This window comes from Gorilla gorilla, chromosome 14 (assembly GCF_029281585.2).
Source record: "Gorilla gorilla gorilla isolate KB3781 chromosome 14, NHGRI_mGorGor1-v2.1_pri, whole genome shotgun sequence".
NCBI classification, from domain to species: domain Eukaryota; kingdom Metazoa; phylum Chordata; class Mammalia; order Primates; family Hominidae; genus Gorilla; species Gorilla gorilla.
Genome location: NC_073238.2, coordinates 128,996,638 through 129,066,289, shown reverse-complemented (window position 1 = coordinate 129,066,289; position 69,652 = coordinate 128,996,638). Strand labels below are relative to the sequence as shown.

Genomic DNA, 69,652 nt, shown 5'->3' with positions numbered 1-69,652 from the left:
TTCTCAAGTTTGGAATTAACATCTATCCAAACATCAAATCTCAACCCATCTTGCGTTTCTCCACACCCTGTGGCTGCAAATCTGCTCCAGCGCTGCCTTGGAGACCTGTCCAGGTGCACCTGGATGCCACAGACGGGGCCATCAGCGTCGCCTGCAGAGTTGGGCAGAGGAAGCTCAGAGCTTCCCCGCCAGGACATGGGCACCACAATAACACTCTTAAAAAGGAAAACCTTCTGGGTTAGTACCTTTCCTTTGAATTAACCTCCCTCCAGGCAAAAAATGATTGATAATTAATGTTTGTTAATGAAAATTGAGGCTTTCTGTTGGCTTATAAATGTTAAGCTTCGTGGCACTTACTGATGTGGAAAGTAAGACCCAGCAAGGCTAACTTACCTAAGCAAGTTCCCAAAGCCGCACCTAAAACCAAGTCCCTGAGCTGACAATGGCCTCTTGGGTGTTGTACCCATTCGTGAGTATACCTGGGGTTTTACGGCAAAAGCAGGCTGTGGGGACACCGAGAACATCAGCCTGGGGTTTGCAGCTTCCCCACTCTCCATGACTCTTCAGAGACAATGCCCTCTGGGTGGCAGTGATCGAGTTCTGCCAGTGCGGGGAAGCTCTGCGGGGTGAAGGGAAGCCTGGAGAGGAATCTGCCAGGCCTGGCGTCCCAAGCATCACCTCCTGAAACTTCAGTAAAAGGACTGGGAGGCTATGGGAAGCAAGCTGAGCCTCCTGGACAGAGCATCCTGAGGTGCCAGACGCCTTTTCTTCTTAACATCCTGTCCCACCACCCCCAGGACACCCGGCTAGTTTTTGTATGTTTTGTAGAGGTGGGGTCTCACTGTGTTGCTCGGGCTGGTCTTGAATTTCCAGACTCAAGCAATTCGCCCCGCCCCCCGCCGTATCAGCCTCCTGAGGTGCTGGCAGGTGTGAGCCACCGCCGGCCAGCGGCATCTACTTCACAGGACGTCCATTCTGGAGATCGCCACTAGTGGGCACCATTTCTCCACGCATCCATGGGCTTTTCTCCAAGGTCCTTGTTAGCAGATGGCTGCTGGCCTGGGGCATTTCAGTTTTTGAAAGTCTCTGACCAGACATGCACTTATGCAGCGAGGGACTCTGAAGGTCGTCTCGAGGCCCAGATCACAGAATCTGAGAGGCAATGGGGCTTTACAGATGGATTCCCCAAGGGTTCCGTTTAAGGAGTTCTTTCCATTTCAGCCACTGTTTTGAGGATCAGTACAATTTGTGGTTCCCCTTCCCCAACCTGTAGGTTACATGAAAACTAAATCTGGTCTTTAAAGAACTATTTATTGTCTACGGAGTTTTAGGACATTATAGTTACTGTTGAGGAGAGAAGACAAACAAATACCCATACAAGAAAAGTCCTAGTTGGTAAATACTGAGAACTTTGCAGCTGTGTGAGCGGAATGACATTTCACGAGTGGCTCCAGCCCAATGTGGCACGGCTTTGGCACATCTCCGGACCTGAAAACAAGCTCAGTGTAACATGGGACAGACGTCACAGTCTGCCGCCTGTGTCAGTCTTGCTGGTTTTAATAACGTTTCAATGTGTGTTTCCCTACCAGACCCATGTGCTGAACCCAGCTGTAGCTCACCAGAGTTTGCCTTCTTTGCTAAGCAAGTCTGCCCTCCGGGCTTGGCACCCATTTCTGAAACAGAGACGTTTCACAGCGTTAGCACCCGAGGGCCTGGACTCCATCAGCTGCCCAGGTTGCATTTCCAGAACATTCCCTCACATCTGGAACTCTATCCACATCGCAACCAGAGGGGCCTACACGCCCCCTAAGGCCAAAGACATCACCCTTTTATAGTGGCCTCGTTTTTCTCTGAGACAGATGAGGTCTGGGAGTCCTGAGAGTGGCCTTGTGTGACCCTTCTGGTGGCAGCAGGGAAGAGTGTGGCGATCAAACTCGGCAGAGCCACGGCCAAAGGGCTGAGATGTCCAGCAGCCCCATGTCCCACTGACCTGGAGAAAACACACAGCAGCCACTGCTTTACCGACTTTGGCTTCACCACTGCAGGGTGGGGACCGGAGTGAGGCAGAGGAGGCGCTCAGGGCTCAGAATGAAGGAGGCTCCTCCGGCGAGCCCTGCATACCCTAGGGCAACAGCCTCCTGTTCTACAGGGGGCACTCCCTTCCCCCACCCCAGTACCAGCCTGGGCCACGCCTGCAATTCTTATTCCTCCTTCTTTCTCCTTTTCCATCCTCCCCAGTCCCCTCCCACTCCCCTTTTTTCCTCCCTCCTTCCCTTCTCCCTCCCCTCCCCTTCCACTCCCCCGGCTTCGCTTCTCCTCCCCTCCCCCTTTCCCTCCCCCTCCCTCCCCTTCCCCTTTCCCTCCCCCCTCCCTCCCCTCCCCCTTTCCCTCCCCCCTCCCCTCCCCCTTTCCCTCCCCCCTCCCCCTTTCCCTCCCCCCTCTCCCCTCCCCTTCCTCCCCTCCCTTTCCCCCTCCCCCTCACTTCTCCTCCCCTCCCTAGCCCTTCCCCCTCCCCCTCCCTCCTCTGTCCTCTTCTTCCTCCTTCTGTCTCTTCCCCTCCTCTTCCACTATAGGACTACTTTTCTTCCTTCTTTTCCCTTCTCCCTTCTTCTCTCCCTCCTTTATTTTCTTCCTTTCTATATTTAACACATATTTCCTGTGTGCCCACCTCACACAGGATAGACAGGCTTCTGTCCTCACTGCTCATCCATTATATTTATGATGGTTTTAAAGCATTTCAAAGTTCTATAGGTTTCAGTTAATTTGATACCCAGGGTAACATGGGACAGACACATCTCTGGATCTGAAAATGCACCTGGTACTTGACTTTTCAGGTCATCAGAGCTTGTGGGTGGCTGGTTTTTACGCTAAGGCTGCTGGCAGGATGCTCATTTGTCCACTGACTCTCTGAGCAAAGTCCAGAAGGGAAAAGAGCTGACATTATGGCTCTTCTGTGTAATGGCAAGATTTTGTCTACTTCTTGACTATGTGTAGCAATTTGTCAGTCGTTATAAACTGTTTGCTCTCTGGAAAGAGAGATTGAAAAGAGAACAACGTTCTCAGGACCAGACAGCAGCCTTTCTAGTTTTGTGATAGATCCTTTGAAGTTCATTGCATTAGGGCCCATCAGGGAGGGCTGGCAGAGGCCAGGACTCCTACAGCACAACCCTTGTGGGGTGGAACAAGGTGGGGACACACAGGCAGGCACATTCAGAAAACGCTGCCAGAGTCAACCCTAAACTGCCACCTCGAAAAGGAGGTGCAAATTCGAGGCTTGCAAACCAAGGACACAAATCGCCATGGAGAGGCCATTTTTTCCATCAAGTTTAGCACAGACGTGGACTGCTAATGGAGGTCCTGTGCCCAGTTGCCCTTCACGACAGAGGGGGGCGGGGCCACCTGGAGAGGTCATGGCTGCAGTGGGCAGAGGCCCAGCCCCTCCCGGCCTGATGCCGGCATTTCAGGCTCCAGCACCACCGACCACCTGCTGCACAGGAGAGGCTTCAGGAGGTCCACTCGGGGGATCAGCAGGAGACCCAGAATCCACATCCAGGCCTGTCTGACCCCACAGTCTGTGATTTTAAACACTGTCAATGGAAGGTCCACCCTGAGGAGCGGTGAGGAACCTGGGATTGCCGAATTCTGTATGGAGGAGCCGGAGGCAAGCTCTGCTATTCATGTCAAGTGTATTTTAAAGGGGCTTGTGCATAAAGGAATGAAATAAGGAATGAAATTAGCTGCTGCTGCTTTTTTTTTTTTTTTTTTTTTTGGTAGAGACGGGGTCTCATCATGTGGCCCAGGCTGGTCTTGAATTCCTGGGCTCATGCGACCCTCCCACCTTGGCCTCCCAAACTGCTGGGAATGTAGGTGTGCAATACCATGCCCAGCCTGAAATTATCTTCTTATTTTCATTCAAACAAAACAAAACACAAATTTAAATCTATAATATAGGTTAAAAATAGCAAAGAGTACTTTGGGAGGCCAAGGCAGGCAGATCACCTGAGGTCAGGCATTCAAGACCAGCCTGGTCAACATGGTGAAACCCCGTCTCTACTAAAAATACAAAAATTAGCTGGGAGTGGTGGTGCATGTGCCTGTAATCCCATCCATCTAAAAAAATAATAAATAAAATAAAAATAATACATAAATAAATAGCAAAGAGTAGTTAGGGACCGTGACATTTCTGAGGGGTCAGCTATCAGCTCCATGAGGCTGAGACTGCATATGCAGAGTTCTGTTGAATGAATGAAGGTGTGTGTGAGTCTTTTAACTCATTTTTAAAAGGCATCGCCCATGGGCTGATGTTCATTGTTGTGGAACAGCTTAGACAGGATCTTACCTGGGGCTGATAGAGAACTAAGCAGATCCCAAGGGCTCTCAGACATACCCTTGATGTCTCCAACTGAGACTCTCTGGGTCCTTTTTTCTTTTCTTTTCTTTTCTTTTCTTTTTTTTTTTTTTTTTTTGAGATGGAGTCTTGCTCTGTCACCCCGGTTGGAGTGCAGTGGCACGTTCTCGGCTCACTGCAACCTCCACCTCCCAGGTTCAAGCGATTCTCCTGCCTCAGCCTTCTGAGTAGCTGGGATTACAGGTGCCCGCCACCACGCCTGGCTAACTTTTTTGTATTTTTAGTAGAGATGGAGTTTCACCATGTTGGTCAGGCTGGTCTCGAACTCCTGACCTTGTGATCCGCCCACCTCGGCCCCTCAAAGTGCTGGGATTACAGGCGTGAGCCATTGTGCCTGGCCCTCTGGGTCTTTTTTATATCTTAGGTTATGTATTCTGGAGTCAAGCTGTAGTTTCATCATGTTCAAAAATTTTAATCTGATTTATTTAGATATTTGTTAAAGGAACAATCACAGAGCTTTTAAGGGAAGTTAAAAATCCACCTAGGAATTATAGACAAATCCATCACAGCTCAAAATACGGTAACAGAATAAGTCTTCATAGCTAGAGAAAAGAATCTAGTTCAAGCCTTTACCTCCTAACATTACTCTGCGTAATTTGTTTCCAGTTATCAGAGTCCAAGAAGCACAGAAAATAGTTTTGCTGCGTCATGTCATCTGCTCAGGCACATTGTTGAAACACCGTTTGAGGAGCTGCCTCCTGGGCACTTCACAGCTGCTCCGGCTGTGATAACAGTGGAGAGAGGAAGAGAGCGGGGCTGCCCCGGCCCCGGCCCTGGGCAAGGCTGATTCCCCACACTGCCCTGAGACCGCTGGCTGTGTTAGCCTGGGGGAGCTCATGGCTGGCCTTGTGGGTCTTCCTTGTGACTCCCTCATCACACTTGTCTTCTTTCTGGATTTGTGTTCTGAATCCTTACCCTTCCTCACTTCTCTTTTAGGGTCCAGGCTTGGCTGTGCGCTTGCTAAATTCCAGTTTCAGTTCCTGCTGGATTTAAAATACATATTTGAAACTAACACTTTCTTAGGCAAGAACAAGAAACTATCAACTTACTTGGGAAATGGAATATTTCAACTCATTGACAAGTCTTTACTTAGAATTAAACATACAATTTTTAAAATAACAGCTTTATTTAGATACAATTCTATACCCCTTTATAGTGTATATTTTAGTGTGTTTTGGTATATTCAGAGTTGTGCAACTATTGTCACAATATAATTTCAGAACATCTTCATCACCTCCCCCTCCAAAAATCAACCTCTCTTGGGATCACTCCCCAATTTCCCTTCCCCCAGCCCCTGACAACCACTGATTACTTTTTGTCTCTTTGAATGTGCCTATTCTGGACATTTCATATAAAAGGGATCAGACAACATGCGGCATTTAGTATCCACCTTTTTCACGGAACATAATAATGTCTTTAAGGTTTATCCATTCTGTAACTAGTATCATTCCTTTTTATGGTAGAATAATATTCCATTCTATGGCTATACCATGTTTTATCTGTTCATCAGTTGATAGACATTTGGGTTATTCACACCTCTTGGTCATTGTGAACTGTGCTGCTATGAACATCAGTGTATGGGTTTTTGCATGAATGTATGTTTCCAAGTCTCTCGAATATAGACCTAGGAGTGGAGTTGCTGGGTGATTTGGTAACTGTTTAACTTTTTGATGAACTACCAAACTGTTTTCCAAAGTGGCTGCACCACTCTTTTTTTTTTCTTTTCATTTTAAGTTTGTATACCTTTTATTTCATTTCCTTTTTTTTTAATTACACTTTAAGTTCTAGGGTACATGTGCACAATGTGCAGGTTTGTTACATATGTATACATACCACTGTTTACCCCTACCAGCAGCCTATGAGGGTTCCAGTTTCTCCACATCCTTATTATAATCTACCTTTTGATTGCAGACAAGTCAGTGGCTGCAAGTGACATCTCACTGTGGTCTTCATTTGCATTTACTAATAACATTGAACATCTTCTCATGCGCTTATTGGCCATTTGTATATCCTGTTGGGAGAAATCTCATTCAAATAATCAGATAACCTTTTGTCAATTTTGTTGTTAAACATCTTTCTGAAATGCAGCAAAGTACTTTTCCCGGAATCAGTAAACTGAGCCATGTTGGCTTGTTGCTGGATGGTAAACGGCCTTCCGGAGGAAAAAGGAAAGAAACTCAAATTTATCTTTTGCCAAGTAAGTGTGAGTCACTTTTTTTGTTTTTTGTTTTTTTGTTTTTTTTGAGACGTAGTCTCGCTCTGTCGCCTAAGCTGGAGTGCGGTGGCGCGATCTCGACTCACTGCAACCTCTGCCTCCCTGGTTCAAGCGATCCTCCTGCCTCAGCCTCCTGAGTAGCTGGGACTACAGGTGCACGCCACTACACCCAGCTAATTTTTGTATTTTTAGTAGAGACGGGGTTTCACCATGTTGGCCAGGATGGTCTCGATCTCCTGAAATCGTGATCCGCCTGTCTCGGCCTCCTGAAGTGCTGGGATTACAGGCATGAGCCACCATGCCCAGCCAAGTGTGAGTCACTTTCACAGTCATTTTTGCAAATGTTATTCACTTAACCCTGACGTGAGGTCCAGGAGGTGGTTCCTGTCCCATCTTTAGAAGCGAGAATGGGGCTCCCCGAGGCTGAGCTTTTGTCCGAGATGATGGTTGGAGGCCAAGGAGCTCAAAGCCAACTCACATCCATTGTGTGTCCTGTGTCAACCTGCACTGAGTCAGCCGATTATTTAAACAGCTAATTTTGCTCCTGGAGATCATTTGTGTTTGTTTAATTTTTGCTTCTTTCTCATGTGCAGGAGTTATTGGGGTTGGGGCACTAAATTAGAGCAATGCATACTTCCAGTTAGCTGGGGGCTCCAGGAAGTGCCAGGATGGCCAGTGGGTTTTGTTGGATAATCTTATAGAAATCCTTCAGTAGAAACAGGTACAAAATTGGTATCTTCTCATTTTGGAGTTAGGGATAATGAGGGATGACTTGAAGGGGTAAGGAGGATGGAAAATTGAAATCCTTCCTTTAAAATGTTTGAGAAATTTTGCGAGTTAATATTTAAACCAGATTGAGATATCCAGGAGACTGGCAGTACAGCCTCTGTCAGGTGAAGCTTTGGGGCGGAGGAGAGGGGCCTGGGCTCTGGAGAGCAGGGAAGGGCTTCTCTGCCAGTGTCATGAATTTCTGGGACTATAAAGGTAAAGTGGTGTGTCCCGTCCATGCGAGGCCAGCGAAGATCCCAGAGCAAAGATCCCGGATCCCAAAGGTCTGGCAGCTGGCCGAACCATAGGGAGGTGGTCCAACAGCAGGTCAAGGTGGCCACTGGGCCCAGGAGGGTCTTCTGAAGGCTGTGTTTCAGGTTTCTGGTCTCATAACACTTAGCATTTTTCTTTCCTAAACCTACGGTTTTCAAATAAATTAACTTTGTTTTTCTTTCTAAAATGAGAAGACGTGTGTGCCGTGCTCCCTCGTTGCCAGCTTGGTACGTGGCTGGTCTGTTTCCAAGGTGGAGAAGCACCACTGAGAGACGCATTCACGTTCCAGTAGTTCAAAACTGCAGACCCCATGGCAGAGAAGGGGACTGAAGACTGAGGTACCCTATGGCCCTGGGCCCATCGCCTCCTTCCTCCCTCACACACAGGAGCCAAAGGCCCTAGGAGCTTAAAGATGCTGCGGAGAAAGCCATCTTCTTGGGACACACAGACCGTAATTCCAGCTTGAGGTTCAGAGACAATGAGTCGTTTCCCATGTTTCCCGTTTTTGTCCAGGTACAGGGCAGTGGGGGAGGCACGCCTCAGAGCCAGTGTCCTGCAAGAGCCTGCCCCTCCCCAGCTCTGTCTTGGAGCCTACACTTGAACCATATTGCCAAAGCTGGGGACTTCAAATAAAGTGCAGTGACTGGTCTGTGGCTGCAGGAAACTCTTTCTAGTGCTTCTGTTTTCCCTTTTTTTGTTTGACTTTATCTTAACATTGCTTTTGTGGTGGGCTTTATCTGTTTCCTGTTACATAAAGCAGGAAGAATAAGAGAGCCAAAGAAAGTGAATGAAGTATAAATTTGAAACATTGGTTGCAAGCACTGTCTTGACATTTGCTGAGGAATAACTCAATAGTATTAATATAAGAGGAGGAAAAGTAAGGAAATGAAAATAAAAGAGCCAGAAATGAGAACAAATACAATATACTTATGTCAATACATATAAATGGATAAAACTGAGCGGGGAAAGCCTCTGGGACTAGGTTAAAATGCAAAATTATGCTATTCTGTTTATGAGACAATATAAAATAAAATGACCCAAAGATATTAAAAATAAAATGATGTAAATTTGTTTGAGTTCTTTGTAGATTCTGGATACTAGCCCTTTGTCAGATGAGTAGATTGCAAACATTTTCTCCCATTCCGTAGGTTGCCTGTTCACTCTGATGATAGTTTCTTTTGCTGTGCAGAAGTTCTTTAGTTTAATTAGATCCCATTTGTCAATTTTGGCTTTTGTTGCCATTGCTTTTGGTGTTTTAGTCATGAAGTCCTTGCCCATGCCTATGTCCTGAATGGTATTGCCTAGGTTTTCTTCTAGGGTTTTTATGGTTTTAGGTCTTACATTTAAGTCTTCAATCCATCTTGAATTAATTTTTGTATAAGGTGTAAGGAAGGGATCCAGTTTCAGCTTTCTACATGTGGCTAGCCAGTTTTCCCAGCACCATTTATTAAATAGGGAATCCTTTCCCCATTTCTTGTTTTTGTCAGGTTTGTCAAAGATCAAATGGTTGTAGATGTGTATTATTGTTTCTGAGGGCTCTGTTCTGTTCCATTGGTCTATATCTCTGTTTTGGTACCAGTATCATGCTGTTTTGGTACCAGTGTCATGCTGTTTTGGTTACTGTAGCCTTGTAGTATAGTTTGAAGTCAGGTAGCATGATGCCTCCAGCTTTGTTCTTTTGGCTTAGGATTGTCTTTGCAATGTGGGCTCTTTTTTGGTTCCATATGAACTTTAAAGTAGTTTTTTCCAATTCTGTGAGGAAAGTCATTGGTAGCTTGATGGGGATGGCATTGAATCTATAAATTACCTTGGGCAGTATGGCCATTTTCATGATATTGATTCTTCCTACCCATGAGCATGGAATGTTCTTCCATTTGTTTGTATCCTCTTTTATTTCATTGAGCAGTGGTTTGTAGTTCTCCTTGAAGAGGTCCTTCACATCCCTTGTAAGTTGGATTCCTAGGTATTTTATTCTCTTCGAAGCAATTGTGAATGGGAGTTCACTCATGATTTGGCTCTCTGTTTGTCTGTTATTAGTGTATAGGAATGCTTGTGATTTTTGCACATTGATTTTGTATTCTGAGACTTTGCTGAAGTTGCTTATCAGCTTAAGGAGATTTTGGGCTGAGACGATGGGGTTTTCTAGATATGCAATCACATCATCTGCAAACAGGGACAATTTGACTTCCTCTTTTCCTAATTGAATACCCTTTATTTCTTTCTCCTGCCTGATTGCCCTGGCCAGAACTTCCATCACTATGTTGAATAGGAGTGGTGAGGGAGGGCATCCCTGTCTTGTGCCAGTTTTCAAGGGGAATACTTCTAGTTTTTGCCCATTCAGTGTGATATTGGCTGTGAGTTTGTCATAAATAGCTCTTATTATTTTGAGATACGTCCCATCAATACCGAATTTATTGAGAGTTTTTAGCATGAAGGGCTGTTGAATTTTGTCAAAGGCCTTTTCTATATCTATTGAGATAATCATGTGGTTTTTGTCGTTGGTTCTGTTTATATGCTGGATTACGTTTATTGATTTGCATATGTTGAACCACCCCTTGCATCCCAGGGATGAAGCCTACTTGATCATGGTGGATAAGCTTTTTGATGTGCTGCTGGATTCGGTTTGCCAGGATTTTATTGAGGATTTTTGCATTGATGTTCACCAGGGATATTGGTCTAAAATTCTCTTTCTTTGTTGTGTCTCTGCCAGGCTTTGGTATCAGGATGATGCTGGCCTCATAAAATGAGTTAGGGAGGATTCCCTCTTTTTTCTATTGATTGGAATAGTTTCAGAAAGAATGGTATCAGCTCCTCCTTGCACCTCTGGTAGAATTCGGCTGTGAATCCATCTGGTCCTGGACTTTTTTTGGATGGTAGGCTATTATTGCCTCAATTTCAGAACCTGTTATTGGTGTATTCAGGGATTCAACTTCTTCCTGGTTTAGTCTTGGGAGGGTGTACGTGTCCAGGAATTTATCCATTTCTTCTAGATTTTCTAGTTTATTTGCGTAGAGGTGTTTATAGTATTCTCTGATGGTAGTTTGTATTTCTGTGGGATCTGTGGTGATATCCCCTTTATCATTTTTTATTGCATCTATTTGATTCTTCTCTCTTTTATTCTTTATTCAACCCCATCAAAAAGTGGGCAAAGGATATGAACAGACACTTCTCAAAAGAAGACATTTATGCAGCCAACAGACACATGAAAAAATGCTCATCATCACTGGCCATCAGAGAAATGCAAATCAAAACCACAATGAGATACCATCTCACACCAGTTAGAATGGCGATCATTAAAAAGTCAGGAAACAACAGGTGCTGGAGAGGATGTGGAGAAATAGGAATACTTTTACACTGTTGGTGGGACTGTAAACTAGTTCAACCATTGTGGAAGACAGTGTGGCAATTCCTCAAGGATCTAGAACTAGAAATACCATTTGACTCCGTCATCCCATTACCGGGTATATACCCAAAGGATTATAAATCATGCTGCTATAAAGACACATGCACATGTATGTTTATTGTAGCACTATTCCCAATAGCAAAGACTTGGAACCAACCCAAATGTCCATCAGTGAAAGACTGGATTAGGAAAATGTGGCACATATACACCATGGAATATTGTGCAGCCATAAAAGAGGATGAGTTCATGTCCTTTGTAGGGACATGGATGAAGCTGGAAACCATCATTCTCAGCAAACTATCCCAAGGACAAAAAACCAAACACCACGTGTTCTCACTCATAGGTGGGAATTGAACAATGAGAACACATGGACACAGGAAGGTGAGCGTCACACACCGGGGCCTGTCGTGGGGTGCAGGGAGTGGGGAGGGATAGCATTAGGAGATATACCTAATGTAAATGACAAGTTAATGGGTGCAGCACACCAACATGGCACATATATAGATATGTAGCAAACCTGCACGTTGTACACATGTACCCTAGAACTTAAAGTATAACAGAAAATAAATAAGTAAAAAATAAAATAATGTCTGAAAACAAGCCAGGAGGAGGGCAGTGGAGGTGACAATGTGGATAAAAGCACTGAGATCCCTGGAGAAGGAGTGTCGCAGACACAGACAGGCTGGGAGAAGCACACCTGTGGGGCCGTGATTTCACAAGGGCAAAGCCAGCAGAAGAGGTGGGAGGCTCTGGGAGGCTCTCATGCATGAATTCAGTCCACTAGTGAGATTTTGACTTGTGTACTTAGACCCAACATATAGGAGGTGCTGACTCTCATACCTAGAAACAAGACATGTGCGGGATTGTTAAATCTCATCCCCAAAACTTCCTGCAGGTTTGACTTTGACATAAGCCTCTGCCAAGCACCTGAGCAATTTGACTCTCCTACCTGAGCCCAGCTCACAGATGGAATTGTGACATATCACCACAGTAATCTGTCATTGTGAGAGAGAACAGTGAGGGAGAAAGCGTCTCACCTGTAGTCAAAGAGGGGCAGCATCAAAGCAGACACTGCTTTTGGCAGTGAAATGAGCAAAGAGTGCCCCCACGGGTAACCCTTCATGTTGGTGAGGACATGGGAAAGCACTGCTACAAATCTCTGGAGGACAATTTCTATGAAGTGTGAAGAATAGAGTTTTTGACATTGTAAACTGATTTTTAATAACTTGTAATAAACTGAAAAAATAAACATTGATCTCTAACTTGCACAATACACAAAAATTCCATAGTTATTAAGTTCCATATTTACTAAAAACTGAAAGGTAATCAAGAAAACTTATAGTATTAGAAGAGAATACAGGAGAATACTTGCATAATCTTAACTTGAGAGAGCCCTTTCTGTGTATGGCACACAGACCAGATGCCATAAGGGAAATTATTGATGGATTTGACTACCTTAAAATAAACTTAGGTGAATTGATAAGTAATAATGTGGAAGAGATACTTATGACATTGATAATAGAAAAAAGGTAAATATTGATAATATATACTTACTATAGATTAATAACGAAAAGTAACATACGATAAGAATTTGGTCAAAGGCTATGAACAGACAATTCATACAAGAAGAAATCAGATGGTCCAAAGTTTAAAAATATATTTACTACCCAGGGTTGGCAAAATTATGAGGAGACAGACACTTTGGGACCACTTTAAGCAGAGGTGAAAATTGCTAGACTGTTTGTGGGGGGCAATTAGGTGGTATCCATTGAAAATCTAAATGTGCTTACCTTTGATTTAACAATTTTCCTTCTAGGAATATAAGTTACAGCATAATTTTGTGTAAAGATACATATGGGTTAAGATGATCATCATAGTTTCACTTGGAATATCGAAAAACTGAAAACAACCTAAATTTCAATAATTAGGGGACTGATTAAATAAATTAAGGCAAATCTGTATAAAATATTTTGTAATTGCTAAAAAAGGAATGAAGAAGCCTTTCATGTATGGAATGAAACTATTTGTATGATACATTATTGAGTGAAATGAGCAATTTGCAGAAAACTACATAGAGTAGGACTCCATTTTTGTTTAAACAAACAAATATGGCCGGGTGCAGTGGCTCATGCCTATAACCCCAGCTACTGAGGAGGCTGAGGCAGGAGAATCACTTGAACTTGGGTGGCAGAAGTTGCAGTGAGCCAAGATCGCGCCACTGCACTCCAGCCTGGGTGACAGAGCGAGACTCCATCTCAACAAACAAACAAACAAACAAACAAACAAAACCTCAAATATATGTACTTGACAAATAAAAATCAAAGTTCACATGCAAGTTGCTAACAGTGATTACTTCCAGGGGCTGCCATCCAAGAGAAGACTCCCATGTTCCTTACACCCTCTATACTGTTTGACGTTTTATGGTTTACAAAAAGCAAATATTAGCTTTGTAGTTAAAAGATTTAAGAAAATTGATTGGACTTGAAATGTTTAAAATTTCAACGTAAATTGCAAAGCAAGCTAGATTTTCTGAGTGCCTTCAGAGTTAGTAGCTGCTTAACAGTCGTTAACAGTCGTGTGTCTTTGCACAGGTACTTGTTCTCTTCACTCTTCGGGATTCTATGAGATGTCCAGCAAGCAGCAGAGCTGGGCTTACGATGTTGTACCAAGCATGGAAGGAAGCACTGCAAAGCTGACATCAGCACAAATACCTGTGGAAACTGCAGGGGGCAAGGCAATGAGGTGCTACTTCAAGTAGGTGCCCAGGGGTAGAGCCTGTGATCCTAGAACTTGTCCAGGGGGTGGGGTCTGTGGTTCTGAAGCTTGTTCAGGGTTAGGGTTAGGGTTAGGAGCTTGTACAGGGGTGGGGTCTGTGGTCCTGGAGCTTCCATAGGGGTGGGGGTCTGTGGTCCTGGAGCTTCCACAGGGATGGGGTCTGTGGTCCTGGAGCTTCCATAGGGGTGGGGGTCTGTGGTCCTGGAGCTTGTCCAGGGGTGGGGTTTGTGGTCCTGGAGCTTCCATAGGGGTGGAGTTTGTGGTCCTGGAGCTTGTCCAGGGGTGGGGTTCGTGGTCCTGGAGCTTCCACAGGGATGGGGTCTGTGGTCCTGGAGCTTCCATAGGGGTAGGGTTCATGGTCCTGGAGCTTGTGCAGGGGTGGGGTTCATGGTCCTGGAGCTTCCACAGGGGTGGGGTCTGTGGTCCTAGAGCTTGTCCAGGGGTAGGATCCGTGGTCCTGGAGCTTCCAGAGGGATGGGTTCTGTGGTCCTGGAGTTTCCATAGGGGTGGGGTTCATGGTGCTGGAGCTTCCACAGGGGTGGGGTTCATGGGCCTGGAGCTTGTCCAGGGGTGGGGTCTGTGGTCCTGGAGCTTCCACAGGGATGGGTTCTGTGGTCCTGGAGTTTCCATAGGGGTGGGGTTCGTGGTCCTAGAGCTTGTGCAGGGGTGGGGTTCATGGTCCTGGAGCTTCCACAGGGGTGGGGTCTGTGGTCCTTGAGCTTGTCCAGGGGTGGGGTCTGTGGTCCTGGAGTTGGTGCAGGGATGGAGTCTGTGGTCTTGGAGCTTGTGCAGGGGTGGGGTGGGTCCATGGTCCTGGAGCATTTATTTAATCTTTGGTGTCTACATATTTTTCCTTATGATGGGCTGGATTTTAAGGAAAGCAATCTTCCACATTATAATGGTCCACAATATAATGGTTATATATACAGGTAAAGCGAGTGATGGAAGATCTTTAAAACTCTTTAATTAATTTGATTTATTGGGGATATTTATAAGCAGTATAATTAATGACAAAATTTACATCTCATGGTTCTTCCTTTACAATTACAATTTTGTCAATTTGAATAAAATGAAGAGAGTTTAGAGTTTAAATTGTGGGACAAACTCAGATTTTTAACTCTTTCCATTCTGGATTCTGTGGGACAGCTAATTCAGGATCATCACATGATTTCTTTTTTTCTTTTTTCCTTTTCTTTTTAATTTTTATTTTATTTATTTATTTTGAGACGGAGTCTCGATCTGTTGCCCAGGCTGGAGTGCAGTGGCAAGATCTCGGCTCACTGCAACCTCCGTCTCCTGGGTTCAAGTGATTCTCCTGCCTCAGCCTCCCGAGTAGCTGGGATTGCAATTTTGTGCCACCATACTTGGCTAATTTTTTGTATTTTTTTAGTAGAGACAGGGTTTCACTGTGTTAGCCAGGGTGGTCTCCATCTCCTGACATCGTTATCCACCCGCCTTGGCCTCCCAAAGTGCTGGGATTATAGGCATGAGCCACCATGCCCTGCCTCTTTTTCTTTTTTTAATAGAGACAGTGGCTCACTATGTTTCCCAGGCTGGTCTCGAACTCCTCAGCTCAAGCGATCCTCCTACCTCAGCCTCCCAAAGTGCTGGGGGTTATAGACGTGAGCCACTGCGCCTGGCCAACCTGATGTTAATGATGTTGTATGCATACTACCTGGCTAAGTTATTTTCACCAAATCTTTCTCTCACAGTCTGCAATCAATCAGCTGAGCTTATTTTAATTTCCTCAACTTTGTGAACAAATGCGTGGTGGGTGAGGTCATCAGCTGGGTGACTGTTTTGCATCTCCTGTTACAGGATGTGACCATTTGACATATCCTTGCTGGCAATTGAACAAAATGCTCAAATACGGCAAAGAATGAGTGAATACATAATTCTGATGAATCTGATGAAGTAAAACGGGAAATTTCAAATAGCTATGGATTTTAGATGAAAAAGAAGGTGCAGGTACCTTTTTGCTTGGCGTATCTGCTGTCTCCAGGGAGATTCCGCACCAGCGGCCGGGACTTCTCAGCCCTGCCCCAGTCTTCACACCACCTTTGAGCTCCATAACATGGTTCTGAGTGTGTGATTCCTTCCAGAATGGCTGTGTTTTCTTCCACACTCTGCGAAGTTCCTGTTCTCTCTTCACCCTGTGCAGACTCCATGAAAGAGCACACACGTTTTGAAATTTGGATTTTATTAAGGCTGCCATTCCCTCCACAGGGCCAACAGGCTCCAGAGCAGGAAGGGGTCCCGGGGTGGAGGGTTGCTCCTGCTTCCCACTGAACCAACGTTTAAGAAACCGGTTCTCCAGGTGCTGGAGTGGGAGCTGCTGGCTCAGAGAGGAGCGAAGGGCACACTCAGCCCCGGCGCGCTCGCTTTGCACTGCGGGAGGGGCGTTTTCAGGGTGAGCACAATGGGGCACAGCGGGGAAGTCTCCCGGTGCTTCCTGAGCGTGGTCGGCAGAGCAGATGCTGGACAAGATGAGTGGGAGAGAGTGGGGTCCCCAGGCAGGGAGGGCGAGCACCCAGGCACCCGTGGCGGAGAGCAGGGTCCCAGGTGGGGAGGGCAAGCACCCAGGCGCCCATGGGAGAGAGGTGAGGAAGGTTGGCAGGGGTTGGATTTTGGAGGGTCTAGCAGTGCACAGAGTCTGGCACACGTGGAAGACAGTGTGGAGCCACTGAATGGCTTCAAACCAGACTCCACAGGCACTTGAGAAAGACCCCTGTGGACAGGCTGGGGCTGGACTGGGGAGCATGAAGTGGGAGGGAGGGGCATCAATGCCAGCCCACTGCAGTGGTGAGATGGGACCGGTGAAGACCTGTTCAGGAGGCTGCATTGGATGGAGAGGGAGCCATGGGGGGCTGCGGAAGCGCCTAGAGTAGGGGTTTGACCCTGGCTGTGGAGCACAGAGGAGCACGAAGTAAAGAACCCACCAGGGTTAGGGCTGAGAGTTTGGTGAACTAGGGAGATTTGTGGAAGCAGGGAATAATGGTGGATGGTTGGTGGCCTCCTCCTGGAAGGAAGTTCACCATCACCCTCTGGAGACTTGTTGGGCACTTCCTCTGTGCCAGGCACTGTCCTGTGCGTATTTCGTTTCATTGGTGACAGATTGCATCTGTTGTTTTGGAAAACCATAGCACACCATGTGCTGCAAGATGCATCTCCATCTCAGAGCCATTAAAGTGTGTGTGTGTGTGTGTGTGTGTGTGTGTGTGTATCAATGAAATGTGCTTCTCTCATTTAACCCTGGGAGTGACCTGAGAGGGAGGCACTGTTGGCAGCCTGGTGGAGGCTGAAGCCATCCAAGGTGGGGCTGGAGCCGGGCTTGAGCTGGGGTGGAACATTTGGGTGGAACCATCTGGGAGGCTGGTGCTCAGGAGTGACAACAGGGCTGAAGACCTGGATCTGCAATCAAATCTGCAGCATCGAAGTGGTGCTGGGCAACATTGCCCAGGGAGGACAGACAGGCAGGGAGGCAGCCAAAGGCTGAGCCACGGGAGCAGAAGAAAATAGGGCAGAAGGAAACAGTGAGGGAGGTAGGAAGTGCAGAAAGTCAGGAGTGAATTACAACCAGGAGGGGCAAGGATGCTTATGTTAAAAGCTGCAGAAAGGCCAAGGGTTAGATCGGATCAAACTAAACTGACATTTTATGAGGGTTGTCAAATACAGTGGGTCAAAATCAGTGAAGTCACTCAACATAAAAAGAGTAGGACGGAAGAGTCCACATGAAATTAATGCATAAAAGTGTCCCTTTCAGCATCACTGATAATAGTGAAAATTCTGAATTAATTTTTAATAATATGGAACTGATTAAGAAAGTGATGAACCCATTGAAGTGGTGTTCAAAAGTTTCAATGAGATGTAAAAAGTCTTAAGCCAGGATATAAGATCACATATAAGGTACAATTTTAATTATACTTAATACATATATGTGCACAAAAATATAACTTTATTATATATTTGGAAATGCAGAAAATATACAAAAATATACAAAATGCAGAAAATATACAAAAAGTATTCTCTCTGGGTGATGAAATGATAGTTAAATTTCTTCTTAGTATCCATAAATATGTATTATGTTATAATCAGGAACAATAAAAACATTATTTTTTAAACTTTAAAAGGAAACAATTCAATAAATTGAGCAACTGGGAAGTCACTGGTGACCTCATTTGATTGTTCAGTCATTCAACAAATATTTACTGAGTACGTACTATGTGCCGAGCATTGGCCTGGGCATTGAGTCTACAATGATAAACAAAAGAGACAAAGTCCCTGGAATCATAAGGCTTGAGATTCAGTGGGAAGACAGACAGTAAACAGGTCAACACACAAGTAAGTGACTGTGCTTTCTTTTACTGTGCTTAAATGGTGACTTTGGCTACTTGAATGACAACTGTGGTGCCCGTGGTAAAGGAAGACACAACGGTGGAACCAGAATGAGCACAGAATGAGCGCCACACAGGTGGGCATCAGGACCTTCCTCTACATGTGACATTTAGGTGAAGGCTGAAAGCTGAATAAGAGCTAGGCCTACACGAACATTCTAGATTTCTTTTCACATACCAGGAAGGGCCCCTGAGACATGGAGGAGAAAGGTGTTGTACTTGAGACATCGTTTTAACTGACACCTTTGTTATTATTCCAGGCAGACCTGTTCACTTTATTATCTGGTCTTCTATGAGACCACCTACTCGTGTTATTGTGCAAATTGATGTCATCCAATTAAGTCTTCTCTTTCTTTTACTGTGCTTAAATGATGACTTTGGCTACTTGAAGTTTCACTGGAGCAAATTAGCTGTGTTGGATGCGGACAGAGGGATGGTGCCCAGATGGCAGTGGCAAGCGAGCTCCTGTTTCACTGTGGTCCTCACGGCAGCAGAAAGTGAATGTTTCTCTATTATCCATTATTTGTGGATTATCCTTGCTTGCTTTCTTCTCTTTTGTTTTCATGAGTAATTGGTAGCTGGCTTCATTTGTCTTCCTTCCTCCCTAAATTTTCATTTAGCCAAATTCTCCTCCAGGCTTTAAAAATCACCTTCTATATCCAAAAACCAAAGGGGTCCTATTTAATTCTCTGAGGGATGAGGCTGTCTTTGGTTGTGGACCTGCTTATTCATATTGGAGGCGGCAGGGAGAACTCGCATCTTGTGGTTTCTGGCAGCCCAAAGGAAGGGGTTCTTGTCCAGGCTTCTGTATAGAAAACTGGACACATAGCAAGGCTCCCAAAGTCATCCCAGCCAGAGCCAAATCCTAGAGACATGGGCTGGGAGATTCGGCACATAGTCCAGAAAACCATGGATAGAATTCAGGCATCCATGAACCTGGATAGGAAAGCAATTGTGTTATATTTTCACCAGTTTTTAGCTGTAATTCAGCATTTTCTTCCATTATAATTGGAGGCAACAAACACGGTAACCTATGACTTTATCACCAAGAGAAACTTCAGATATTACAGTTGGTGCTTATTTTTGGAACATTATTCATACTTATCACTTAGGTGAATTTTGGTGGCTATAGGGCCTGCTGCAGGGTTCTGTTATTTAATATGGTAATAAATAAGCACATGAATTATTTTGTCATGGTTAAAAAATTATTTTGATAATGTGCTTCAATATAATTGGCTGCCTGTCAAATTGTGTGGATTTTATTCTATTCATTTAAGCACACTACTTTCAGGAGTCTATGACTTCACCATTCTTCCAAAGCAGGTCGTGGCACGAAAAAGTTAAAGAAATCCATATTTGAAATATGAAGAAGCTAATAGCAACAACGATATTGGCTGACTTTTATTGAGTGCTGAGCACTAAGCATTTGCATGTATTAACTCATTTCATTCTCATGACAAGCCTACAAGAAAGGCACAGGAGTTCCTATTTTATACATGGGGAAACCAAGGAACAGAGAACCTGACAATTTGTCCAAGGTCACACAGCTAGAAGTCGTGAAGCCCAGGTCTAAAGCTGGGAGAGACGGCAGAGTGAGCTGAGGTCCCACCAAGAGCCTGGCTCACAGATCTTACCAGCTCCATGGAATGTTGAAACTGCCGAGTGACCCAAGGAGATGCATTGATTACAGATATTTTACTTTCTGGATACAGCTTCTCCTTGCTTTCTGGCCAATGTTTTCTCTTAGAGGAAGAGCATGGGACATATTTTGGACCTGAGTTGTAGAGCCAAAATGGGATTAAAAGCCACCACATAGCCTCTCTAGGGAAAAAAATGGTGGTGGTGACAAAGTCTAGTTGGCTACATGAGAACATTTACAAGCAAAGAACAATGATCTAATCAGTTTTCCCTATAAGGCAGAGGTCCCCAACCCCCGGGCCATGGACCCATACCAGTCTGTGGCCTGTTAGGAACCAGGCCAAACAGCAGGAGGTGAGCAGCAGGCTAGGGAGCGAAGCTTCATCTGTATTCACAGCCACTCCCCATTGCCGGCATTACTGCCTGAGCTCCACCTCCTGTCAGATCAGCAGCGCCATTAGATTGTCATAGGAGTGTGAACCCTATTGTGAACTGCACATTCGAGAGATCTAAGCTGCGTGTTCCTTATGAAAATCTAATGCCTGATGATCTGTCACTGTCTCCACATGATCCCTAGATGGGACCATCTAGTTGCAGGAAAACAAACTTAGGGCTCCCACTGATTCTACATGATGTTGAGTTGTATAATTACTTCATTCTATATTACAATGTAATATCAAGCTTCACAAGAACGGGACCCCTCCCCTCGCTGTCCATGCCATATCCCAGTAGCGTCCTCAATGGTGGCAAATAAACCCCTAGATTGTTTGAGACCTGTCTAGATACTTTCTGGTTTGCGAGCCCCGAGGACTTTCTGTGTGCCCTGCACGGTGCTGCCCTTGCAGCGGCAGGGGAGCAGATGGGGCTCAGGCTGAGCTTGTGCCTTGCCCACACCAGGTGGACGCGGGGACACTGCTGCCATGCGGTGGTGATGCTTGGCAGCCTGTGCCAGGGCCACAGCTTCTTTCTTTTATCCCCTCAGGGATTGCACTGGGTCTGGGAGGGGTCCCTTTTTGTTGGCATTTCAATGCCTGTCCCTTTAAGGCAAGAACTCCTCCCTGATCCCATACAGGAGCATCCATACACAACCAGCTGACCAGAGAAGGCCAGAATCCAGTGACCCTGGTCCCTTGCCATTTGCAGTAGGTTTGGTGAATGGGCTGTGGGTCTTAGAAGCCCCCAAAAGCAGTGAGATTCTTCCTTGAGATACAGTTCACATACCATACGAGTCACTCATTTATCGTGTGCAGTTCAATGGGGAGACGCCCACAGTCCTCAACAGTCAGTTGAGAAGATTTTCATCACTTCCTTAGGGAGCCCTGGACCCTTTATCATCTTGCTACCCCTCCATACCCTTGCCTTAAGCAACCACTGATCTACTTTCTGTTTCTATGGATTTGTTTCATATACGTGGAATCGTCTAATATGTGGTCTTTTGTGACTGCCTTCTTTCACTTAGCATGTTTTCAAAGTTCATCCATGTTGTAGCCCGTGTCAATACTTTATTCCATTTCATAGCTGGGCAATATTCCATTATATGGTTAGGGTTAGGGTTCAAAGTCTCTGCTGTATGGTCCTAAGAAGAAACATTTATTTAAAAAAAGCTACTGGCCAGGAGCGGTGGCTCACGCCTGTAATCCCAACACTTTGGGAGGCTGAGGTGGGTAGATCATCTGAGGTCAGGAGTTAAAGACCAGCCTGGCCAACATGGCGAAACCCTGTCTCTACTAAAAATACAAAAATTAGCCAGGTGTGGCGGCAGGTGCCTGTAATCCCAGCTACTCGGGAGGCTGAGGCAGGAGAATCACTTGAACTGGGAGGGTGGTGGTTGCAGTGAGCCGAGATTGTGCCACTGCACTCCAGCCTGGGCAACAAAGTGAGACTTTGTCTCAGAAAAAAAAAAAAAAGGAAAAGAAAAATAAACTACTGTAATTTGGCAAATGTCTCTGGCATTTGAGCTGAAACCTGCTCTTTCCCTGCTGTTCCCAGCTCGGCAATGCAGACTGCACTCCAGAGGCTGCAGCCAGGCACACAGGCTCTACTCCCCATAGCTTCTAGTCGAAGGGCCTTCTTCCTGGAAGAGGCAGGGCCTCAGCTTTTCTCCTCTTGTCCTCAACTGCCTGTTGCTGAGACTAAGTCCCAGGTGAGTGTGGCCTTGTTCTGCCCAGCCCCTGTTTATGGAATGGAGGATCAGCCTAGAGCCTTGGAAATTGTGCTCCTAAGAATACAGGAGCCCAGATCCCCTTGGGCTGGTTCACAGGTATTGGTTCCAAGATGGGAGAGGCAAGCCGAGAAGACCTGTGTGTCCCCATAACATACACACAATGAAGCAAAGAGCCTGGGGTGTCACTCAGAGAGAAGATTGCCATTGTCTCCACTACCAGCTCTTCCCAAAGGGACGAGCTGTTCTAAATTCTGTTTCACTTGCAGCAGAATTTAGAGAAGTTCAACCCTCACTGAACATGAAAATAAAAGACATCCAAATTGGGAAAGAAGAAGCAAACTATTTCTATTCACAGATGATATGATCTTGCATATAGAAAATCTTAAGGAATGCACTAAAAAGCTGTAGAACTAATCCACAAGTTCAACAAGGTTGCAGAATATAAGATCAATACACAAAATCAATTGTATATGTTTTCGTGTAGACATGTTTTCATTTCTCTTGGTTATATACTTGGGAGTGAAATTGGTTATATGGTAAATATATTTAATCCCCATATATTTATTAAAATATGTTTAATCACTTGAGGAACTGCTGGACTGTTTTCCCAAGTGGCTGCACCATTCCTCCCAGCCCTGGAGGGTTCCAATTTCCCCACATTGTCACCAACACTCCTTCTTATCTGTCATTTTGATTCCAGTCAATCTGGTAGGCGTGAAGTGCTATCACGTTGTGGTTTCGATTTGCATTTCCTTGATGATCAATGATGCTAAGTATCTTTTCATGTGCTTATTAATCATCTGTATGTCTTCCTTGGAGAAACGTCTATTCAGATCTTTTGCCCATCTTTTAATGGGGTCATTGTCTTTATCATTGAACTGTGAGAGGTCTTCATGTATTCTAGATGCAAGTCCCTAATCGTATCTGATTTGCAAATATTTTCCCCCATTCTGTGGGGTTTTTTTTACTTTCTTGATAGTGTCCTTTGATGCACAAAAGTTGTTAATTTTCATTAAGTCCAGTTTATGTATCTTCTTGTTTGTCATTCCTGCTTTTGGTGCCATTTCTTAGACTCCATTGCCAAATCTGAAGTCACGATGATTTCCCACTGTTTTCTTCTAAGAGTTTTATGGTTTTAGTTCTTACATTTAGGCCTTTGATCCATTTTTGATTAATTCTTCTATATGGTGTGAGGTGAGAGTCCAACTTCATTCTTTTGCATGTGGCGATAGAGTTGTCTCAGCATTTGTGGAAAGACTATTCTTTCCTCACTGAATGGTCTTGGCCCCTTTGTTGAAAATAAATTGATTATAGACACATGGACTCCCATTGATTTATATGTCTATCTTTATGCCAGTGTAATACTATCTTGATTACTATAGCTTTCTTAGTAAGTTTGAAATAGGTGTGGAGTCCTAATTAGGAAAGAGGAGTCAAGCTGGTGGGACCGAGGGAAAGCAAAGAGATAAAGCAGGTAAGCGACAAGTCTGCCTTTCTTCATGGTCCAGAACACGCAGCCCTCCTGCACAAACAGCTCACAATTTTCCTGTGCCGAGCTATTACTAGACACCTGCAAGTTAGCTCACTGTAGCTTTGGTGTTATTGGTACTGCACAAAGCCCTCTTCAGCATAAATGCCACCCTATAAAATCCCCAGCAAGCCTTGGTCTCCTCATAGTCAGCCTCTCTCCTGTGGGCTGCCCGCTGCCTCCTCGAAATGTATTTTCCTACTTTCTCTCATAAATCTGCCTTTCTTTACCTACAACTGTCTTGGTAAATTCATTACCCCCATGCCACTGGCTGAGATAGCCATTGCTCCCCAGCAACAATAAGGACACATGAGTCCTACTACTTTGATCTTCTTTTTCAGGATTGTTTTGACTAAAACAATCCATCAAATTTTAGAACCAGTGGGTCAATTTCTACAGCGAAGTTGGCTGGAGTTCTAATTGGGATTGTATTGAATTTGTAGGTTGGGTTTGAGACAGCCAAATGCCCAGAATCTCTGCCCCATCTGACAAGTGTTTACACCAGATGCTTTTGTGCAGATGAGGGAACCTGCCCAGGGCCTTGTCTGCACATGCCCACATGCGCACTGGGGAAACGGGTGAAGCCACGGGCAGGGGAGGAGCCTGGCCTCTTCAGTTCCTGTGTGGTGGCCTGGGATTCCATTTGTGAGGTGGGAGCCTGTTAGCAGGACTCCATCTCACTTTGCTGAGTTCTTTTTTTATTTTCTTTTTTTCCCTTGTCACCCAAGAAAATCCTGCTCTACTCACCCTTCAATGTGTTCGTGTGCCTAGATTTTCCTGGTCATGTGACAAGAACCCAGTTTCAGCTGAACTAAGGAGCAAAATTCTGCAATAGTTTGTATATTGCCATCTTAACATAGCAAGACTTCTGAATCCATAAAGGTGGGATATTCTTCCATTTATTTAGATCTTCAATTTTTGTGGATGACGGTTTGTGGTTTTTGGAGTATAAATTTTGTACTTCCTTTGTTTATTCCTAAGTACCTATTCTTTTGATACTTTTGAGTATGGAATTGTTTTCTTAGTTTCCTCTTCAGATTGCTCATTGCAAGTATATAAAAACACAATTGATTTTTGTGTATTGATCTTGTATTCTGCAACCTTGTTGAACTTGTGGATTAGTTCTACAGCTTTTTAGTGCATTCCTTAAGATTTTCTACATGCAAGATCATATCATCTGTGAATAGAAATAGTTTGCTTCTTCCTTCCCAATTTGGATGTCTTTTATTTTCATGTCCAGTGAGGCTTGCACTTTTCTAAATTCTGTTGCAAATTAAACCATCCCTTTGGGAAGAGAATGGGAGCTGTTACGAGGGTCTGCTTCTTCCTCTGGGCAAAATCTCAGAGCCCTGGAGCTCGGAGTGGGAACAATGGCAATCTTCTCTCTGAGTGACACCCCAGGCTCTGTGCTCCACTGTGTGTGTGTGTTGGAGGGACATACAGGTCTTCTTGGCTTGACTCTCCCAGCGTGGAACCAATGCCTATGAACCAGACCAAGGGGATCTTGGCTCCTGTAGTCTTAGGAGCACCATTCCCAAGGCTGCAGGCTGAGCATCCATTCTACAAACAGGAACTGGGCAGAACAAGAGCAGCTCCAGCGCAGGGCCACACTCACCTGGGATTTAGTCTCAGCAACAGGCAACTGCAGACAAGATGAGTAAAGTAAGGCCCTGCCCCTTCCAGGAAGAAGGCCCTTCGACTAGGAGCTGTGGGGAGCAGAGCCCATGCGCTTGGCTGCAGCTTCTGGTGTGCATCTGCATTGCTGAGCTGGAAGCAGTGGGGAGACAGCAGGTTTTAGCTCAAATACCAGGGACATTTGCTGTTCTTGTCAAATTACAGTAGCTTTTCTTGAATATATGTTTCTTCTTAGGACCATACAGCAGAGACTCTAAATGACTGTGTTTTAACCATTTTCAAAAGTTTTGCTGGGGAGTGGGTTGAGGGAGCTCCTCATGCGGTCATTCTGGGGGTCTCTCATGTGGATCCCACTTGAAATCCATTTGTCATTGAGTTTTCAGTCTTGGGCAGAGGTTTTCATCTCTGATTTTCTTTTTACATAAACTCTGATTGCAGCCTTATTTGTAATAGCCCGAAACTGGAAACCACCCAAATGCTCATCAACAGGTGAATGGATAAACACATTGTGATAGATCCATACGATGGAGCACTACTCAACGTTATGCTAACTGAAAGGCAGACAAAATGCAGATACTTGATAAACCTATACACATAAAATCCAGAAAGTGCAAAGGCACCCATAGGGAACCTTTGATGGGCAGAGGGTGGTGGGTAGGGGGACCGAAAGGCTCAGGGAAACCTGGGGAGTGATGAATATGTTTACTGTCTTGACTGGGGTGCTGGTGTCATGGGTGTATCATATGACAAACCTATCACATACACTTTGAATATGTGTTTACTGTATGCCAATCACATCTGAATAAAGACATGAAAAATGAAATCAGGAGTGAAAGTCCAATTGTTGGCTCTATAGTTTCTCTCATGTTGATTTGTGCTACTGGCTGACCAGCTAGCTAGATATGTTTATTCCATCAACCAACTGGTCTGCAGTGCTCCAGAAGCAGCTGAGACTCCCCTGAAAATGAACTGTTTCTCTCCAGCATTGTGCATTAACTTGGCAAGTGTCCTTTGTTAAAGAATGGAGTCAACTGAGACATGAAATAGCCAGTTATCAAGCCCCAAACTGATGCATTCTTGAGAGAAATGGTTGACTTTCCCATGGCTTCCATTGAAGACCTGGAAGCCCACAGTAAATCATCTCTGAGGCAGGTTTGCTCCAGTTGGGCGTTTGAACAAAGCCAGCACACAGGACCATGCAGGGCCCGCCTGAGCTTGGAGCAGCACCTTCCCAGTGGTGCACCCTGCTGGGCCTGCAATCTTCCTGTATCACACACCTTGAGGTACCTGAGGATCAATTATATTTTAATTTATTATGAAATCTGAAACTACTATAAGCTTCTTGGGGATAGGTACAGGCCAAAAGTCTTAAAAGGTTCAAGCACTTCTGGAACAAAAACCCCTTCATTAGAATTAACTATCACAATCACCATCAAAATCTTGCACTTACAGGGAAAGGGCCATGGTGTAACTATGAGGTTACTCTAGGATGTGTAGGATGCAGGGGGCAGAGGTTATTGACCTTAGACAAGAGAGGCTTTTAGGATTCACAGTCAAGCATTTACAAGGTGATTTTAAGGAGTATGAAAGCCTGCTGATGTTCATTTTCACGGAGGGCAGAACTCCACTTCTGGGTGAAAAGTGAGGTTATGAAAGAGCAGTACCAGCATCCCAGGCTGGGACCCACACAGGATGCAGGGGTACATGATTTTCGGTGTTTTTTCCAGAAAGATGCTGGACCTAGTGGTCTGCTGACAGAGAAACAAAACCTTTTGCTGCTTTTGGAAACTGACACCTTTGAGAACTGCATGAGCAGGGCTGGGGTACAGCCTGTGTTCCTCCGCCGCCGAACTGCAACCTTGGCCAAGTTCTGCCACCTCCCAGTGCCTCCGTTTCCTACTGTCCTGTGAGGTGCACAAGAGCCCGAACCACACGGGGTCCCGCGAGGGTTCTGAGTCAAGCGCTTTAGCAGGTTCAGAGGAGTGTCTGGCACACGGCCAGCTCACGGCCGCTGACTGTGATTTAGTTGTGGGTTGCGGAAACAGCCTAGGAGTCTCAAGTAAAACTTGGAATCACAATCCGCCAAGGAAAAGGGCGCTCCTCAGAGCTGTGGCTGTTTTCGGGAGAGGACAGAAACGCCTCGACTCCGACCCACGGGCAGCTCTTCTGCTCATCCCCAACCCCTTCCCAGCACTCGGGTTTGGTGCTGAGCCCGGTGGGATGGCGGGAGCCCCTCCCTTACCTCCTGTGCTTGGAGTTGTTTTTGCTGTCAGTCTGTCCCCTGGTCCTCATGACAGAGGCCACCTTCTCCAGGAGCAGGCGGTTGTCCCTCTGGATGACGGAGAGCCGTTCCTCCTCCAGCTGGGGACAGAGAAGGAGGCTGGAGGAGCGCCGGCGGATTGCGAGGCTCTTCCTCACGCCACGTTTCTGTGACTTGAGCGCCCTGGGAGTTTTACGCTGCCTCGGCTCATATCGGCGAGTGCGCCATCACGCCTCAGCGGGGACCGTACCCACGGGGACACGCCATCACGCCTCAGCGGGGACCGTACCCACGGAGACCCACTGTCACACCTGAATGGGGACCATACACGCGGGGACGTGCCATCACGCCTCAGCGGGGACCGTACCCACGGGGACCCACTGTCACACCTGAATGGGGACCGTACACACGGGGACGCGCCATCACGCCTCAGCGGGGACCGTACCCACGGGGACCCACTGTCACGCCTCAGCAGGGACCGTACTCACGGGGACGCGCCATCACGCCTCAGCGGGGACCGTACCCACGGAGACCCACTGTCACGCCTCAGCGGGGACCGTACGCGAGGGGACACCCTGTTACGCCTCAGCGGGGACCGTACCCACGGGGACGCGCCGTCACCCCTCAGCGGGGACCACCAGCTGCTTTGCCCATGGATTGGAACGCATTGGGTGGAGTAAGTGACAGAGTGACACTGAGGCGAGGCACTATCTTGTAAAATTAGGTGACCCTCCAAAAGTAACATGGGGCGGTGGTGCTAATGAGGAAATCTTTTTTATATTTTAAGAAAGATAGAGATATTTTATTCAATTATAAGAAGAGAATATTTGAGCCCAGAGGAAAAGAATCTGCCTCTTGTTTTAGGCTTCCAAGCGGTCGGTCTGCAGATATGCTGAAGGCTGGTTACTCGGCTTCAGTTCAGCCCATTTTAACACCACTGCTTAACAGGCACATATGAAGCCCACAGCGTTTTGTCCTGGAGGCATTACTTCGAGATAACCATGCAATTCTCACTCACCAAATGAGGTAAACTTCACGAGGTCAGGAGATCAGAACATCCTGGCCAACATGGTGAAACCCTGTCTCTACTAAAATACAAAAAATTAGCCGGGCTTGGTGGTGCGGGCCTGTAGTCCCAGGTACTGGAGAGGCTGAGGCAGGGGAATCGCTTGAACCCGGGAGGCGGAGGTTGCAGTGAGCCGGGATCGTGCCACTGCACACCAGCCAGGCAACAGAGCGAGACTCCGTCTAAAAAACAAAATAAAAAAAGAAAAGAAAAAAGAAATAAACAACGCCTGTAATCCCAGCATTTCAGGAGGCCGAGGCGGGCAGATCACCTGAAGTCAGGAGTTTGAGACCAGCCTGGCCAACACGGTGAAACCCCATCACTACTAAAAACACAAAAATTAGCCGGGCTTGATGGTGGGTGCGCCTGTAATCCCAGCTACTTGGCAGGCTGAGGCAGGAGAATCACTTGAACCTGGGAGGCAGAGGCTGCAGTGAGCTGAAGTTGTATCACTGGACTCCAGCCTGGGCGACACAGTGAGACTCTATCTCAAAAACAAACAAACCAAAAACCCAACATTCTGAGGTGGTTAAGAAATGGTTTACTGTAAGGGAATGATGCTAGTTATTCTGGAACTGCACTGAATAAATTGTCACTGTGAATCCACTTCCCTTCCCCCCAAGACATGATGGGTCATGTAAACCACAAATAAAATTCTAAGTCCCCTCCACAACTCCCAGCCAACTGAACAGACCCCTCCTCTTGGCCAAGGGCATTCCTAAGTTAACCTGACAAACTAGTTCAGGCCATGATGGGAAGTGGGGTTGGACATGCCTCATTATGCCCTGCTCCCAATGGAATTTAGGCACAACTGACCAGCATTAAGGTTAAAACAGAGACCTTAAAACTGACAAAAAGACTCTTTGTAGCAATAAGATACCAACATGATAGACAGCAGGTGTTAAAAAAATATATAACTATTTTACCCCAAAATATATTTATTTGACATATTTCAAAATGGCCCTGCAAAGCTGTCTCTTGTGGGGAAAATCTACATTCTGTAGAGAATCTCCTTCCCTTTCCAGGTCTTCTTCCTGATCCAGGAGAGAATTTACTAAGAGTCTGGCACCTTTTTAACTCTGATAAGCAATATTTACAGTCTATTTCCCCTGAAGCCTGCTACCTGGAGGCTTCATCTGCATGATAAGAATTTCGGTCTCCACAACCCCTTGTCTTAACCTAGACACTCCCTTCTATTGATTCCAGGTCTTTAGATAAATTCTTTCAACCAATTGGCAGTCAGGAAATCTTTGAATCCACCTGTGACCTGGAAGTACCCCTGCTCCCACTCCAAGTTGTCCTGCCTTTCTGGACGAAACCAATGTACACCTTACACGTATTGATTGACGTCTCAAGTCTCCCTAAAATGTATAAAACCAAGCTGTATCTTGACCACCTTGGGAAGATGTTCTCAAGGACTTCCCGGGGCTGTGTCACGGGCAGATCCTTAAACTTGGCAAAATAAACTTCTAAATTGATTGAGACCTGTCTCAGATAATTTTTGGTTTATAGTCAGCACAACGACTGGGGGAAGATTTCTGCTCCAATTATCAACCAGCTCCCTCACGGACAGACGGGGCTAATTAATCACCTAGACTGCATTTTGTCTTCGGTGAGTTTATTCCTCACTAACCCTGCCTTTTCTATTTTCCTGGGCTTTTAAGCTGGCATTTTCTAGTTAGCTATTACATGAAGTAAGGTAGAAATGAAAGTGTACCTTCAGCCTCTTGAGTTTCAGGTGGAGATGGCGGAACGTCAGCGGGGCGCGGGTGTCTACCAGCGGCTGGGCGCTCTGGACCTGTGGCATGAGGAGGCAGCGTTACCTGGGCGCAGTATTGGAAACAGTGAGCTCAGATTGTGCTGCTCTGGGGTCTTTCGTGGCACCAGGGATTCCATGTCAGCACACGGCCTGAAGTTCTGAAAGAGGCTCGTGCTTAGATTTGGAATCCGAGTATCCCCTGGAGGAAGCCAGGCACCCTCAGAAATGAGCCTCTATTGCCCTTTTGAAAGACAGAATTAAGTGGGTGCAGGGTGAGAATTTGTTAAATGCCAACACCTGATGACATTTCTAGTCTGCACTCTATTGCCAAGGGGCTTTTTTTTTTTTTTTTTTTTTCGAGTCTCGCTCTGTTGCCCAGGCTGGAGCATAGTGGCGCGATCTTGGCTCACTGCAAGCTCCGTCTGCCGGGTTCATGCCATTCTCCTGCCTCAGCCTCCCGAGTAGCTGGGACTACAGGCGCCCGCCACCATGCCCGGCTAGTTTTTTTTTTTTGTAATTTTTAGTAGAGACAGGGTTTCAATGCGTTAGCCAGGATGGTCTCGATCTTCTGACCTTGTGATCCATCTGCCTCGGCCTCCCAAAGTGCTGGGATTACAGGTGTGAGCCACTGCACCCAGCTGCCAGGAGGCCTTTTATACAGTGAGTTATGTGCCTGCATCCACCTCACTTTAATTTCCAAGCTCTCCACCAGTATTTCAGGATGAGCACCTTAGGCATTAGCTGTACAACAATCTCTAAAGTTTCCAATTAGAAAAGGTACAAATAAGGGAAACATTTATATTTAAAATGTGACAGGTTAAATGCATGAGACCTGTATGTATCACTGCTTGCAGGAAAAAGGAATCCCAGCATATTCTAGACATTCCTTTATAGATTGTTAACTACGGGACCTGCTCACGGATAACCTGAAGGCGACAGCATTGGGAAACTCCCCAGTGGAGGAAGAAACCCCCAGCACACGGAGAAGGATAGCCAGGCTGGGGACTGAACCCACGTGCAATGTGGTGACAGCACAGAGGGTGGAGAAGATGCAGCGAGATGTCAGGAGGTGGAGAAAGGGGCAGATGGAGAGGTGTTCACAGAGCACACTTAGGAGCTGCAACTTGGTCCCCAAAGGAAAGGGAACCATTGAAAATAGAGGCAGAGGAGTGACGTGGCCACATGGTCACTTTTTACAGGCTCCTCTGTCACTACGTGTGAACAAAGAGAAGCCTGAAGGAAGGCAGGGAGGCCAATGCCAAGGCTCCTGTGGTCATCCAGGGAGGAGACCTGGGCCTGCAGCATGCCCAGGGCTGTGGGGCCACTGGGCAGGGAGGTGGCAGGAGCCAGGCCCAGGTGCGGTGTACATGTGTGGGGCGGTGGTGAAGGGAAAGGAAGGCATGAAGAATGCCCTCTGCTTCCAGTTTTCATACCAGGTGACACTAAGACAGAGAAGGTGGTGAGTGGGTTTGGGGCATGGACAGGAAATTCTGAGTTAAATATGTTTAATCTGAGATGCCTACACAGAGCTTTCTAGAAGCAAGTTTCTTCAAGCTCCAGATAAAGATTTGAGAACATAACTTATTAAAAATGTCACACTAGCTTGCCTGGTGGCAGAACTTGTTGACCAAGGCCTTTTGAACCCCTTAATGTGTTATCTGATGTTGCTTCTTGTTTAATTTAAACATTAGGTACAGCGGGGAAGGGAGTGTTTCCTTACAGCAAAATGCCAGTTGGTAAACGTAGAAGCAGTGGTGTGGTCGAAAAATCACCATTTTGTAACCATCATTGTAAAGACTGGTTTTGGAAAAATCATCAAAGAATGCTCTTGGGGGGAAATGAGTGCCCCCAACAGAGTGCTTATTAGTATAAAAAATGGAGACCTGATCTCCTTTCCACCCTCCTCCCTTCCATGTTTGACTCAGGACTCACGTAAAAAGGCCTATATTGCCACTGGTCGGTGCATCTTTTACGTCTAATGTACAATTTCCCTGTTTTTCTCCCTGCAATTTGCTATGAGAAATCCAGAGAATTTGTCCTGTAGAGTTTCTGAGTCTGGATTTTGCTGATCACATGCCTGACATTTTCTGTATATTGGCAGTTAGAAATTCAGGTTCATTTTTCTTTTTCCTTGATAAACCACAGGTGGTATCTTGACATTTTATTGGAAGGTACAAATTTTTGCTTGTCTCTACCTTGTGATGTTAGCAGCAGTGAATGATCCTAGATCCATTACTTAATTATGGTTTGAAAAGTGGAGATATTCTAATTTCATCATTCAATCTGTATTTGTTTGCTGGAATACTTCTGTAAAGAAAAGCTTTGCATTGGCAAGAAAGTTACTAGGTTTTCTCTATTTGCCAATTTCAAAATAGTAAGTTGGTTCTTAGTACCTTCCAAAGGTGACTAGTGAGGTGTTTTGTTGTTGTTTTTTTTAAAGACATTAGGAAGTAAAATGTTAAAACATATTTGACATGCTTCAGTCTATTGTATTAACTTTGGCAAGGTGCAGTGGTTCACACCTGTAATCCCAGCACTTTGGGAGGCCGAGGCAGATGGATCATCTGAGGTCAGGAGTTCAAGAGCAGCCTGGCCAACATGGTGAAACTTTGTCTCTACAAACACATTTGCCAACTCCTTGACCTTGGACTTCCCAGCCTCCAGCACTGTGAGAAATAAGTTTTTATTGTTTGTACATCACCAGCTTATAGTGTTTTGTTATAGTAGCCCAAACAGTCTAAGATACTGCTATATATAAATATATTCTCCAAAATTTATGTGTTGGAAACTTAATATCCACTGCAACAGTGTTAGAAGGTGAGGCCTGCCTTCCTAAATGGATTAATGTCACTATAAAAAGGGCTTTTGGGAGTGGCGTCTCTCATGCTCTTCTGCTACATGGGGACACAGAGTCCATCACTTTTTGCCCTTCCACCGTCTGCCATATGAGGACACAGCAAGAAGATCCTCACCAGACACCAGCTGCCAGTGCCTTGATTTTGGACTTCCCAGTCTCTGGAACTCTGAGAAATAAAATTCTGTTCTTTATAAATTACCCAGTCTGGGCATTCTGTTATAGCATCACAAATGGACTAATACAGACACTGCTTTTATTGTTTTCTAAATTTTCATATGCAATTAAATCTATCTGAATATTCTATTCTGCCCTAATTATCTTTACTAATTTATTTTTTGTTTTTAGTAGTTTTTCCATTGATTGTTTTGTTTTTTTCCAGATACTTAGGAATTTCATTTACAAATAAAATATCTATTGTAAAATATTTTTATGCCTCTAATGGATTTATCTTGTCTAATTGCATTGACTAACACCTCCAATACAATTTAGAAATTGTAAGAGATAGTAGGCATCCTTGTTTTATCTATTACCATAGAAGGAACACTTTTAGTGTTTTCCCATTAATTAAGATACTGGCTTTGAGGTGAGATATTAATTAGTATTTTATCATGTTAGGGACATATCATTGTAATTTCTATTTTATTGCTTGTTTTTTGGCATCAATGGGTGTTGAATTGTGTCAAAATATTTTCTGCCTCTATGGAACCAATTGTATAATTTTTTTTCTCAGCCTATTATTGTGGTAAACTATATTAGTGGCTTTCCTCATACGGAATCACCCTTGCATCTGTGGAATTTCCTTGGTTAAGATTATTTAAAGTGTTCTTCAGATTTTGTTTGATATTATTTTATGAATCTTTTTGCCTTTATATTGATATTCATACATGAGATTGATTTGTGCTTTTTTTACTTTTTTGGTGAAGTATTTGTCATGTTTTGGGATCGATGTCTCCTATTTGCTTCATAAATTAGAAAATTTTCTTTCTCCCTGCACTGGAACAATTTAAGCAGGATTGGATTTTCTGATCATCAAATGTTTGGTATAATTTTCTTATGAAACTATAGATAACTGTCTGATAACTGGTCTGTTTGGACTTTCTCTTCAGAAGCCAATTTTGGTAACACAGTCCTTTTATGTTGTGTTTTTGTTTGTGATTTAAAAAAAAATTTAAATGATTTTTTAAAGAGAACTTTTAGGTTCACAACAAAATTGAGAGAAAGGTACAGATATTTCCCATATACCCTCTGCATCCACACATGCATAACCTCCCCCATTATCAACATGCCCCTCCAGAGTGGTATGTTTGTTACAATCGATGAACCTACATTGACACATCATAATTACCTAAAACCCATAGTTTACGTTAGGGTTCACTCTTGGTGTCACATATTCTATGAGTCTGGACACATGTACAATAACAGGTATCCGTCATTGCATTATCATACAGCATATTTTCATGGCCCTAAAAATCCTCTGTGCTCCAGCTCTTCCTTCCTCCCCCACCCACCCACCCGTATCTTTTTACTGTCTCCATAGTAAACTTTGCCTTTTCCTGAATGTCATAGTGTTAGAATAATACAGTATGCAGTCTTTTAGCATTGGCTCCTTTCAATTAATAACATGCAGTTAAGGTTCTTTCATGTTTTTTCATATTTGATAGCTCATTTCTTTTTAGCATTGAATGATATTCCATTGTCTGGGTGTACCGTGGTTTATCCATTTACCTACTGAATGACATCTTTTTTACTTCCAAGTTTAGGCAATTATGAATAAAGCTACTATAAACATCCATGTGCAGGTTTTTGTGTGGGCAAAAGTTTTCAACTCCAAGGAGCAAAATTGCTGGATTGTATGGTAATAGTATGTTTAGTTTTGTAAGCAATTGCCATTTTGTCTTCCAAAGCAGCTGTATGATTTTGAATTCCCATCAGAAATGAATGAGTTCCTGTTACTCCACATCCTTGACAGTATTTGGTGTTGTCAGTGTTCTGGATTTTGGCCATTATTGTTTTAATTTGCATTTCCCTCATGCATAAGATGTGGAGCATTTTTCATATGCTTATTTGCCACCTATATATTTTCTTTGGTGAGGTGTCTGCTAAGGTCTTTGGCCTAATTTTTAAATTGGATTGTTTAGTTTCTTATTGTTGAGTTTTAAGAGTTCTTTATGTATTTTGGAAACAGTCTTTTATCAGACGTATCTTTTGCGAATATTTTCTCCCAGTCTATAGATGTCTCCTGATTCTCCAGACATTGTCTTTCACAGAGCAGAAGCTTTTAATTTTAATGAAGTTCAGCTTGTCAATAATTTCTTTCATAGATCATGCCATTGGCATTGTGTCTAAAAAGCTATTTCTTGCCAGCTCTGCTTGCTGATTAAAAAAAAAAAGTCATTCCCATACTCATGGTCATCTAGGTGTTCTCTTACATTATTTTCTAGGAGTTTTATACTTTTTTTTGCATTTTAAATTTATGTCTATGATCCATTTTGAGTTAAATTTTGTGAAGGCTGTAAGGTCTGTGTCTGGATTCCTCTTCTTCCATGTGGATGTTCAGTTGTCCCAGCACCATTTGTGAAAAGGCTGTCTTTGCTCTACTGTATTGCCTTTGTTGCTGTGTCAAAGATCAGTTGATGATTTGCCTATTCTTTCATTAATACCACATTGTGTTGATGATCATAGCTTTTAATAAGTCTCAAAGTCCATGAGTTTCAGTCCTTCAACTTTGTTCTTTTCCTTCAATATTAAATTGGCTATTCTGGGCCTTTTGCCTCTCCGTATAAACATCAGAATGGGTTTGCTGATATCAACAAAACAACTTGCTGGGATTTTTATTGGGATTGCATTGAATCTATAGATCAAATTGGAAAGAACTAGCATTTTGACAATATTGTATCTTCCTATCCATTAACATAAAATATCTCTCCATTTATTTACATTTATCAGAGTTTTGTAGTTTTCTTTATGCAGATCTTGCACACATTTTGTTCAATTTATACCTAAGTATTTCACTTTTTGGGTGCTAATATAATTGTTATCATGTTTTTAATCTCAGTTGTCACTTGCTGGTGTATAGGAAAGTGATTGACTTTTGTAGATTAACCTTATATCCTGCATCCTTGCTATAATTGTTTATTCCTTCCACATGTCTTTTTATTGATTATTTGGTGTTTTCTACATAGATGATCATGTCATCTGCCATCAAAGACAGCTTTATTTCCTCCTTCCTAATCACTATATCTTTTATTTCCTTTTCTTGCCTTATTGCATTATCTAAAATTTTCAGTACAATGTTACAATGTTTAAAAGGAGTGGTGAGAGGAGTGGTGAGTGCCTTGTTCCTGATCTTAGTGAGAAAGCTTCAAGTTTCTCAGTATTAAGTATGATGTTAGGTAGAGGTTGTTTTTCAGATATTCCTTTTTTTTTTTTTTTTAAGACAGGGCCTCCCTCTGTCTTCCAGGTTGGAGTGCAGTGATGCAATCATAGCTCACTGTAATCTCAAACTCCTGAGCTCAAGTGATCCTCCCATCTCCACTTCCCAAGTAGCTAGGATGGCAAACATGAGCCACCGCCCAGCTAATTTTAAAAATTATTTTGTAAAGATGGGGTCTTGCTATGTTGCTCAAGCTGTTCTCAAACTCCTGGGCTCAAGTGATCCTCCCTCTTCAGCCACCCAAAGTGTTCTGATTACAGGGCGAGCCACCATGCCCAGCCTGGAGATATTCTTTATCAAGTTGAGAAAGTTTTCCTTAACTTCTAGTTTCCTTTATTCTTGGTTTATTGGGATTTAAAAAATCATGAATGAATGTTGGATTTTGTTAAATGCTTTCTCTGCATCTACTGATATGATCATGTGATTTTTCTTTTTTTAGCCCATTGATGTGATTAATTACATTGATTGATTTTTGAATGATGAGCCAGCCTCGCATACCTGGAATGAATCCCACTTGGTCATGGCATATAATTCTTTTTATACACTTTTAATCTAATTTGCTAAGTTTTGCTGTGGATTTTTGCATCAATGTTCATGAGAGATATTGATTTACTGTTTTCTTGTAATGTCTTTGGTTTTGGTTATAAGGTAGTGCTGCTTCACAGAATACGTACAGGAGGTATTCCCACTGCTTCAGTCCTCTGAAAGCAATTGTAGAGAATAGGTAAAATTTCTTCCTTAAATGTTTAATAGAATTTGCCAATGAACCCATCTGGGCCCAGTGTTCTGTTTTGGAAGTTTAATTATTGATTCAATTTCTTGAATAGATATGGGTCTATTCAGATTTCCTATTTCATTTTGTGTGAATTTTGGCAGATTGAACCTTTGAAGAAATTGGCCCTTTTCGTTTAGGTTATCAAATTTGTGGGCATAAATTTGTTCATAGTATCCCTTTATTATCCTTTTAATATCCTAGGGATTGTAGTGATGCTCCTTTTTTCCTTTCTTGATGATCATAGCTTTTTAATATTAGTAATATTATTACTAATATAGTTATATTATAACATAGTTATTATAGTTATATTATTACATATATACTAGTAATATAAGTAATAATATTACTAATAATAGCAAAATATTAGTAATTTGCCTCCTCCTTCTTTTTTCTTAGTTAGCCTGGCTACAGGCTTATTGATTTTACTGATTTTTTTTCCCAAAGAATTATCTTTTAAAGAACCAAGTTTTATTGATTTTTCTCTATTGAGTTCCTATTTTCAATTTCATTGATTTCTGCTGTAATTTTTATTATTTCTTTACTTCCAACTTTGGGTTTAATTTGTTTTTCTTTTTTTGAGTTTCTTTTTTTTTTTTTGAGATTGAGTCTCGCTCTGTTGCCCAGGCTGGAGTGCGGTGGCGCAATCTCGGCTCACTGCAAGCTCCTCCTCCGGGGTTCATGCCATTCTCCTGCCTCAGCCTCCCAAGCAGCTGGGACTACAGGCACCTACCACCACACCCGTCTAATTTTTTGTATGTTTAGTGGAGACGGGGTTTCACCGTGTTAGCCAGGATGGTCTGGATCTCCTGACCTCATGATCCGCCCGCCTCGGCCTCGTAAAGGGCTGGGATTACAGGCATGAGCCACTGCACCTGGCCTCTTTTTTTGAGTTTCTTAAAGCAAAAACTTAGACTATTGATTTTAGATCTTTCTTCTTTTCTAATATATGCATTCAATGCCCTAAATTTCCCTTGAAGCACAGCTTTCACTGCATCCCACAAATTATGGTAAGTTGTGTTTCCATTTTCATTTAGTTCAGAATATTTTTAAATGTCTCTTGAAATTTCTTCTTTGACCCACGTGATTTTTTTTTTTTTTTTTTTTTTTTGAGACAGGGTCTCACTCTGTCACCCAGGCTGGAGTGCAGTGGCATGATCATAGCCGAAACTTCTCAGCTCACATGATCTACTGCCTCAGCCTCCCTAATAGGTGGGACCTCAGGCATGCACTACCATGCCTGGTTAATTAAACTTTTTTTTTTTTGTAGAGATGGTGTCTTGCTATCTTGCCCAGGCTGGTCTCAAGCTCCTGGGCTCAAGTGATCCTCCTGCCTTGGCCTCCCAAATTGTTGGGATTACAGGCGTGAGCTACTGCACCCAGCCCCCATTGTTGTTGTTTAATATTCACATGTTTTGGGATCTTCCAGTTATCTTTGTTATTGACTTCTAGTTTAATTCCACTGTGGTCTAAGAGTAGATATTGTATTATTTCTATTCTTCTAAATTTGCTAATATGTGTTTTGTGGCCCAGAAGATGATCCATGATCTATCTTGGTGAATATTCCATGTGAGCTTGAGAAGAATGAGTATTATCCTGTTGCTGGATGAATTGGATGATAGATATCAATTACATCTAGTTGATTGATGATGACGTTGAGTTCAACTATGTCCTTACTGATTTTCTGCTTGTTGGATCTGCACATTTCTGACGGGGGTGTTGAAGTCTCCAATTGTGATAAGGGGATTCATCTATTTTTTCTTGTAGTATCTCAAGTAGTTTGATATTCTATTGTTAGGTGCTTGCACATTAAGGATTATTACGCCTTTTTGGAGAATTGACCCCATTTTATCATTCCCTTTAACTTTCCTTGTTTTGAAGTCTGCTCTGTCTAAAATTAATATCGTTACTCCAGCTTTCTTTTGACTTGTGTTGACATGGTATATTTTTTTCAATCATTTACTTTTAAGCTATACATCTTTATACTTAAAGTGGTTTCTTGTGGACAACATATAGTTGGGCCTTTTTTTTTAATCTACTCTGACAAAGTGATTAATATAGTTGGATAAATAGCTATCATATTTGTTACTATTTTGTTTGTTACTCTTGATATTTGTTATTTTTGTCTTTTCTGCCTTTTGTGGTTTTAATTGAGCGTTTTATATGATTCCATTTTCTCTCCCTTCTTAGTTTATCAGTCATACTTCTTTCATTACATTTTTAATGGCTGCCCTAGGATTTGCAATATGTACTTACAAATAACTCAAGTCCACTTTCAAATAACACTATATTGCTTAACAGGTAGTGTGAGTAACTTATATTACAAAATAATCTGAATACCTCTCTCCTGTTCCTTATCATTGGTGTTGTTATGGGAATCTTGAGGGTGTTGCCTTTCTGGATGGAAACCTCTGTGGCTGGTGGCACCTCTGCCGAATTTTGCTGGGGCCCACTGGGCCCACTTGGACTGGCAGGCTGTGCTCAGCTCATGCTACTGGCCTGGATCCCATCCCTCTGAAGAGACTGGAGTGGAGTGGCGAGGGGTGTGTGAGTGAGTGAGTGTGGGGTCCAGTCACTGCACAGCCAGTCATGCCAGCTGCTGCAGTGAGATGGGCAGCTCCAGGTGCCAGCATGGGTGCTGGCTCGCTGTGAGGCTGTGCCTGGACCAGGCGTACTGCAAGAAGCTTCCATAGTTGGCACTGGGGAATGCAGTGGTGCCCAGAAGCTTGGAGGCTCCAGGAACTGCAGGGCCCCAAAGTGGGAGTCACAGCCCTGGCTCAGGGAGCTCCCAGGCCTGGCCCTCCCCCCCCCGCCAAGAGCCTCAGCTCTTTTCTCCTTCTCTCTTTTCTCCTCTTCACCCACAGCATGGTGAACAAGGGGCATGTTTCAGCCCTGCTTATGTTGCAGCTCTTTTAGCCCCACCATTTGATGGCTCCCAAGTTCTTGTCCTGCATCCAAGAAGAATGAGGTATGCAGACAAGTGGAGGATGAGCAAGACAAAGAGGAGCTTTACTGAACAATAGAACAGCTCAGAGGAGACCCACAGTGGGCAGCTCCTCTCCATAGCCATGGTGTCCTGACAAGTGTTCAGCTCTCAGTAGAGAGGGTAGCTCCTCCCTGAAGCTGGTTGTCCTGACGTCTCAGCTCTCAGCAGAGAGGAGACCTTGGGGTGTGCAGCTCCCCTCTGTAGCTGGTCATCCTGTCCTTTCTTCAGCTCTCAGCAGAGAGGGTAGCTCCTCCCTGCAGCTGGTCAGCCCATCGTCTCCCCATCATATCTCCATCCTCTGCTAGAGTCTGGCTGAGCCCAGGGTTTTTATGGGCCTCAGTGTGGAGGAAGTGCATGCTGATTGGTCCATGGGTGGCCATGGGCAGACCCAGGGAAAAGCACCACAAGTTCCCTCTCTGGCTTGCAGGACTGGCAGCTGGACCCCCAGGCTTCAGGCCCTCCCCAGCTTGAAGGTGTGGCTTCACCAGGAACCTGACCCCTTCTGCCCAGGAGTCCGTCTGCCTCCTGTTGCTGTTCATGGCACGCAGGCTGTTCATGCCAAGAGGCACGCAGGCCAGCACTGTGCTGTCCTCTGCATCCCCCTCAGCCTCCCTCCTGCGCTTGTCAGTGCCCAAATCTGGAGGGGGCCGAGGTGGTAAGGGGCTGGCATGTCACTTCTGCCCTAAGTGTGGGCACACCCAGCCGGGCTGTGACAGTGCCTGGGCTTGGCCTCAACTTTTCTCCAAGATCAGAGCTGGTGCCAACAGTGGGGAGAAGCCAGGCAGTGGGAGCAGGCACTTCTGAGCCTGCGGGGAGACAGGGGGCCTTCCTGGGCTCCTGAGAGTGCAGAGCCACACACATGCCTGGGTCCGCAGCCATGGCCAGGTGGCTGCAGCTGCACCCAGGGAGCTCCTGACATGCCAACTCAGAAGGGGTGGGGCTGCCACTCATTCCTGGCTCCCACAGGCTCCGTGGAGTGTGCAGCCCTGGCCATGCCTCCTCACAGCCGGGGTGGGGGTTCCAGGTCCCCACTGGGCCCCTCTCCACCTGCTCCTGTGTGCCCAACTGCACTGTTCTCCCGTCAGCAGGCAGCTCAGCCTGGCTCCATCACAGCGGCTCTTAGGGTGACAGGTTCCAGGGGGCTCCCAGGGGTGGGCTCCGGGTACTGTTCACCTCTTTCCTGTGCCCTCCCTGCATCAGCAGGCAAGAGCGGTGACACGGGGCCAGAGTCTGCAGTGGTGGAGGCCCTGGCCCTGGGAGCAGGTCCTGCCTGGCCACACAAGGGTTGGGGCAGCACAGTTGGCTGCCTTGGGGATGTGGGACACAGAGGTCCCACCGCTATTACTGCCACTCCTGCAGCTGCTTCCACCACCACCACCCACGCACCACCCCCCACCCACTGCAACTGACATGATGACAGTGGCTGCTTATTCGTTTCACTTATATTAATATAAAAGCAGGTGTACGTGTATCACAGATAGAGATATGCACATAAGTATACGCAGTCTAACACCATGCAGTAATTATGGTTTTGAACAAACTTTTATCTGTTAGATCAACTAAGAATAATAAAAATAAGAGTTTTTATTTTACTGTTGCTTATTCCTGCTCTGATGGTTTCCTTTCTTTATGTGGATCTGTTACTGACCTACACCATTTTTGTTCTCTCTAAAGAATTTCTTCTGCTATTTCTTCCAAGGCAGGTCAACTGACAGATTTCCTCAATTTTTGTTTGAGAAAATGTTTATTTCTTCTTCACTTCTGACAGATAATTTCTCAGGGTACAGAATTCTAGGGTCTTGCTTCCCTTCGTCTGGACACTTCACATGTCTCCCTACACTTTTTCCTGGTTACCGGCTGGAGGAGGTGAGCGTGTCATTCTCATCTTCGTTCCTCTGTTGGAGTCTTGTTCCTCTGGCTTCTTTCAGGATGTTTTCTCTATCTCTGATTTTCTGTAGTTTGAAGACGATATGCCTAGGTGTAGTTTTCTGGGCATTTATCCTTTTTGGCATTCTTTGAACCTCTTGGATCTGTGGCTTGGTGTCTGACATTAGCATGGTGGAAATTCTCGTTCATTATTGCTTCAAATATTTCTTCTGTTCCTTTCTCCCTTTCTCCTGGTATTCTCATTACAAGTAAGTTACACCTTTGTTATTGTCCCACAGTCCTTGGATAGCCTTTTCTGCTTTATTCAGACTTCGTTCTCTTTGCTTTTTAGTTTGTTCCTTGTCTGGCTGTTTGGCTGGTTTTTCTGAGACAGGGTCTCATTTTGTTGCCCAGACTGGAATGCAGTGGAGTGATCGTGGCTCCCTGCAGCCTCAAACTCCTGGGCTCAAGTGATCCTCCTGTCTCAGCCTCCCAAGTAGCTGGGATTACGTGTATATACTACCATGCCCAGCTAACGTTTAAATTTTACTGTAGAGACAAGGTGTCTCGCTATGTTGTCAGGGCTAGTCTCAAACTCCTGGGCTCAAGCAATCCTCCTGCCTTGGCCTCCCAAAGTGCTGGGATTACAGGCGTGAGCCACTGTGTCCAGCATGCTTTTCAGTTTTGAAGGTTGCTATGCCTCGAATGTTTGTGTCCCTCCATTGTTCGTGTGGAAACTTAATCCCCACTGTGGTGGTAATAAGAGGTGGGGCCTTTAGGGAAGTGACTAAGTCATGAGGGCTCTGCTCTTGTGAATAGGACTAATGCCCTCATATTAATAAAAGAGGCTTTAGAGAGCTGCCTGGGCCTTCCATCTCTTATGCCATGTAAAGACACAGCGGTTCATCCCTTTTGCCCCTTTCACCATATGAGGATGCAGCAACAAGGCGCAATCTTGGAAGCAGAGAGTGACCTCATCAGACACCAAATCCGCTGGTGCCTAAACCTTGGATTTCCCAGCCTGTTGAACTGTGAGAAGTGAATTCTGTTGTTTATAAATGACAATCTTTGGCCGGGTGTGGTGGCTCACACCTGTAATCCTAGCACTTTGGGAGGTCGAGGCAGGCTAATCACCTGAGGTCAGAAGTTCGAGACCAGCCTGGCCAGCATGGTGAAACCCTATCTCCACTAAAAATATAAAAAATTAGCCAGGCATGGTGGCGCGCGCCTGTAATCACAGCTACTTGGGAGGCTGAGGCAGGAGAATCGCTGGAACCCGGGAGGCAGAGGTTGCAGTGAGCCAAGATCACACCACTGCACTCCAGCCTGGGTGACAGAGCGAGACTGTCTCAAAATAAATAAATAAATAAATAAATAATGACAATCTGTGATATCTTGTTGTAGTGGCAGAAATGGACTGAGACAGGGGTTTTAATTGATACATCCTAAAGCTCAGGGATTCTTTCCTCAGGAGTGCCAGTCTACTAACAAGCCCATCCAAGAGAAGTCCAGGTAGCACAGGGAAGAGGAAAAAGGAGTTTCTGGAGATGGCAGTGTCTGGAGGTAGCAGTGAGTGCAAGGTTGGAGTTGACACCGTGGGCATTGTAGGGAAAAGAAAGAGAGATCAGACTTACTGTGTCTATGTAGAAAGGGAAGACATAAGAGACTCCATTTTGAAAAAGACCTGTACTTTGAATAATTGCTTTGCTGAGATGTTGTCAATTTGTAGCTTTGCCCCAGCCACTTTGACCTAACCACTTTGATCCAATCTGGAGCTCACAAAAACACGTGTTGTATGAAATCAAGGTTTAAGGGATCTAGGGCTGTGCAGGACGTGCCTTGTTAACAAAGTGTTTACAAGCAGTATACTTGGTAAAAGTCATCGCCGTTCTCTAGTCTCAATAAACCAGAGGCACAATGCACTGCGGAAAGCCACAGGGACCTCTGCCCTGGAAAGCGGGGTATTGTCCAAGGTTTCTCCCCATGTGATAGTCCGAAATACGGCCTCGTGGGATGAGAAAGACCTGACCGTCCCCCAGCCCGACACCCGTAAAGGGTCTGTGCTGAGGTGGATTAGTAAAAGAGGAAAGCCTCTTGCAGTTGAGATAGAGGAAGACCACTGTCTCCTGCCTGCCCCTGGGAACTGAATGTCTCGGTATAAAACCCGATTGTACATTTGTTCAATTCTGAGATAGGAGAAAAACTGCCCTATGGCGGGAGGTGAGACATGTTTGCAGTAATGCTGCCTTGTTATTCTTTACTCCACTGAGATGTTTGGGTGGAGAGAAACATAAATCTGGCCTACGTGCACATCCAGGCATAGTACCTTCCCTTGAACTTAATTACGACATAGATTCTTTTGCTCACGTTTTTTGCTGACCTTCTCCTTATTATCACCCTGCTCTCCTACTACATTCCTTTTTGCTGAAATAATGAAAATAATAATCAATAAAAACTGAGGGAACTCAGAGACCGGTGCTGGTGCAGGTCTTTGGTATGCTGAGCGCCGGTCCCCTGGGCCCACTGTTGTTTCTCTATACTTTGTCTCTGTGTCTTATTTCTTTTCTCAGTCTCTCGTCCCACCCGACTAGAAATACCCACAGGTGTGGAGGGGCAGGCCACCCCTTCAGGCATGGCCAGCCTGGCTGAGGGGTCAGGTGCATTGGGGAGCGCTGGGGGCAGGGGCCGCTCAGGCTGTGAGGGGGAAGGCTGGGCTGAGGATGAGGCCCCTATTCTAGGAGGGCAGTCATCAGGGGACTGGGATGCACTGTTCTCCCACAGGTCTTTTTTCTCCTCTTATTTTATCTCTTCTTATTCTACCAAGGTCCTTTATAGTTTCAGAGATTCTCAGCCAAGCAATAAAAAACTAAGTTATTCAAAGAGCTGATTCTCTCCACTCTTAATTTGGGAGAAACATTGTTTGCATTCAAGTTTTAGTGCCAGTTGGAGAACTGTGGAGTGTTAGAGGGGTCCTGCTGATGTAGCTGCTTCCAGCCCCTGCTGCTCCTCACCCTTCTGCTGTAGCTTGCCCTTCTCCTCATTTAGTGGGGCCTGTAGCATCAGGGCCCATCTTGCTCTTCTCCCATTTCTTTGTCCTAAATGAGCCCTACCCCCGGGGGACAGCTCTGCCAGCTGCCTTAACCTCGTTTGCCAGGTCTCATGTCCTACCCTCACGCCCCTCAGCGTACCCCTGCCAGGACACCCAGGCATCATCACCACCTGTGTCTGCCCCTGCTGGGAAGCTGTGCTTTCAGTTGCCCTGTTCTTCACCACAACCTCCTTCTTTTCATCACTTGGTCAGCTGTGCCCAACAGCAGTTCCTTGACGATATGTGACTTCCAGCTTCTCTCTTTCTGGACTGGTTCTCTGTCTTCACTTCATCCCCTCCAGGTCAGACACCCAGTCCCTCTCTTCAACACTTTCGTGCCAGAATCATAGGTTCCCGGCCCATGCCCCTTGCTGCTACTCAGGGGCCACACTGGGGTGTTCCAATGACTCCATCCTTGGACCCAGTACCTGTAGGTTTCCGACGTCACAAAGCTGCTAAGCTAGCTTATGCCCCCTGGGGCCTCATGGCTCCAGTCAACCTACCAAAGTTCACTATTCAATCATCTCTGCACCTCCCACGATGATAATTTCAACCTTCTTTACCTTACAGTTTCTCAGGTACAGAGCCTGGTTACTCACTTAGGCTGCAGGATTACTGACCAGCTACCTCATGCAGGAGGTATTCTAGTCCCCGGGATACAAAAGCAAACAAGAAAACACCCATGGGCTTTCTATCCTGCAGTATTACTGTAATGCTAACTGATTCATATGCGCTATTGCCTTACCCACTCCTTTCCATCTTTCCCTACTGACAGCGGCTGACCAAGTGCTCACTCCACACTCTACGTGCAGAGAACACAGTGGTGGGCAGGACACGGTCAGCACCCTCACTGAGTGGGGAAAACAACACAAGTAATGAACATGCCCATCAATCACGTGGCGACAGGAGGTAGCAGGCCCAGGAACCAGAGAGCGGCAGAGGGGACAGAGAAGACTCCAGGGAGGTGATATTGGAACCGGAGTGCCAGGAAGTGAGGTTGAGCTGGGGAAGGAGCCGGGAAGAGTTCCCAGTGGGGACCTCAAAGGAGACAGCAGGTGCAGAGGCCTGACGTGGGGTGGGGGCTGGGTGCTTTGGCGCCTTGCAATGAGTGTGACCTGCAGCCCAGGCCACACAATGTCACTTGCAACCCTAGGAGGAAGAGAAATGCTTGACCTGCAGTTCACTCCTTGGGGTAGTCACTTAAGATCATTACAGGGCAGTGTCTCCATTCCCAGAAACAGAAACCCAAACTTCTCCTTCTTATTTCCAGCCTGATCAACACACACGTGGAGACATGATACATGGAACATCGTTCTCTGACGCCTCCACTGAGGTGTGGGCAGAAGACTGTGGGAGGCCACCTCAGAGCTGCATGGCGATGCCCTCAAACAATTGTCCACATCTGCATCCAATAAATGGAAATAATAACATATCTTCTAATGGGGACAAGGGTTGGCTTTTAGTCCCCCTTGGAGTCCACTGTTTTGATAGATAAAAGGATGCCGGGCCGGGCACGGTGACTCATGCCTGTAATCCCAGCACTTTGGGAGGCTGAGGCGGGTGGATCACCTGAAATCAGGAGTTCAAGACTAGCCTGACCAACATGGCAACACACCTATGGCAACATCCCTCTCAAAAACAAACAAAAACAAAAACAAAAACAGAAAGAAAGAAAAAGAAAAGGATGCTTCTGGTGTTTTTGTCTTAAGATGCTTTCAAGTCACTTAGGAAAAATTAAGTACTTCTTAAATATATGCTGTGATTAGAAATAGGATGGCCCTAAAACATGGCACATGAAAGCTGTCATCTCAAAAAAAAAAAAAAAAAGAAAGAAAGCTGTCGACTATTTAATGAGATTTTTATTGTATGGCAACATAGATGATGAATCTTGTTAGGAAATGTCATTTCAACCATGCTGTCTCCAAAAAGAAAATCACCTCCAGGACTCCAGGGAAAGCACAGGCATTTCGTGGGCACTGCTTGGTGCCCGCCCGCTGAGCTGTCAGGGCTGGATTGGGGACTTTCCTACCTTTCTCCTGTGGTCCTGATAGGCTTTCTCCCTTGCATGCCACAGGTACTCACTGGCACAGGGAAAGGTCAGCCGGGGGGCTCCGTGCATCTCAGCAACAAAATCGTCTTGCTCCTTCCAGACAGAGGAGCAGCTGGGGCCTGGTGCAGACCTGGAGACGCTGTGTTTGCAGGGTCATGTGACAGTTGTCATGGCGTCCAAGGAGGGGGAAGAACAGGAGCCAGAAGACAGTCTGGGATTCTCAAACAGCACGCGAAGAATAATGGTGAAGAGTGGGATGTTCTGCTCCACTGGGGTGGTTTTTTTTTTTTCCGGAGGTCTTGGATAGTTTAGTGTTGCCATTTTGATGCCACTCCTCAGCTACAGAGGAAGGAGATAATCACACATAAGATCTGAGAAATTCTCCAACTAACCTTCCTTCTGCCCACCCTTCCTCTGCTCCTTGCTGTCTTCCTCTCCTCTACCTCTTTCTTCTCCTCCCCTTCCTCCCAACCTCTCCCGCTCTCCAGTTCTTTCCTTTCTTAATTACTACCTTTCTTTCTGCTTTCCTTATCTCCTTTCTCTTCTATCTTGAATAATTTATATAATTCGGACAATTCCAAAATATTTGTTTGAAGGTTAGGCAGCAGACCTTCCCTAATTTTTCTGATTGGCTCGAAGACGAGTTATGCAGAGGCTCAGCTGTTTTAAGCCATCCTCTCTCCATTGCTCTAATCAGGTCGGGATGGGTTTTTCCTGAGACGAATGGAGTGAACATGGCGCTAGGACAGCTGTCGGTCGTTTCATCTTTGTTGAAGCCACGTGCGCAATGTTGGCGACGACACAGCAGAGGATTTGGTTAATGAGAAAATAGCATCATCATTTTCATGTCAGAGCTGTGGTCTTCATTACACTACAGTTCTCATCACACAAGACTCCAGTGCAGAATCCATGGATGGGAACTCATTGTTCAGCTATGCATATGTGAGGAGCAGATACAGGGCATTTCATGAGAAATTTGCTCTGAATATTAGCAGGATGTAGTGGCTGCCAGTCTGAAAGAAAGAATCAGATCTGGAAGTAATAAGATGTGAGTGAAGCCAAAATATGACTTTATTTCCTCCCCTGCCACTCTTGAGGTGGCTGAGGTGCTCTGTACTCAGCTAGCTCTGATGATCTTCAACATTTGGCAGAAGCCTTTATAGGCTGTTAAAACTGTTGATTTAATGAAAATTTTAAAGTTGCCTGGGTTTTTGAAAAGAAAAATTTATTTTAATCCATAATTGTTCACAAGTATTAATTTTTAGATAACTTGCATATACTGTAGAATTTAGATATAAGAATTCCTACCTAGAAATACAACCAGCACTTTAAGACATAAGGCTTAGTTACGATTTCTTAGCCTATACAATCTACATGTTACATTCAGAGGAATTCTATTAGAATAATCAATTTCCTTTACTCTGATATTGTCATTGGTCAAAAATGACTAGAAAAAGCCTAATATTCAGTAGGTGCTCAACAAATACCTAATATTCAGTAGGTGCTCGACAAATACCTGACAGTCATGCTGATGGGAAGTAGTGCTGTCCATGCTATTGGCTGGTTCCTCAGCTGGGACTCGGAGTCAGACCATGGGGCTGACCCTGCGTAGCCCTGTCTTCCCTTGTTCTTTCATCCTGTGTGCTGAGAAGCCTGACTGTGCTTGCTGCTGCCATCGGTTGGTGGATGGAGGAGTGAGGGCTGTGCTCTATGTCTGCTCACACTCACATGGATAAAGCGTGCATTGAGGGCAAAGTGGACAAAATATGTGATGTTTGAAGTTTTTGTTTTTACAGTGTGGGGATTCACAGTGGTTTGGATGCACACACTGTTTTTGATGCTCCTGGTCAAATGAAGTGAGCTCAGGTCAGGGAAGGAGTCCTAGCTGCCACCCACGGCTGCCACCCACGGCTGTCCACCCACAGCTGTCACTCACAGCTGCTACCCACAGGGAAAGAGTCCCAGCTGCCACCCATGGCTGCCACCCACACTGTCCACCCACGGCTGTCACCCACAGCTGTCCACCCACAGCTGCCACCCTCAGGGAAGGAGTCCCAGCTGCCACCCAAGGCTGTCACTCACAGCTGCCACCCTCAGGGAAGGAGTCCTAGCTGTCCATCCACAGCTGCCACCCATGCTGTCCACCCACGGCTGTCACCCACAGCTGTCCACCCACAGCTGTCACCCGTGCTGTCCACCCACGGCTGTCACCCACAGCTGTCCACCCATGGCTGTCACCCACAGCTGTCCACCCATGGCTGTCACCCGTGCTGTCCACCCACAGCTGTCACCCACAGCTGTCCACCCACAGCTGTCACCCATGCTGTCCACCCACGGCTGTCACCCACAGCTGTCATCCACATGGAAGGAGTCCCAGCTGTCCACCCACGGCTGCCACCCATGCTGTCCACCCACAGCTGTCACCCACAGGGAAGGAGTCCTAGCTGTCCACCCATGGCTGTCACCCATGCTGTCCACCCATGGCTGTCACCCATGCTGTCCACCCACGGCTGTCACCCACAGCTGTCACCCACAGGGAAGGAGTCCCAGCTGTCCACCCACGGCTGCCACCCTCGGCTGGCCTATGGTTACCTGCAACCCACTGACCACTCGACTCACATCTGCTCTTGGACTTGACTGACGGCAGGGCCCATGGTACAGAATCTGCAAACATCAGACATGTTGCTAAAGACCCAGGAAAATCAATCACCCCCAACAACATGCTCTGGATTTCAGGGCACCACAGGGCTCCAATCAAGTTTTGCTTCTTAAGATCAGACCAGACAAGCCAGTTAAGCAGCAGCTCCTTGGCATCTGTCCTGAGGACTAATGAAACACTGACAAGGGCTTGCACACATGGAGGAACACTGCATGGAAGTGAGCTGCAGTCTGGGGTCCAGTGTTGAGAAGCAGTGCGGACTTCCACCGTGCACCTCTGTTCCGGGATCCAAGCCATGGCACCACACTGCATTTTGTGATTTCTATATTAAGTGGAGAATTATTTTTTATACTGGGCTAGGTTTGGATGTTTGGTATTATATAGTTTCTACTTATATTCTACAGAAAGTAAATACCAATGCCTATTTTTGACTTTGATTATCCAGATTATATTTGGGTGTTCAGCTCCTGCCTTAATCAATATTTTGGCCCAATATTAAGTTTAACGTTGTGTTTCTTAGAAATGCCTTGAAATGTCACCAAGTGATATCCTGAAATGTGGAGGCCGTTACATAGAACAGCTTATTATGTTGCATGCAATATGTAAAGTATTTGTTATATGACACATATTAACTCAGTCTTTAATATTCATAATTCTTTTCCTGTGTCCTTAACTCTAAATCCAAGCTTTGATTCTTCTGTTCTGCCCTCCCACAAAAGGCCATATCTTCAAAACCAAGCAGCAACTTCATTCTCATTCTGCAGAAGAGTGGTTTACAAACAAATCTCCAACCACTTCAAATTCACTCAACCTTCAACCTTTGGAGGGCAAATGTGCTTGCAAACATTGATTTCCAGAAAAGGTAACTGTGTCTCCAGTACCTTCTGTGTAGTGCAAATCACTCAAGAGCTGAGCTAAAGAAGCTGGGAGTCACCACCACCAGGAACTGCTGCGTGACCTGCTTAAGTCGACCCTTCCAGTGAACAAAGCCAGAGTCCCGGAGGCCATCTTGCATATACTGAAGAGCCCACCCAGGAGTCAGGAATTTTGAGGCTGTGGTCAAAGAAATCTGTCAGACCCCCGAGCCAGCACTCAGAGGGCTTCTCCTGAAAGCACTCAGGATGCCAGCAGTGGGGTCTTTGTGGGGGATGGGGCAGGTGGGCAGTCTTCATAGGAGCTGAAGTCTTCACCCTCAGGAAAATGTGGATCAGAAATAACCCATCCTTCAACAACCGCCAGGTTACAGCAGAGCAGGGGACAAGACAAGGAAGAGCCCTGCGGCCCAGGTTCACACAGTTGTGAAATTAGCTTAACGTCACAGTGCCTAAAAAACCCTTAAGTCATGAAATAATCTTAATGTGGCCCTGGACTGATGACGTCTCAAGATGCTGCCAACTTTCCAGTGTCTCAGTGCACCAAACATCTTGCAAAGTGAATCAATCCTGCAGAGAAGACACGACCAGCACCACAGGAACCTCGGAGCAGATGGCTCAGACACAGATGATAAGACTCACTCTGCTTCAAGGCACAAAAGACAAAATCGGAAATAGCTGCAGAGTACAGGAAACCATAAAAGTTTTCAATACAGAAGGAATGTTTACAACATTTGCAAAATTTGACCGTACGCTGGGCCGTGAAAAAGTGTCCACATGTTTCAAAGGGCTGAAATCATACAGATAATGTTCACAGTGGCAGAGAGCCAGGAATTCATAACAAAAGATGACTGGGAAATCCCATGTTTGGAAACTAAGCAATGCAATTCCAAGGTCAGGAACAAGACAGGGATGTCCCTGTGGCCTTCCCTGATACAAGAGGAGCTCTTTGGATTAAGTGGATTAATGTGTTAGGGTCTTGAACTGTCCACCTAAAAGGAAATTCAGAGGAACAGGCTCTCCAGAACAAATAAATTTAAATGGGAATAGCAGGGGATTGCATGCTATGATAGATCACAGGCACACTGGAGGGGCCAGGGCAAAGGGGAGATCTTTAAAGACAGAGAGAACTCCACAGAAGCTGCTTTGTAACAAAAATCACTGGTTAGCAGAGCTTGTCCCACAGCTGGTGTTAGCTCCTTGTGCAGGCCGCTCACCTGTAATACCGACCTGTCTTGAGGAATTTTCGTGCAATGCATCCTAATGTGGGCGAACCTGAGGCCCATGCAGGGGTGTCTTGAGATGAGGCTTGTCCAGGTGTTTGTGTATGAGGGTGCCCCGTCATGGCCTCCCCACCCCATTTTGTTAGGGTTTGATATGAGTGAACCTATTTTGGTACTAGCAACTTTCACAGAACAGAAGGAGTTCAATTTGCTGGTAATTAGTCATGGTGGTGTTAACTGCAGCCTTACTCATGCAATCGTTTCTCAAGAACCCTATTCCTGGGACGATTCACTTAGGTCTCAATCCCACTCTGGAAATAGTCTTAAAAAATTGATGCAGAAGCATGCGAAAGCTGAGTGTATAAACACATGAATTCCAGTGTCACTGGTTTACTGTTGCACAGAGCTGGAGCTGGGCCCACTCCACACAGAATGTGATGGGGTGTGGTGCAGCCACTCTTGTGATGACTGGAAAGACAAACCCAGCAAGATATGCACAAAACTGCTCCTTTTACCAGTAAGTGGGGAGCTGAGCCCAGAAGATACCTTGGAAAAACTTCCTCTTACTAGCACATGAGAAGCTGAGACTGGAAGACACCTTGGTAAAGTTGATTTGTTATAGGTGTGTTAAAGCAGCTAAATATGGCCCAAGAAGGACTCTGTACTTCCAGATTTATGAGTCCTTGTGGATAAACTGCAGCCTAACTTAATAGGTAGACAAGATTGAAAACCTAATTTAGGAGTCTGAGCCTGTAACAACAGCTGAGTCTTGGCCAATCCCAGCAGCTGTACTTCAACCACTCACCCTGCTGAGTGTCCAAACTGTGTTCAAATAAGGCAAACCCTGAGCTGTAACCAATCCAGCTGTCTGTACCTCACTTCCAATTTCTGTACGTCAGTTCCCTTTCTTTGTCTATAAATATTCTTCCACCACATGGCCGCGCTAGAGTCTTTTTGGATCTGCTGTGATTCTGGGGGCTGTTCAATTTGTGAATCCTTCATTGCTCAATTAAACTCCTTTAGATTTAATTTGGCTCAAGTTTTTCTTTTAATAGATGGTGTCAGAAGTGGGATCCGATATTGTAGGGGTTATAAAATTTGGCTTTTGGAAATTCACAGGGATTTTTGTGTTCCACCCCTTTGTTTCATTTTCCCTGTGCGCTTAGGTAGAAAAAAATCATTGGTGTATTAGTCTGTTTTTATGCTGCTGATAAAGACATACCTGAAACTGGGAACAAAAAGAGGTTTAATTGGACTTACAGTTCCACATGGCTGGGGAGGCTTCAGAATCATGGCGGGAGGTGAAAGGCACTTCTTACATGGCAGCAGCAGGAGAAAAATGAGGAGGAAGCAAAAGCAGAAACTGCTGATAAGCCCATCAGTTCCTGCAAGACTTATTCACTATCATGAAAATAGCATGGGAAAGACCAGCCCCCATGATTCAGTTACCTCCCGATGGGTCCCTCCCACAACATGTGGGAATTCTGGGAGATATAATTCAAGTTGAGATTTGGGTGGGGACACAGTAAACCATATCAATTGGCTAAGTTAATCAAGGGAATCTGAGAGTAAAGCCAATATTTTAGGTAAAAATAGGATCCTTTTTTTTTTTAAATTATACTTTAAGTTGTAGGGTACATGTGCAGAACATGCAGGTTTATTACATAGGTATACACATGCCATGGTGGTTTGCTGCACCCATCAACCTGTCATCTACATTACGTATTTCTCTTAATACTAATGCTATAAAAAATGGGATCCTTAATTTCTAGAAAACTGAGTTCCTTCTGGCTTATACATTAGGCCTGGGAGGCCATGAAGTCTTGGCAAAATCTTACTAAAGGTAACTTACAGTGGAATGTTCCAAATGAACAATGCACAAAAGTGCATTTAAAAATGAGGGTTCACAAATTAGTCTCATCTAGGGATGCATATTAATATGCGGAAGCTTTTAGAAAGATTTAGAGATGATGGGGCCAATCTGGGGGCAAGTTTGAGCCTTGCCAGTTTGATATTGGGGGCAAAGCAGAGTGGCTAACATCTATGTTTTGTCACATGTATTTTGCTCTGGCCAGAGCAGAAAAAGATAATTTTCCTTTGTGCTGTGGCTTGGCTGCAGTGGCTTGGTGCATCAAGCCGGGTCACTAGGGCCCTCGGGGAAAGGGAACCCAGAAGCCTAGCCTGCCGACAAAAGGCTAAGGATTTCTCGTGAGTCAGAGAAATCCTGGCCTCTTTTTCTCTGTGCAAACTGGTTAAATGAATGGTAAAAATCACTGTTTATCTCCTCTGTAAAGTTTTAATTAATATGAAAAAGAATTCTGAGGCTGGTCTTAAACTGTAGTGAATCTGGTGTGCTTTGTGTGTCTTTCTGTATTGTTCTGTCATTAAAAGGGGTACCTTGGGATAAAATGCACGCCTAAAACACCATAAGTCCACTGTTGAAGATGCAAACTGGTCAGTTATAAACTTTGCTTCAGGTCCCTGAAAGAAGAAAAAGAAAAAAACAGTACATGAGGTCTCCATCTTGTCTTAAACGTCCCTGGGGGCTTGAGCTTGTAACCACGTGGAAATGTTTTCCTCAGTCTCTCTATCACAACGGCTGCCAGGTTCATGGTTCAATTCCCGGCTTAGGGAATGAGTACTTTCTGATTGATATTTGGGTGACATCTGCCATTTTTAAATCCTCTTCCCCTCCATGAACAGTCTTGAATTTTCCTTTCTGTAAGCACAAAAATATTGGCTGTTTGGCCTGGCTAAAGTCGGGTAATAAGAAACTTAAAAGAACTTTTATTAAACAGTGCTATAGATAATAGTCAGCTTAATTAAAAGTGGATATTCAAGCTCCAAGAGCCTGGGACTCCTTAAGAAAAACAGGGGCACCAGAGACCCTTTCCTGGCCCCATTCTTCCAAGGACTGGACCCTATACCAGTAATCCAATTAAGAAACTAACAAACTGGTAAAAGAAAACTTACAACTACTGTAATAATCTTCTGTCTGTCTGTCCGTGTAGTTACAAATGTGTGTGTAATGTTTATATGAAAGAGCTCTAATTAATTGGCTTAAAGAAAAATAAGCACTTCAATCAAATATTTTTAAAGAAAAATAAAAACTAATGCCCTTTAGTTCACATGATTTTAATAATCTTTGGGAAATAAAAAGTTGTAAAGATTATTGGCAAAAATAAAGACATTTGGTTTAAATGATGCAGGTCAAATACTAGGTTCGCTAAGTGCGTTAAGGTGGTAAACTGCCTTGACTTTTAAGGCCTGGGGACATGTGGAATTCCATTTCATAATCTCAAGTGTTTTAAACCTTTAACGTATTTGATAGGTTTCTCAAAATGGTATGTCAGCTTCAAAATGGTCTTTTCTGACCTCCAACTTTGGGATGCTACAGAGGGCCCTTGAAACATCCAAAAGAGAGGTCAGCAGGATTATCTGACATGTTAAGTTGCATGGGAAGCATTGTTAAAATAAAAATAGTGTTTAATCTTCAGGTTATACTTTGGCGAATTATATTAATATATGTTCCAAAATTGTATGGAATTTCTAAAATTCTAATATGTTTGAGTATATGCTATCCATCATAATTATGGTTATTATGTTAAGTTATTGTAGACCACAGAAATAAACAAATTTCCTAGCTTAAGTGTTAAAGTTTCCTAGTTATAGTGGTTATAACTATAACTATTTATTTTATTTTATTTCATTTTTTTTTGAGGTGGAGTCTCACTCTGTCGCCCAGGCTGGAGTGCAGCGGGGTGATCTCGGCTCACTGCAACCTCCGCCTCCCAGGTTCAAGTGATTCTCCTGTCTCAGCCTCCCAAGTAGCTGGGATTACAGGCACCCACCACCACACCTGGCTAATTTTTGTATTTTTTAGTAGAGATGGAGTTTTGCCATGTTGGCCAGGCTGCTCTCAAACTCCTGACCTCAGGTGATCCACCTGACCCGGACTCCCAAAGTGCTGGAATTATGTTTTTAACTATAACTATTTAAAGTCATTTCCACAGTTAATTGCTTAACGCTGATGCAGTTTCTGAAAACTTCAAAAGCGTGGTGTCCTTTAGGATGTTCATGAAAGGATGGAGAGGACGCTGACAAGCGCTCTTGAACACAGGTTTCTAACAACTTCAGAGTCATGTCATTTGAACCGCATAACAGTTCCTGGAACTTGAATGAAAGGACTGACCGGGTTATCAAACTGCTAACTCGAGTGGGACAAAAATTAACTGAATACCAATGAAATACTTTGCCAGATTTTCATGCTAAATCAGCCAATACGGAAATTGTTTAGATATACAATTTGAATGAAATCTATGGTCTAAGTCAAGTTACCTATGATAACCCATTAGTTATCAGTGCTATGCACCTCATTTGGAGAAACAACTGTTATTCAAGAGGACATAAGTCCAATGTTAAGCATGGACTCATGGAGAACTGGATGGCTTCCTTGTCCTTCCTGAGTCCTTAAAGCTTTTATTATTAAGAGTTCTGCATTCCATGACTCATCACGGAAAAGATAAAATAATCCAAATTAAATATATTGATGTGGTGATTTATAAATTGCAAAAATGGTTTATAACCAATGTTTGGTTCCATATTCCTGGGAAGACAATCAAAGGTTCAGATAAATTTGGCTACCTGATGGGCCATTTAAACATTTATTAAGGAATTTCATTCAATTGTCATTTTCAGTGCATGTTTTCTGGTTGTGTAAAAGCCTTCCCATGCGATAGGGCTGATATTATAGCACTAAGTTATTGTGCCACAGTGCATTTCCATCAGGTAAAGGAAGCTTCTTTGTGGTTCACTGAGGAGAGTCAACCCCTTCACAATCTAGAACACAAAGATAGGATCTTCTGAGAACGTCAGAGAAAGACTGCCATTGCCATCCTCACTGCAACAAAACTTTGGAAACTTGAACCTTGAGTTCATCATCTCACAACTGAGAAGGGTCCCTCCACACTCTTGGAACTGGACACCCATTGGAACCCTTAAGGTAAAGCTAACCAGGGAAGTTTCTCCCCAGAAGTAGTTGGCATCCTTGATGTGACCAACTTTTCCCAAGATCACGGATCAAGAATTCTATCACGAGACTCTTAGTTTTGAATATTTTCTCCTTGCTTATGCCTCTATGAACAATAGAAATGGAAAGGGGGTCTGCTGTATGCACTTATGGGGTATACTTTTATTTGTGAAGGATTTTGCAGCCAGTCTTATACATGGACAATCTTATACTTTGACAGATAAAAGATGAAGGCCGGATGTAGGTGAGAAACTTTAATGGTACAAACATTGCCTCATAATCAGTCAGAAACAGAACATTGATTAATTCTTCTTAACCCACATCATGAGTTAAAGAGAACATTGCCAGGAAGCCTTCACTCTTCTGGAAGGGCATCATTTGTTAGGTCCTTATTTCCATTGTTTGGAGTAAAAGAGGCGATGATTAGAAATGTATCCCTCATGATAGGCTCTATAGCAGATTCTACTGAAAAGCTACGGTTACACAACAAACTTTAAATTCTCTTATAAAAGTTATGCTGAAAAGTGGCTAAACAGAGAAGTATCTGTGCAGTTGCTGGCACTTACAGCCTATGAAGAAAACATCGGGTATTACAGAGATTCAGTTGAAGGGGATTAATGAAAAAACGACTTAGTCAAGTGAGTAGACTCCTTATCTAGCTCATTCTTTGATCTATTTGATTTTAGGAGGTTTGGTTTATGGGGACCCTGGGTAAGGAGTATATTGTAGGCTCTTGGTATTATCCTCCCAATAGTCATAATACTAGTCTCCCTGGTGCCCTGTATTCTCTCAAAGGTTTTAAATGTTTGCATGCAGCTATCTTTAGAATGTCAAATGGTCTCTCTTCAACTGGAATGACTAGAGCTGAAAGAAATGTGTGACCGTGAGGACACCATAACCTATGAGGGATGTGCTGAGACCAGAAACCCAAAATCATGGTAACTGAGAGCGGCGCTAATGCCCTAAGTTTTGGTCACACTCTCACCTAAGTGAGAACCTGACCAAAAAGGGAGAATTTATTTTAAACAAAATGATGGGAGGCCATTGCTTTGGACGGAGCTCATACAATAGGCCCCCAACAGACCCAATCAGACAAAAATAGAGTTTCTTGTGCTAAATGTGACATAATCAAACAAAGACTTGAAGGAAACGTACAGATCCTAGGACAGAACAGACCAGGTTTTGTTTTCCTCCCGTAAACAGGACGTTCAGTATGAGGAGGTCCCTTCTGTTCAGTCCTTGTTCTTACCTTTGCAAAACTCACTGTTCTACTATTTTCCAGTGGGTTTCAAGACCAAATAAGTACATTTACTATGGTGATAGTGACATCACTGACTAAAGTTTTGGTTAATCTCTCAAAAATTGAGAAAACGACCAAAAGAGGGGAATTGTTAAAGCAAACTAAATATGTCCTGAGAAGGTCTCTGTACTTCTCTATTTGAGTCCTTGTGGATGAGCTACAACCTGACTTAATAGGTAGACAAGATCGAAAACTTAGGAGTCTGAGCCTGTAACAATCACTGAGCCTTGGCCAATCCCAGTAGCCGTACTTCAGCCACTCACCCTGCTGAGTGTTCAAACTGTGTTCAAATAAGGCAAACACTGAGTCGCCAGCTGTTCTGTACCTCACTTCCGATTTCTGTACATCATTTCTCTTTTTTTTGTCTATAAATCTTCTACCACATGACTGCACTGGAATCTCTTTGAATCTGCTGTGATTCTGGGGGCTGCCCAATTCGTGAATCCTTCATTGCTCAATTAAACTCCTTTAGATTTAATTCAGCTGAAGTTTTTCTTTTCACAGGTGGGAAGAAAGCCATTTTAAAGTTTTTATCATTTTGTGTGGTTAATTAAAGAAAATCTATTTGATGTGCAAACTAGGCCTTGATCACATCTTTACAGCCGGCCCCTTCCCCACTGACACCATCTCATACCTACTGAGCTTAGAAATTCAAAAAAACACAAAACCACTGCCTGCAAGCCCACCCTGCTCACAAGATGGATTCTCTTATAAAGCAAACAAGAGTCCCTCGGCCGTCGGTGTCTGAACAGCCCCTCCCTGGGGCCTCATGGTGTCTGACCGCCTGGCTGGCGAAGGCGTCCTTGCTTCCTCAGCCCCACATTGTTTCAGGCCTTGGATGTCCCAGGGAATCACAGAGAGGAGACCACAGACAAGAAGGCACCGGACACTCAACTTCCAGGGCCCTGGAGGCTTCCCAGGAAGGCTGCCTGGGAAGGAGGCCAGGCACCATTCCTGCTCTCTGCTCCAAGCCAGCTGAGTGGGGAGGTGATCTGAACGTTCAGTTGGCTTTTGCCAGGAAACCTGGGCAACCCCGATGCTGGGGCAGCCATGCCAAGAGCTCGCAGCCCATAGTGAGGAGAGGGGGCAGGGGCTGCAGACCCATGCGGGCAGAGAGCACACCAGAGCTGGAGGCTGCCTGGTTCCCTTACTGTCTGCAAAAGTACCATGTCCTGCCTGGGGTCTCTGCCTCGGTTCCTTTTTTTATCTGGCCATAGAATGCAGTAAGACTTTCAGAACTGAACAACAACAGCTTTTGTGCTATTTTGAGCAGCTATTTTTTTGTCCCTAGTTACTGGTCCTCAAGTCTGGCCTTAGGCAAAGCTCATGTCATCTGCAGGGGACGGTCCCTCCAGGGCTGGGGCACAGGCTGGAAAGCAGCCAGGCCCTGGAGGAGAACCCATGGGCACTGCCTGCCAGGAAGGCAGAGGGCAGCTGAGGCTGCAGGCGGGGGCGGGGGCGGCGCAAGGCACAGAAGCCTTTGATGCTCAGACCCGCGTGTGCTGAGCCATCTCAGCAGCCCTTGGAGCCTGGCCTCTGCAGGGTCCCACAAACTAGACAGGATGTGTGTGTGTGCTTCTGAGCCCTGGGGCCTGTGTCCAGGAGACCTGCAAGATGCCCAGTAAGCTCTCCAGCCCACAGAGAGGGGACAGGACCCTAACCTCTCAGCCCACGGCCCCTTGTTGCCATCTTAATGCAGATGCAATTGTAAAATAAATAATCATTTTCTCCATCACAAAAACAAGGAAGCAGTTCATGAGTATTTTTGGCAACATATCCTTCCCTTCAAGAAAAGGAGAAAATGCAATGAAATACAAACTGCACCCTCTCCTCCAACTGAGAAGGAAAATGAAATTGAGAAGAAAGTAGTATTCGTCTGATTAGTAAAGAACTGCCTTGGCCTTTAGAAGGTCAGATGTCCTAGGTGGGAACTGTCACTGTGACCAGGAGGAGGTGTGGATCCAGGGCTTCATTTCTGGCCCAGCTTGGTGGCTTGGGTCCAGTCCAGCGACTGCGGCTCCTCAGTCCGTCCCATCTTAAATGCCTCCTGCTGCACCAGGACCTCCTCCCACTTCTCCTCCTCCTCCTTCCCCCAGAATCGCTTATCACGATGGCCACTGACCTGGAGAGAGTGACTCCCAGCAGGTATTCCAGACGGAATCCCTGATTAAAGCTGTGCATGCTGCCAAGCTTCCCCCGTTTTCACATTTTAACGCAGTCCTAGGTGGGAGCGGCCTATCACCTAAGGGGCAGAGTTTAGAAGGCCACTGATGAAAAGTGATATTTTGGGTCAAACAATTCTGTGCTGTGGGGAGCTGTCCCGTGCGCTGTGGGATCTGGGTGGCACCCCTGGCTTCTAGGATTCTATGGATGTAGGTGTGCCTCACATCCAATGTGACAGCCCAAAGAGTCTGCAGGCGTTGCTGTCCCCTGGGGAGAGATGGCAACAAAAATCAACCCCAGTCGAGAACCACTCTGTCAATCTAATGGGTGAGAGTTCACACTGAGCACCTAGGTTGGTTCTGAGGGAGATTGTTTTGGGAAGGTTGGCCTATGACATCTGAGCAGGCAGTCGCCTTTTATGCGGGTGACATGGAGACCACTTTCTTCACCTTCCAAGCAGGCTAGGAAGGGCCGACTGGCCGGGCAGGCTGTAGTCCTGAGAAAGTTCGAGTGAAGGCACTCTGCGCTTTGCCAGGGTCTGTGCATGGTGAAGGGGCCGTGTGGGTGGGCTGGGGTGAGGAAGACAGGCGTGAGGGTGAGCTGGGAAGCTGGGGGGCAGGTGGCCTGGTGTGCAGTGTGATCACTCCCACACCACTCGTCCCCAGGATGGTCACTGAGCTCTCAGCACCGAACTGCATGTCTGTTTCCTTGTGGGAACTTAGCGTGCACCCGCCAGTAAATTATTTTCAAATTATTTTCTTACTGGGGCTCATCATCTCTTCCATGAATGGGAAGTGTGAACTAAGCACGTGCCCCAGCGTGCACCCCAGACGGCGACGAGGACGCTTGTGCTGGCAGCAGGGCAGGTGGCAGGAACCCCGGCCGGGAGCCCAGAGGCACGGGGGACTCCAGCTCCGTGTGTCCCTGGGAGGCTGCTTGTCTTTGGACCTCAGCGTCCACATCAGTAAAATGCAGGACGTCACATCATAGCTGTGTCACAAGAGGCGAATAAGACCAGAGGTAGAAGCACTGGGAAAGGACGGCACTCCTGGGCCTCGGGCTGAATGGTGGAGGAGCTGGGTGCCTCTGGCTTCCATCCTCCTTGAATCAAGTTCTTGCCATAGACAGCACAGGGACATGCACTGTGCCTTCCAGAAGCAGCACCTTTGAATCGGGGGGAAAATCAACTCTAACTTAGAGAAAGTGGTTGAGATGAGCTGAGATTTACCTTCTTCCATAATAACCTTTACCTTTTGATTCTAATTCTGCCCATTGAAGTCACACTGAAGAAACGACGTCCTTCTGCACACGAGGCCCCTCAGTATTGAAGACGGCAGAGCACACGTCCTTCCCCCATCTGCCTCTCCTTAGGCCACACTTCCTCAACCCCTGTAACTCCTCCTGCATGGCCAGGGAAGCACTGCTTGGAGCTGTAATTCACAGTGGTGGTCAGAGGCAGGGAGGAGAGGGTCCCTCCCCGGGTGCAGAGTCCGGCAGGGGTGCTCAAACAGTGCATGCCCTCACCCCACCTAAGGGGCTGATGAGCCCCCTTGGTCCCGGCAGCCCGCTCAGTGCCACATGGCCCCCTAGGTCCCCCTGCCGGGTATGGAAGGAGCACTTCTACCATGGAATGTGAATGGTGTAGAAAGAAACAAAAAAACAAAGCAAGAACCGTCCAGTCCTAGTCTAGGCTCGTGTTTTCAGTAAAGAAACTGTGTCTCCCAGGAGTTGACAGCATCTGCTTGAGGGAGTACAGCTCCCTCGTCACTGGTGAAGGCTGGTGAGGGTGCAGCCTTCCTCACTCCTTATGCTTTTCCCAAACTCTGGGAAAAGCTCAACTCCGCTATCTTTCAGTTACATTCCCATTAGGAACGGGTGTTGTGGACGCCCTGCAGGGTGTCTGCCCAGCCCCCACGACCCACAACCCACCCAGTCTGCCCTGTTCTTAGCACATGGCCACCCCTGCCCCTACCCTCGGCCTGGGCCCAGCTGAATGGCTCACAGAAATGACCTCTTCAGAGACTGGAAGTGTTGTTGGGACGCAGCTGGTTCTCTCGGCATGTGGCTGGCAGAGACACTAGGAGACTGTGGGAGATGAGATGAGGGAGAGGCAGGGGAAATAGCCTTCGGGGGAGAGGACTTTGAGAAGAGGGACCAAGAAGCAGGTCCAGGAGGCCTGATGGGCTCTGGGTGGCTTTTCCAGCCCTGGCTTTAGATCTGCAGGAAGTCCAGCTGCCCTGGGTCTGTGGCAGACTCTGCAGTCTTCCAGGAAACTCCTTTTCTGTCTTGAGCTGTGAACGGAGACTGTGTTGGAGGCGTTGGCAGTGAGGTAAAGTCACTCCTGTCTCCCCCTAGTTTTGTACATTGGTAATATTTGTTCTCCTGGAAAAATAGAGACAGGAACCCCCGCCTTCTTTATTTTTTATTTTTATTTATTTATTTATTTTGAGACGGGGTCTCACTCTGTCACCCAGGCTGGAGTGCAGTGGCGCGATCTCCACTCACTGCAACCTCTGCCTCCCGGGTTCAAGCAATTCTCCTGCCTCAGCCTCCCCAGTAGCTGGGATTACAGGTGCCTGCCACCACGCCCAGCTAATTTTTGTATTTTTAGTAGAGACAGGGTTTCACCATGTTACCCAGGATGGTCTCAAACTCCTGACCTCAGGTGATCCACCCACCTTGGCCTTCCAAAGTGCTGGGATTACAGGCGTGAGCCACTGTGCCCGGCTAACCCCTGCCTTCTTCAATAGAAAAATTCAGATTTCTAATTGACTGGCCTTCTTTATTTTCTTTCGCCTTCAGAAAAACTGGGAACAATATGGAAGATATTTATGCTCATGCTCCCAGTGGAGGAAATTTTTAATGCCTCGAACTTCCTAGAAGAAGAGCTCTCTGTTGTGCCTTGATGGCTGCACGGCCGTTGCTTGCTAAGACCCAGCATATGCAGTAGCCTCAGACAGAAATCCAGTCGCTCTGGCGAGTAGCCGCACATCGCTCGTCACACTCTCCCGAGACTCTGGTGAGTAGTCATATATCGTGCATCACACTGGTTTTGAAAAAGGACCCGAGCGTCTCTCCTGAGATCCCTGCACTCTTCCCTGGTGGCCATCACTTCACCAACAGTGAGCTAAGTTCGTGACGCTTGTTTCTCTCAGGACAAAGCAGAGATTTAGGTGTCGGAAAAGCACTGCAGGCACCTTATCCCTGGACCAGAGACTCCCTTAGTCTGCTTTATTTTTAAAGTAGAAACGGTCATTGTCAAAACGGCCCTCAGGCACAATATTTACACAGCAGACCCAGCCGCAGCCGCCTCACACCGAGGTCAAGGGGCAGAGACAGCAGGAACCGTGAGCTCTGGTTCCTGAGCCAGCGTCTCCTCCCTCTACCGAAGCCCTCGTGTTTGCACTGTCTTGACGAAACACCGAGGTATTTAAGTGGGAATAATATAGTTCCTTCTGTAGACAGCACAGTTGATGCCGTGGTCAAGGACAAAAATGTTAAAAGGTTTGGCCTTTAGTCGAGGACGGGCAGTTGTTGCTTTCCTGGAGGTAGCTGGACGCAGGCGGGTTTTCCTCCTGTGAGGAGCACAGCAGCCTGGGCGGGTGAGGAGGAGCCAGGCCGGGCAGGGCGGCTGCGGGTTCTCGACTTCCTCCTCCTATTCCGGGTGCCAGGAGCTGTTTACTGCCCTGTGAGAGCTTCCTGACAGCAGCTTCACTGGCCCCCTTCCAATCGAGTTCCTGCCCTCTCATCTTTGTGGAGACCACGCTGACTATGATTTCCGAAAATTTCCTTGTTCTCTGCCAAATCCAAGGATTCCCTCTCCCTCCCACCCATACCCTCTCTTTGCTTCTTCCCGGCTCTGCACACTCCCCAACTTGCTTCCGCACCAGGGGCCCCTCCGGGGAAAAGCAGATTTCCCTTGAGCTAAAGAAGTTGCAGTTCAGCCAGGCTGGGTGTGCTCCTGCCAGGCTGTCCTGGAGGTTGTGGGCACGTGAGCGTGGGAGGGGTCTGTGTGTTCCTCCACCCTCACCCAGAGCAGCCCCTCTCGGCTTCGTGTAATATGCTGGTGTCGTACATACTTAAGTCTGTCTGAAGAAAATGTCCCAGGACTCATATAAATGATAAAAACCGTCGTTCCAGGCAGCCCATGGCTGGCATCTTGAGTGCCGATAACGTGCTCCCTGACGCTTTCCCTGGTGGACACGAAGCAGCACTTCGCTCGTGATGGCTGATTTTAAACGTGCCGGTGAACTGCACGACGGTGAGCACGACCCCCCCACCCCCCGCCGCTGTGGCCGCTGCGGGGAAGCCTGCGCGTGAGTGGGTCACACTTTGCCCTTCGTATTCTGAGGATAGAGGTTTGGCGGATTAGTGAGGCCGTCAGAGCTTCACTCACACCGTGAGGCGTTCCCTAATTAGAGGCGAGAGGGCGCGACCGGAAGCGGAAGCCGCGTGACTGGTGGGGGCGGCGCCGTGCCCGCCTTGGGAAGCTCGCTGCGTGTGAGCGGAGGGGTGGAAGAACGCGTGCGTTTAACGTGGCTTCTGCCGGCTCCGCATGAAACGGGTTTCAGAACAAACCGTATTGGGTCCCTGCCACATGTGCGTTGATCTCATTGGAGGCGAACCTTTGCTCAGGAAACTGATTCACCCAGTGGGTGACAATCAGGAGGGGCACGGAGGGCCAACGTGAGCGTTCTCACAAGCTGGGGACGAATGACGAGGCAGTGGAACAATTGCGGGATGGGGGGGGTCACGGTGAGTCCTGCTTTGAAAATGAGTCAGGAGTAGATACAGCATTTGTAAAGATGACCTGCTACCAAAAGGCCTTTGATAAAATTCAACATCCTTTCATGTTAAAAACTCTCAATAAGCTAGGTATTGATGGAACATACCTCAAAAGAATAAAAGCCGTTTGTGACAAACCCACAGCCAATATCATACTGAATGGGCAAAAGCTGGAATCGTTCCCTTGAAAACTGGCACAAGACAAGGATGCCCTCTCGCACCACTCCTATTCAACACAGTATTGGAAGTTCTGCCCAGGGCAATCAGGCAAGAGAAAGAAATAAAGATTATTCAAATAGGAAGAGAGCAAGTCAGACTGTCTCTGCAGATGATATGATCCTATATCTAGAAAACCCCATCATCTCAGCCCCAAATCTCCTTAAGCTGATAAGCAACTTCATCAAAGTCTCAGGATACAAAATCAATGTGCAGAAACTGCAAGCATTCCTATACACCAATAATAGACAAGCAGAGAGCCAAATCATGATGAATTTCCATTCACAATTGCTGCGAAGACAATAAAATACTTAGGAATACAGCTAACAAGGGAAGTGAATGACTTCTTCAAGGAGAACTACAAACCACTCTTCAAGGAAATCAGAGAGGACACAAACAAATGGAAACACAAGGCATGGTCATGAACAGGAAGAATCAATGTTGTGAAAATGGCCATATTGCCCACAGTAATTTATAGATTCAATGCAATTCCCTTTAAACTACCATTGACGTTCTTCACAGAATTAGAAAAAACTACTTTAAAATTCATATGGGACCAAAAAAGAGCCGATATAGCCAAGACAATCCTAAGGAAAAAGAACAAAGCTGGATGCTTCAGCTACCTGACCTCAAACAAGGCTGCAGTAACCAAAACAGCATGGCACTGGCACAAAAACAGACACATAGACCAATGGAACAGAATAAAGAACTCAGAACTAAGACCACACATCTTCAGCCATCTGATCTTTGACAAACTTGACTAAAACATGCAATGGGGAAAGGATTTCCTGTCTAATAAATGGTGCCAGGAAAACTGGCTAGCCACATCCAGAAAATTGAAACTGGACCCCTTTCTTACACCTTACACTAAGATCAATTCAAGATGGATTAAAGACTTAAATGTAAAACCCCAAACTATAAGAACCCTAGAAGAAAATCTCGGCAATACCATTCAGGACACAGTCACGGGCAAATATTTCATGATGAAATCACCAAAAGCAATTGTAACAAAAGCAAAAATTGACAAATGGGACCTAATTAAACTAAAGAGCTTCTGCACAGCAAAAGAAACTGTCATCAGAGTGAACAGGCAACCTACAGAATGGGAGAAAATTTTTGCAAACTATCCATCTGACAGAGGTCTAATATCCAGAATCTACAAGGAACTTAAACAAATTTATAAGAAAAAAACCCAACAACCTCGTTGTTAAAAAGTTGGCAAAGGACATGAACAGACACTTCTCAAAAGAAGACATACATGTGGCCAACAAGCATAGGAGAAAAAGCTCAACATCGCTGATCATTAGAGAAATGCAAATCAAAACCACAATGAGAAACCATCTCACGCCAGCCAGAATGGAGATTATTAAAAACTCAAGAAACAACGGATGCTGGTGAGGCTGTAGAGAAATAGAAATGCTTTTACACTGTTGGTGGGAGTGTAAATTAGTTCAACCATTGTGGAAGACAGTGTGGTGATTCCTCAAAGATCTGGAACCAGAAATACCATTTGGCTCAGCAATCTCATTACTGGGTGTATACCCAAAGGATTATAAATCATTCTATTATAAAGATACATGTATGCGTATGTTCATTGTAGCATTATTCACAATAGCAAAGACATGGAATCAACCCAAATGCCCATCAATGATAGACTGGACAAAGAAAATGTGGCACATATACACCATGGAATACTATGCAGCCATAAAAAGGAATGCGATCATGTCTTTGCAGGGACATGGATGGAGCTAGAAGCCGTTATCCTCTGCAAACTAACACAGGAACAGAAAACCAAACACTGCATGTTCTCACTTATAAGTGAGAGCTGAACAGTGAGAACACATGGACACAGGGAGGGGAACAACACACACCGGGGCCTGTCGTGGGGTCGGGGGGCGGGAGAGCATCAGGAAAAATAGATAATGTATGCTGGACTTAATATCTAGGTGAAGGGTTGATCTGTGCAGCAAATCACCATGGCACACGTTTACCTATGCAACAAGGCCTCACGTCCTGCACATGTATCCCAGAACTTAAAATAAAATAAAATGAAATTAAAGAAAAAAAAAGATGATCTGCTACAGAATGCCTTTCACAAGAATGCGACCAGGGATGAATTTACCCCCTGTGCTCAGCGTGACTGAAGTTCTTAGGAGAGCAATAGTCTAATGTTCACCTCCGCATTTTACAGACACTGAGAACACCACACAGGGGGTCTTTGGAAGTGCTGGAATGCCCCCAGATGTCTGAGCACTCTGTCCTGTCCCGAACTCCCGCTAAGTGGAGGGCAGTTGCTGCTGGGTACGCTGAATGCAGGGCCTCCCTCCTCTTCAGGCCCAGTTGGATTGAAACAAAGTCCAAGGAGAAACGTGTAGCCCCAAAGAGAACAGGAATAGAGGTGCTGGCAGATGAGAATGGCCAATGATTTCCAAAGGTGGAAGGGGATGCAAGGGTGTGGGCGGTGGGGCAGGGTGAAGGGGCCCAGCCAGAGATGCTCAGAGATCAATGGTGGAGGCCAGGGTCATCTTGCTGAGGGATCCCAGAGTGGCACTGAGCTGGGAGGTCAAAGGGAGATAGATGTGGGGCTGAAAACGGGGTGGGGGCTGGTAATTCCAGTTGCCTGTGAACAAGTGCCTGGCAGTAGTCACCTCTGCAACCCGTGCCTGTGTCTGTATCCCGCCAAGAAGCCAGCAGGTTCCCAGGCAGCGTCAGAAGATTCTTATTCACGGCCCTGGAGTCAGCAGCCTGGGTGTGGCCACAGCTTGCAGCCTGGGTCTAGGGCCCCAGGGTAAAATCTTTTTTTTTAAATTATACTTGAAGTTTTAGGGTACATGTGCACAACATGCAGGTTTGTTACATATGTATACATGTGCCATGTTGGTGTGCTGCACCCATTAACTCGTCATTTACATTAGGTATATCTCCTAATGCTATCCCTCCCCCCAACCCCACAACAGGCCCCGTGTGTGATGTTCCCCTTCCTGTGTCCATGTGTTCCCATTGTTCAATTCCCACCTATGAGTGAGAACATGCAGTGTTTGGTTTTTTGTCCTTGCGATAGTTTGCTGAGAATGATGGTTTCCAGCTTCATCCATGACCCTACAAAGGACATGAACTCATCATTTTTTTATGGCTGCACAGTATTCCATGGTGTATATGTGCCTTATTCTAGTGTGGATTGTAGTGTTTCGGGGGAAGCGAGAGATGCTAGCCTGCTGCCTGCTCCTCACCCATCTGTCCTAAATAAAGCACAGCCACGCCCCGTCTGTGGATTCCCTCCCAGCTCACCTTTCCACCCCCAGCTCACCTTTCCACCTGGAGGACCCCACGGAAAACCCACAGTATCCCATCTAAATGAGCCACTGGTTCTTAGACACAGGTGGGCAGGCTTCTCCAGACTTTCCATAGAAACCAGCGACAGAGGGGGAGGATCCACAAAGGTGACAGCTGGCTGGGCGTGGTGGCTCATGCCTGTAATCCCAGCACTTTGGGAGGCCGAGGTGGGTGGATTGAGAGTTCTGGAGTTCAAGACCAGCCTGGCCAACATGGAGAAACCCCGTCTCTACTAAAAATACAAAATTAGCCGGGCGTGGTGGTGCATGCCTGTAATCCCAGCTACTCGGGAGGCTGAGGCCGGAGAATCGCTTGAACCCGGGAGGCGGAGGATGCGGTGAGCTGAGACTGCACCGTTGCACTCCAGCCTGGGCACTCCAGCCTGGGCAACAAGAGTGAAACTCCGTCTCAAAAAAAAAAAAAAAAAAAAAAGGTGACAGCTGACCTCAGAGAAAACAGCTAAGTGGGAAAACAAAAAATGAAGTTAAAGATCTAATTACTGTCCTCAGAATATTCAAGAAAATACGCATATAGGTAACATAAGAACAGAATACTAGTTAAGAACAGGCAGAGAGCAGGAAATTTAAAATATGATTTCTGAACTGAAAATCCCACGAAAGAGATGGATTTCAGGGTCCAGTGAGGTTTCCAGAATATGCCTCAAAAAGACAGATGGAGAATTCTCAAGGAGAGATTAAAGTCCTGGACCACGCGCTGAGGAAATGCCAGGCGAA

General features: G+C 45.6%; 1 protein-coding gene across 2 annotated transcripts; it reads right to left on the bottom strand.

The window, feature by feature from the left end:
* Positions 1-27,439: 27,439 nt before the first annotated feature.
* CFAP97D2 (CFAP97 domain containing 2) lies at positions 27,440-47,468 on the bottom strand. Of its 2 annotated transcripts, XM_055360302.2 has the most exons (3): positions 47,318-47,468; positions 30,245-30,325; positions 27,440-27,562 (listed from the first exon to the last, which is right to left on the bottom strand). In XM_055360302.2, the coding sequence occupies exons 1-3, from the start codon at positions 47,405-47,407 to the stop codon at positions 27,440-27,442; spliced, it is 294 nt and encodes a 97-aa protein (XP_055216277.2). In that variant the 5' UTR covers positions 47,408-47,468. The 2 variants fall into 2 exon arrangements, 1 of the variants encoding a protein (XP_055216277.2); XR_010130642.1 differs by lacking the exon at positions 27,440-27,562 and having other exon boundaries at positions 47,371-47,468.
* Between the last annotated feature and the right edge of the window lie 22,184 nt (positions 47,469-69,652).

Coding starts and splice junctions, on each gene's coding strand:
- CFAP97D2 (XM_055360302.2), bottom strand. CDS start 47,407: ATGCACGGAGCCCCCCGGCTGACCTTTCCCTGTGCCAGTGAGTACCTG. Junction 30,326..47,317: donor ATCAGGACCACAGGAGAAAG/GTAGGAAAGTCC, acceptor CTCATGCCACAG/GTCCAGAGCGCCCAGCCGCT. Junction 27,563..30,244: donor TGAAACTCAAGAGGCTGAAG/GTACACTTTCAT, acceptor CTCTGTCCCCAG/CTGGAGGAGGAACGGCTCTC.